The sequence below is a fragment of the Camellia sinensis genome, chromosome 7 (genome assembly GCF_055761805.1).
Source record: "Camellia sinensis isolate YWXY chromosome 7, ASM5576180v1, whole genome shotgun sequence".
Classification (NCBI taxonomy): Eukaryota; Viridiplantae; Streptophyta; class Magnoliopsida; order Ericales; family Theaceae; genus Camellia; species Camellia sinensis.
The window spans coordinates 134,686,249-134,758,337 of NC_138967.1; the positions used below are offsets into that span (position 1 = coordinate 134,686,249).

General features: G+C 36.7%; 2 protein-coding genes across 7 annotated transcripts; both read right to left on the reverse strand.

The window, feature by feature from the left end:
* Nucleotides 1-4,249: 4,249 nt before the first annotated feature.
* LOC114274218 (cellulose synthase-like protein H1) lies at nt 4,250-34,766 on the reverse strand. Of its 5 annotated transcripts, none has more exons than XM_082879418.1 (10): nt 34,453-34,738; nt 32,931-33,255; nt 26,370-27,648; nt 24,274-24,399; nt 23,213-23,329; nt 21,656-21,868; nt 20,340-20,451; nt 20,043-20,230; nt 5,804-6,154; nt 4,250-4,933 (listed from the first exon to the last, which is right to left on the reverse strand). In XM_082879418.1, exons 3-10 carry the CDS (start codon nt 27,300-27,302, stop codon nt 4,391-4,393), a joined length of 2,583 nt encoding a protein of 860 aa, XP_082735544.1. In that variant the 5' UTR covers nt 27,303-27,648; nt 32,931-33,255; nt 34,453-34,738; the 3' UTR covers nt 4,250-4,390. The 5 variants fall into 5 exon arrangements, with proteins under 5 accessions (XP_082735544.1, XP_082735546.1, XP_082735548.1 ...); XM_082879421.1 differs by having other exon boundaries at nt 4,671-4,953; XM_082879420.1 differs by lacking the exon at nt 26,370-27,648 and having other exon boundaries at nt 34,453-34,766.
* LOC145795326 (uncharacterized) lies at nt 6,870-9,754 on the reverse strand. Of its 2 annotated transcripts, XM_082879424.1 has the most exons (4): nt 8,759-9,754; nt 7,837-8,648; nt 7,621-7,739; nt 6,870-7,529 (listed from the first exon to the last, which is right to left on the reverse strand). In XM_082879424.1, the coding sequence occupies exons 2-4, from the start codon at nt 8,306-8,308 to the stop codon at nt 7,065-7,067; spliced, it is 1,056 nt and encodes a 351-aa protein (XP_082735550.1). In that variant the 5' UTR covers nt 8,309-8,648; nt 8,759-9,754; the 3' UTR covers nt 6,870-7,064. The 2 variants fall into 2 exon arrangements, with proteins under 2 accessions (XP_082735550.1, XP_082735549.1); XM_082879423.1 differs by having other exon boundaries at nt 7,837-9,754.
* Nucleotides 34,767-72,089: the final 37,323 nt, after the last annotated feature.

Genomic DNA, 72,089 nt, shown 5'->3' on the forward strand with positions numbered 1-72,089 from the left:
AGGATCTCGCGAAAAAGAATGTTGAGTGGGAGCCGGAGTCCGCACTCAGTAAAAGCTACAATGGGAAGAGGCATGGCGTTTTCTGTAGGCATGATGGAGTCATCATCCCCAACAAGTCTCAGGTGGACATCGGCAGGGATGGAGAACCCCTACCAAAAGTACTCAAGTTTGGTCGGGGTATCTACCCTGTGCCTCCACATACCCATAACGTCGGCCTAAAATTAGAGGGCTAGGTTTCAGAAAGAAGATGCTCTTAAGGGGTTATCGGGACCTCGGCGAAACCCTAGGTATATGCTGGTAAGGATTGTTTCAATTTTTTCCTAAGAATTGATAGGTTCTATAGAAAAATCCCAAACCTAAATCTATAAAGGCAAAGATTGAAAGCAAAAAATGAAGGCAAAGATCTAGAAAACAACACAGGAAACAAGAAACCAGAACGCAGTTTCAGAATGAAGAACAGAAGTGGGGTTCTCAAAAGCATAAAGAAAACAAGAACTACATGGCCAAGAACAGTGGCAAAAATGCAAGAAGGAGTGAACAATAAATATGATTCATGGAATTAATAGTTTAAACAAAATAGTAATGGCAGCAAGAAGATAGAAGAACATCAGTGAACTGAATACATAAAGAATAGTGGCTTACCAGAGAAATTGAAGCCGGAATAAAGTTTGCCGAAGACAGACGACGGTTACAGAAGTGACAGAGTAGCGAGAGCCTCACCAGAGAGATGAATGAAGTTGCAGAGCCTAGAGCTTGAAACAATGGCGGATTCAAGCGACAAAGCTTAGAGAGAGAAAAAGCAAGTGAATCAAAGCGCAAAGTAAAGAGACGAAGGCAAAGGTAGTGTTTTTGTTGAAAACGTGAAACGGCGGCAAAATAAGGCATTTACTGCGCCTGGAAAAACGCATGCGTCAGACGGCGCAGACAGATTAAGACGGCTTACAAGCGCGTCACAGGCACGAGCCAGTAAGAAAGAAACGCATGTCTAAAACGGTTGAATTGAAGTGCATGACAGCTCATGCGCGTAAAAAGTTCCTTAAAAATCTTTGATTTTTTAGGGAAAGCATGTCGGCCAGAAATGAATGATTTCGGCTGTTAAATCTTAAGTCGATTTACTGGAAGAAAATACAGATATAGGTTCCATCACCTCATAATGCCCAGGTAATAGAACCTAGGGGGCAGTTGTGGGGATGTATTTTCTAAATACCAACACGTGGCAAGGTGACGCCGATGTGTCAGCCGAAGTGCCACGTGTCCTGGTTGTAACGGCGAGGTTATCTCAACAGGGCCGAGGTTATCTCCGAAGATATCGGAATCCGAGATAAGCGGATAATGGATAAGGGGCAAGAGTCCTAGAGTAAAGAGAAGACTTTGCTAAGATAAGGATAAAGCTCTTAGGGAGTTTATATTTATCTCTTGAGAAATCCAAAGTGAGTACAGAATTGGAGTCCATAGAAGTCAGGCTTCTAGTGAGACTTGGATTGAGTAAACTATAAAAGAGAGGCACCCCCGTGGGTCTAAGGTACGCAGTTTTATGCTTTGAGTAGTGAGTTTAAGCACTTGATTATCTTTGAGAGATATACTGACTTGATCGTCGGAGTGCTCCCGGGTGGAAGAGCCACCGCCGGAGCCTTTTCTTTCTGTTACAGGTTTGCTGAAGCCATCTATTCTGCCGGTGCTCTCCAGCTGATTACTAGGCGGGCAGTGTGGTCAGAAAATCACTCACACAGCAAGTTAAACGAGTTTTTTTTTTTTTTGAACGTTGGGTCAATTTGTGTCGTGTCATGCATGTTTAATATGTGAATGAAGTAAATGTGTTTGTATATATGATACATTTATTAAATAGGTTGTGTTGGTATTTATGTCTTTGACCCGCAAACCCTATATGATGGTACACAACACGGTGCCCACCCTTAGTGTTCACATATCGGATTGATCCAGTTTAGAGTAAATTAAAAACCGAACCGGTACCTATGATTCTAGAAAAATTGTAACCATAATCAAACTGTTAAACCTATATAACTGGTATGTACCTAAAAAAAAAAAAAACTATATAACTGGACTAAAATTGAATCATAGAAACTAATTTAGTTCAGTTTGGTTCTACAATTCTAGAAATTTATGTAACAAGAAATCTAATATATATGAATATATATTGTAATAGTAAATAAATTAACATCAATTAGTTTAGTTAAGTTGGTTAAACCTTGTCAATTTCGTAATGAAAACTAGGATTTAAATCTTATTAGTAATTTCTATATTTTTATTTTTACATAAAAAATATTTAGAAGTAATAAACAAATATATCACAGTCCAATTCGGTTCAAAACTGAAAACCAGATCAATGTGAACGATTCTACTATTTTTCAAACCAAAACCAGAACTGGATGTGCATTCCTAATTTGATTTGATTTAGTATTTTATTTCTCAATTGGAATATAATTTGTGGAAAGGCATATGGACTTAAACTCTAATTTATTTTTGACTCACATAATGGTTTGGATTTTTGTTTTGAATTATCTTTAGAAACGATTTTTTGACTATAAATAGATGGAGACCCTTATGTTGTATTTGGTTGGGAGATTTGAGAAGAGATTTGGAAAGGGAAATGAAAAAGGTAGATGAAATGTAAATAAAATATACTTAAATTTCACCTAGTTTCATACACCTTTTTCTTTTCCCTTTCCAAAATTCCTCTCCAAATCTCGCAACTAAACATAGCATTAGAGTGTTGTCTTGCCTTTGAAGGACTTTAGTGCAATTATGGATAAATCTATGCATATTTTGCTACCCATCAAGGAGTCCATTATATTGTATAAAAAAAGGCATTCATGCCATAAGTCAATTTTTCAATTTTTTAAGTCATTTGATCCAAACTCTAATATATTTGGGCTAAAAAGACACAATTTGTCCAAAAGAACAATTATCTGTTAAATTCAACCTATTTATTTATATGTTGAAATTCACCAAACTAATTATCTATTAAAGTATGACACATGTCACTCATTCAACAACTTATCTATTGAATCACACATTTTTGTACCTTACCGCCACCACCATTTGCTGTCGCCAGCAACTTTCTTGATAACATTTCTGTGACCTTTTTCTGCGCCAGCGACTTTTTCCAATACTGAGGACTTTTTTAACGTGTCCTTATCACCGAACAAGATTTTACCTTTGATCTAATGATTTATACCCCTTTGAAATGGGCTTTTCACTAATTTTCTTTATATATGTAAATAAATAAATAAGAGCAATGAATCTAGTATTGTGCTCGTTTTCTAGGTCCATCTTTTGGTATTTTAAGTGATTTTTGAAAGTTTATTATGACTCCTCAAACTTGGGGGTATGTTTCATACCGCTAGACAGTCCATGGCTTATTATACATAATAAGGGATGCATGGTTAATCATTCTGATCACTTACGCCTTTAACATACCCCACTTTAGGGTTGTATTAGGTTGTCATTTGTAAGCATTTTTGCCTTGTAAATGCATATCAAATTGTAATGAAATGGCCTTGTTTTGATATTGTTTGTGTAATGTGATTTTTGCTTGTATAGTTTGTTTGCATTGTTTACGACTTATGGTGTCCTAGTTTGGTTTGGCCGACTAGTTGAAGTGTCAAGCCAGTGCTACACACATCAGTTGTTGTTTATACTCATCAGGCCTCGTTTGGCAAGGACCTATTTTAGTCAATTAACCAAAAAGTTACTAAATTAGCCAAAAAGTCAACAACCCATACCAAAAAGTCAAAGATTCTCTCTTCTCTCTACTTTTTACACATCTTTTAGTAATTAGCCAAAAAGTCATCCCAAACATACAAATTTTTTTTACCTACCTTTTTAACCAAATAGCCAAAAAGTTACTAAATTAACCTGTTCCCAAACGAGGCCTCAGACACGTGACACACATGGCCAAGCCCATGGAATATTGTATAACTTTTCCCTTAAAATAGCTTGATTTGGGTGATATACTTCAAATTCTCTCCTAGTGCTTAATGCAAAGAAATGGATCACACACTAGCCCAAAATTTTGTACAACTATGGTCATGAAATTTGACATCCACTAGCATGCCATAGCTCAGCAAAACATAGAACAAATCAAAATGCATATTTTGTACATGAAAATGGGACAAATGGTGCGCGTATTATTATAGAATTTCTTAATTTTCAATACCATTTTCATTGAGAAATCACACGACTTGAAAATTTTCATGCTTTTAGCATTTTCCTTTTTAGTAACCAAAAGTTGTACTTCAAAGGTTCACTTCTATTACTTCAAAATTTAAATTCATATTTCTCAAGTTTCAGGTCCTAAGTATCAAATTGAACCCATTTAGCTTTCATTGGAAAAAGCTAAATGCACAAAACAAAATATAAGGGTATGAACTTAGACCCATTCACACAATTGCACAAACAATAATGCCAAAGCCCCTGACTTGTATATGATGGATGAGGGAATGCCATACTTCCCTTTCCCAAATAGCCCTTTCAAAAATGCCCAAAAGCATAGCACCACCCACATACTACATATGAACTCCCCTATCCCGGACCCATTTCCATCGCCACCCAGCAATCGGAACCTTAACAATCCAATAGCCAACGCAGTCAAGTTCACCAGCAGAATGGTGGTACCGAGGACGAAACTTGGGGAGTCATCGAATGTGAACTTTCTGGCATTGGCATTGTTGTCATCGACATTAGTTGATTGATCTTTTTGTGTTACTTCAAACATGGCGTCTGATTGTCCTAAGAGTTTCAACAGAACACTTAAGACTCCAAATGACCATGCGATCATGGTGTTTAGCCTCCAAATTCTCTGGTTATTCCACCATGCGCGGGTTGAAAGGCCAATGCGAAGGTACTCAGAGAGAGTGTAGAGGTTGTATATGGCAAAAAGGGCAATGGGTATAAATATGACTGGTTCTCCAACCTACATGGACAAATATTAAGCTGTTACAATAACAACAAAAATAGTGTGCATCAATAGATGGATCTAAATCATCTGATCATCGACTAAATATATTCAAGTATATTCAAACATAATATCTAGGATTTGGAATCCAATGCGCATGAGGAACAATTGAAAAAAAAAATAGAATAAATTTGGTTGCAATAAAAATTAAGATTTTAGCAATACAAATTTAGGAACAAAATTACTTCTTAAAAACAAAATATTCTAGTTGTCAAGAAAGTGTCATTGTATTTTTAGCAACCAAATTGAACATCTAGTCATGAATTAGTATCCTTTTGGGACCAAAATGTTATCTTGCATTTATTATAGACATTTTTAACATTTTGCTGCTAAAAATCTTTTATTTGACTTTCTCAGAACGGCCTTTTGGCGACTTTGGCGACAACCTTTGCGATGATCAGAATTTATCTTACAATATTTATTGCAACTAAATAATCAAAATTTGTCTCACAATATTTATTGCAACTAAATTTTCACTTTTTCGAAGAAAAAAAATACTTGTTAAAACTCTTAAATAATGTAGCCACATTTCATTGACAGATACAATTCTTAATGTGAGTGATGAAAACAAAAGGGAAAAAGCTAACACATGCAAGGACCAATTAGGATTGCACACACGAATTTGATTGAGGTTAATCTGTGAACCAAACTAACCTAGTTGGATTGACCATTTCAGGACTTACAACCAAACAATACCTCTTCAAAAACTGAACTAACCAAACTCATAAAGATCGAGTTAATCCTATTTAAGGGTTTTTGGGTTCATTTACTCAATTATACATTTGAGTCCACATGAAAGTAAAACAGATGGTGGTGGTTTGTCCTCACCTTGGGCATGAAATGTGAGTCAGTGATGAGACAGTAGGCCGACAGAGCAGCGTAACATAGCTCAGGAATGGATCGGAGGCCCCATAGTATAATCCACGTGTAAGCCAAGCATTGGCGGAACTGGAGCTTCCCATTGAGGGTAAGAATAAAAGGGTTTTTTGGGGTGAACAAGACTTCAAGGAGCCCAGTAGCCCATCTCTTCTGTTGGATCATAGTTGCAGGTCCACCTGGGGGTGCACACCCAAGAAATGCAGGTGGGTTAGGTGAACAAAAGGTAGATTTCCAACCCCTCCCATGGATGGTAAGTCCAGTAAGGGCATCTTCTGCTGTAGATCCATACATCCAGCCAACCTGGACAATAGTAGCCATTATTATTAGTAACCAAAGCAAAAATGATTCTATTTGATAAATGTGTTGGGATTCAATTTCAAATTTGACCTTGAGAGAACACTCGTCGCAGGTCCTGTCTTGATGATCTAAACAGTTCATTTTGTAAAATCTTAAGTGTACATCATCTATAAAATAAATTAAGTTTAATTCGATAATTATAGTATTCTCATTTTATTGTGTTTGTCTCCCAAAAAAATGGAAGGTCTATTTAAAAATATATAAATGTCGTCTATCTTTGGGGTGACAAGGTTACGATTATCGAATCAATCTAAAATTTTTCATGAATAATATATACTGAGGGATCTACAAAATGAATGGTACGAATGTTCTTAACATAAGCCGTTGTGGGCCTCTTAGGCCCTTCAATTCAAGTTACGTAAAGTTCATATTTAAACTTAAGACAAGCCCTAGCTTCATGAATCTATATGTTTTAGGAGCATGGTATTTTTGTGTGAAAGTGATATAAGGCAGTGTTTTTAAAGGCTCAAGGCGCACTAAGGCGCCGAAGGTCTCTTGGAGCCTAGGCGCAAGGCGCAAGGCGAGGCGCGGGCTTTATTGAAGTAAGGCGCACAGTATTCGTAAAAAATAGAAAAATTAATATAGACTAATCATTCATAGTAGTAAGACAATTTTTTAAAAAATAAAAAGTAATCAAGATTCAAGACAAAATATAGAATAATTCTCAAAGCCATGAAAGTGCATATTACATAACATTCCAATTTTCAAAGATCAAATAATCCACATTCAATAAAATAAAAACATAAACACTAAACATCCAAAACATAAATATCCAACAAATATTAATATATGTCTTCACTTAACACTTAAAAACATCAATATCAAAAGAAAGGGTAGGTTAGGTCGGTGTCAGTCAATCATCATCCTCAACATCAATGGCAAGCAAACTATCATCTTCTTCTCCATCAGTTGATTTGTATCCCTCAACATCTTCCTCCTCTGTGTCATCTGAGCCCGCTTCCTCTTCATCTATTAATTGAAGTGGAGTCAATGTTGATGGTTTAGATATCCTCGGTTGTGCCTTTGAGCGTGAACTTGTTGCTCTACTTGCATGGCTACTTTCTTCTACTCCAGAAGCTCTAGCAACAGTAGCCCACGTCAAGCCATCATCATCATCAAACACAGGCTCATTATCTTCATCTGATTCTCCATCCATCCTCCCAAGCAACCACTCATTGCTTTCATCAATATTTTGCAAAGATATGGGATCAAGAGTGTTGCGCATGTCATACCTAAATCTCAATGTTCTATTGTATTTGACATACACTAAATCATTGAGACGTTGTTGTTCCAATCTATTTCTTTTCTTGCTATGAAGCTGCAAGTATTAAAAAGATATTAAATTCTATATAATGAGAAAAAAAAAATTTGAATTCAACAAAAAATTAGTTAGAATGTTAAATACTCACATGTTCGAATACACTCCAATTTCGTTCACAACCCGATGAACTACATGTTAGGCTAAGGACTTTTATAGCAAAAGTTTGCAAGTTTGGAGTATAAGAACCATATGATGCCCACCAATCAGCTGCGATAATCCACTAGTCAGAAATAATTGTTACCAAGTATTAAGTTTTACTAAAAGTATTACTCAAAATAAACTCTATGAGTCTATAATATATTACCTGGTGCTCTTGTATTTCTTTGCCTAATTGCAACAGCCTTGCCAAAAAGACTCTCAGCCTTCATATAAATACTCATCTCATTAGTGATCAAATCTTGAACAGTGACATCCGGGACCAACCTTTGCATGCATTCATAAAACCCATTCATCACTTCATGATCTCTTTGCACCTCTAACGCTTTTGGGTAAAAGAATTCTGGGTTAAGAAAATGCGCAGCTGCATGTAAAGGTCGATGCAATTGGACATCCCATCTTTTGTCAATGATTTCGAAGATTTCATTATACTTCTCTTCTTTATGATCAAATGAACTTGCAATGCATTCTTTTGCCCTATCCATTGCCTCATAAATGTATCCCATGGGAGGTTTCTTCTCAGTATCAACCAATCTAAGCACTTTGACAAGAGGACCCGAGACCTTAAGGGCAAACACAACAGTATTCCAAAATGAAGGCATCAACAAAGTTTGTGCCATTCTTTTACCTTGTGGCTCCTTTGCCCATTTGCTTGGGTCCCGTCTTCGGAGGTGACCATCTTTCTCAAATTGTTTTTTTGTTGATGCATCCTAGACAAAGTCAAAAAAGCGGTTGCAAATCTAGTTTTTGCAGGCTTGATCAAATTCTTCAAATTTGTATAGCGCCTCATCATGTTTAGTAACGTAGGCCGATTGTAAATGTAGCCATGTACTGCAATACCCCTTTCAAATGTCTTTTTCAGTCTAGGTATCTTGAAAATGTCTTCCAACATCAAGTCCAAACAATGAGCAGCACATGGTGTCCAATACAACTGTTCATACTTAGCTTCCAAAAACCTCCCTATAATGTAACAATAATGAAGAATTATTATTTTCAAGTTTTTAAATTTTAAATACAAAACAAATTATGAGTAAACAATTTTGATGTAAGGAATGAGGAAATATTCTTACCCGCCAACACATTAGCTGCAGCGCTATCAGTGATAACTTGCACGACATTCTCTTTTCCAACTTTCTCCACAAACTTGTCTAGTAATTCAAATAACTTTTGCCCATCCTTGGAATAGCTAGAAGCATCAACCGACTCAACAAACATAGTTCCTCTTGGACAATTAACTAAAAAATTAATCAATGTCCTTCCTCTCTTATCAGTCCAACCATCAGCCATTATGGAACACCCGTATTTTGCACAATCCTCTTTATGATACTTCATCAAATCTTCAGTATGTTTCACTTCTTTTTTGAGTTGGGTAACCCGCACTTCATGGTAAGTCGGTGGCTTCATACCAGGACCATATTGGCCAATGGCTTCAATCATTGGTCCAAAACTCTCATAATTTACTGCATTGAAAGGGATACCAGCATCATACATCCACCTTGCAAATCTTTGCAGTGCCCGAGCTCTCATTTCTTTTTTGTAAGGGTCATTTGCATCAATTTTTGTTTGTTTCCCTTTTGCTTGGTCTCTTCGATTTTTCACCACTGATTCAGGATTGGGTGTGAAGTAAACATCCATAGGCCCTTTTCTCTTTGGCATTTTTTATTTGGATTTGGATTTGGATTTGGATGAACCTTGGCTACTACTTGTCAACTTGCGATGTTGATTGACATTGATCTCAACAACATCATCATCATCATCTTCATCTTCCATGTCCATGTCATCAAAATCAGGCAACATGTTCATTTCTTCTTTTTGTGTCTTTTTTTTGGACATGAACTCTCTAATCTCTTCTCTTACATGAGAAGGACACTTCGGGCAAACAGTAACATTCCTATAACCTCCCGCAAGGTGTTGTTTCACCCGATAAACACCTCCATTTGATACTTTACCACAAAAATTACACTCAAACTTGTTTAAATTATTCTCCTCCACCAAATGGGCATATTGCCACGCCGGATCTTTTCTATTACTTTCCGATGTCATTTTCTACTTAGTAATAGTACTCACTACACAACACAAAAAATAAATAACAGAAAAACAATTTCAGTATAATGAATGTAATGTATGTTATGTGATGAATTTATTAATGTATGTAATGTATGAATCAATTTTCTATTTTTTTAATTAATGATGAATTAATTAATTAATGTACATTACATTCCATTACATTCATTCCTATGTTACATTATTTTTTCAAGAAAAACTTTGATTTGACCAATTTATTAATTCATCACATTAATAAATTGATTAACTTATGAATCAATTTATCAATTAATTAATCAACCAATTTTCTATTTTTTTAATCACAACACATTAATCACAATAAATTGATTAATTGATAAATTGATTAATCTTTATTAATTAATTAAATTCTTATTAAATTCTTATTAATCACATTAATCACAACACATACAACACATTAAATTCTTATTAATCACAACACATTAATCTTTTCTAATTAATTAATCAATTTTCTATTTTTTTAATTAACTTATGAATCAATTTATAAATTAATTAATGTTATGATTCAATGTATGTACTGTAATGAATGTATGAATTAATTAACTCATGAATCAATTTTCTATTTTTTTAATTAATGATCAATTAATTAATTAATGAACATTACATTCCATTACATTAATTCCTATGTTACATTATTTTTTCAAGAAAAACTTTGACCAATTTATTAATTCATCACATTAATAAATTGATTAACTTATGAATCAATTTATCAATTAATTAATCAACCAATTTTCTATTTTTTTAATCACAACACATTAATCACAACACAATAAATTGATTAATTGATAAATTGATTAATCTTTATTAATCAATTAAATTCTTATTAATCACATTAATCACAACACATACAACACATTAAATTCTTATTAATCACAACACATTAATCTTTTCTAATTAATTAATCAATTTTTTATTTTTTTAATTAACTTATGAATCAATTTATGAATTAATTAATGTTATGATTCAATGTATGTACTGTAATGAATGTATGAATTAATTAACTCATGAATCAATTTTCTTTCTTTTTTTAATTAATGATCAATTAATTAATTTCAGTATAATGATGAATCAATTTTAATATAATCATAATGAATGTAATGTAATGTATCTATTTTTTTATTTATGTATGTATGAATTAATTTATTTATTTATGTAATAATCATAATGGGTTGAACCAGTGTTGAAAAAATATAAACTCAAATAATTGAAAAAAAAAGAAAAGGAAAAAAAAAAAGAAAAAGAAGAGAGGACTGAACCTGCGAAGCCGAAGGAGAAAGAAGAAAAGGAAAAAAAAAATATGAATGTCGAAGTCGAAGACGACCTGTCGAAGACGAAGAAGAAGGAGAAGGGGATCAGTGTCGAAGACGAAGAAGAAGGAGTCGAACCTGCTCAGCCGAAGTCGATCAGTGTCGCAGTCGAAGTCCAGCTCGTGTCGCAGCTCGTGTCGCAGTCGTAGCTCCAGCAGCTCGAAAGAGGGAGAGAGACGACTTCGATTAGGGTTAATCTGAGTCGTATTCAGGTGATATGGTACATGAGTTATGATCCTCTGTGATTTTATGCCATTCGAAAGCTTCATCTGAGTCGAATCTGAGTCGTTCGATCTGATCTACAGATTAAACGCTCAGTCGCGCCTAGGCGAGGGCCTTGCGCCTCTCTCGCCTGGCTCAAGGCGCGGCTAAGGCGCTCGCCTGGCTCAAGCCGCCTCGCCTGGTACCTGTACAGGCGCAGATGGTGCGCCTCGACTCGCCTTGCGCCTAGGCGTGCGCCTAGGCGCGACTTTGACAACACTGATATAAGGGATGGAAATTCTCTTAAGTTTAAAATATGAACTTGACCATTATATTAAGGGCTGTGAGACCCATTATAGGTTTTGTTTTGATAATCTAAACTGTTTATTTTGTAAACTCTTCTTTGTATATCAATTCTTAAAAATAAAAAAATTAAAAAAAAATAGATCTATGCGATAATCATAACATTTTAATTTTATTGCATTTATCTATAAAAAAAATAGATGATATATTTTCAAAAATATATTTGTCATTTGTTTTTTGGTGACAAATGTAATAAAATAAAAAAAATTACAATTATCAGATAAAATCTAATTTTTTTTATAAATAATATATATAAAAAATTCTACAACATAAATAATTCAAATTATTAAAATACTCATAAGCAGCTTCGCGTACTCTTACCTGATAATTAAGTTCAAATTTTGACTTTGAGAGAATCTCAATCCCATATAAAATGTGTGGAGAGTTGGGCTGCCCAAAATCGTATTTGCCTTGTATAGGCCCAAACTCAGCGTGAAGAATATTATATGTGCATTGAGGGAGAGGAATACATTTATTTTCAAGACCATGTTGAGTTGTATTTTCGTTTCCCTTGTTTTTATTTTTTATGTTTCAAAAAAAAAAAACAAGCAATAAAAATTTGAAAATACACATTATTTTTATATTGTTTTCATTTTTGTTTGAAAACAATTTTTAAAAATTCAAAAATAACATTCTTGGAAAATGGGTTGTTTTCAAAAAAATAAAATAAAATAATATTTCTAAATAAAAATTTTGGAAACAAAATTTCAAATTATTTAATTATTTTATTGTTTTTTCAAAAAACAATGACCAAAAAAATAAATAAATACACTACCAACAAACCATTATATTTAACATGGGCTAAGTGTTGTGGATCAGGGGCACACTAGGAAACACACACAAGCAATAACACAAGAGATTTAATGTGGTTCGGCAAGTCGCCTACGTCTACGGGCAACGAATTCACTATATTGAGAAATGGAATTACACACTCTGTATTCTCTCTCTGTAAACTCTCTCTCTGTAAACTCTCTTAAGCTCACCACACACTGTAATCTCTTTGCTCTTTCTACCTCTATTTATACACATAAAGGGAGGGAGCTGGCTGGCCTTGCACATGGCTAGCTGTTGTTCAACGATGGTGGATCAACAACTTCGGCGGCTTGTCGGTTGGCAGCTGCAATGAAGGACAAAGAAAAGCTAACTAATTTGTGTGTTCCCACAGGAAGGAAATCACCCCCTTCACATGGGGTGATATCAACAAATCATCCCCTCAACCCATGTGAGGTGATCTATTGCACACACTGCTGCTAATCTTGTTATGCCCAAATTCAACGTAGTCTGCATCTCTTCACTAAGACACTGCATCCCCTGAAGCCAGAGATAATATACCAAAGATACAAGAGGAGGAGGAAATCCTACATCCTCAACTCAACTCATACCACTTTCTGATTTGGAGAGAGCCTCTACTCCTATCTCCCACAGATCTCTTTAACGCTTCCTGTCTCGGATGTCTTCATCTGCTATGGTTGAACTTGTGCGACCAAGATATCCGACACCTCCTGATTGGATGTCCTGCACCCCCTGCTGAGATGCCCTTGACTGTCATGCCTTTGCCCTCTGTCCATAGTGATCGATCAACACTGCCTTGCACCCAAAGGTGCTTAGTTCCGAGAGATGTTGACCAAGTCCAAACAATTTTGGAACTTGATCCCAGAAACCACTTTTGTGAGCATATCGGCCGGATTATCTACAGTACTAATCTTTTTAAGCAAAATATCCCCTTCATTCACAATTTCTCGGATGAAATGAAAACGGACATCAATGTGCTTGGTGCGGGAATGATGAACCTGGTTCTTTGCCAAACAAATGGCACTCTGACTGTCACAGAACACCTCAACGTGCTTCTGAACAATACCCAAGTCCTCAATTAACCCGTGTAGCCAAATAGCTTCCTTAAAGGCTTCCGTCACTACCATGTACTCTGCCTCTGTAGTAGACAAAGCCACCGTTGACTGAAGCGTTGACCTCCAACTCACCGCGACCCTTTAGCAAACGTAAATACATACCCTGTTGTTGATCGGCGTTTGTCCAAGTCACCAGCATAATCTGAGTCCACATATCCAACCAGATTCTGTCCGAGTCGGTTATCTCTTTCGAACTTCAATCCTAGATTGACCGTGCCATGTATGTACCGTAGGATCCATTTCACTGCCTGCGAGTGATGTTTTCTTGGATCATGCATATACCTGCTTACCATACTCACAGCATGCGAGATGTCAGGCCTTGTACAAACCATAGCATACATTAATGCACCAACTGCATTTGCATATGGAACTTGTGCCATATGCTTCCGTTCTTCTTCTGTGCGCGGAGACATCGAAGCACTGAGCTTGAAATGAGGGGCCAATGGTGTACTCACAGCTTTGGTTTTCCCATTTATGCCAAATCTGTCTAACACCTTTTTTAGATACTGGGTTTGTGTCAGACAAACCGTGCCCTTCTTCCTGTCTCTCTTGATCTCCATGCCAAAAATTTTCTTTGCTTCTCCCAAATCCTTCATTTCAAACTCTCTTGCCAACTGTGCTTTGAGTTTGTCAATCTCCACCTTGCTCTTAGATGCAATCAGCATATCATCTACATATAAGAGCAAATAGATGAAGGAACCGTCGAGAAGCTTACGGAAATATACACAATGATCAAATTGACTTCTTGTGTATTCTTTTTCTATCATGAACCGATCAAATCTTTTGTACCACTATCTCGGGGATTGCTTCAACCCGTACAATGATTTGTTCAGCTTACAGGCCCAATTCTCTTTTCCAGCAACTTTGAAACCATCTGGCTGGGACATGTATATCTCCTCTTCAAGATCTCCATGTAAAAAGGCAGTTTTGACATCGAGTTGGGCGAGCTCGAGATCAAACTGTGCAACCAAAGCTAACAAGATACGAATAGACGTGTGCTTCACAACAGGTGAGAATAGCCTTTAGCTACCAATCTAGCTTTGAATCTGATGTTGTCTCTGCCTAAGATGCCTTCTTTCTTGGTGTAAACCCACTTACACCCAATTGCTTTCTTGCCTTTTGGAAGTTGCACCAACTCCTAAGTCTGGTTCTTGTGAAGTGACCCGATCTCTTCATCCATAGCCTCCTTCCAATTAACACTTTCTGCATGATGCACGGCTTCTTTGAAAGTGCAAGGAACATTGTCTTCAATGATTGGAAGTGCATAGGCTACCATATCGGTCATCCAACTAGGTCGCTTAGTAACCCTTTTGCCTTTTCTGATTGCAATGGGTTCTGACTGTTGTAGGGCCTTTGGATCTTCATTTTCATCTAAACTCTCTTCAGAGTCTTCTTCAGAGTTGTCAACTGAAACTTCTTCAGGATGGTTGATTGGCTAACTAGTCTTTGCCGGAGTGTCAAACTCCACCTGCACTGACTTCTTCAATGCTTCATTCTGTTGAGGATTTAGCTGCGTCAGCATTATAGACTCATCAAAGGTAACGTCTCTTCTGGTGACAACTTTCTTTGATTCAGGGCACCAGAGTCTGTATCCCTTGACACCGTCACTAAAGCCCAAGAAGATGGCTTTCTTGGCTCTTGGATCCAACTTAGATTCTGTAACATGAAAATAAGCTGGACATCCGAAGATACGTAACTGATTATAATCAGTAGCTGGCACTCCTAACCATACCTCCATGGGAGTCTTGCCATCTAGTGCTGCAGTAAATAGTCTGTTGACAAGATGACGAGCATAGTTCAATGTCTCGCCCCAAAATGCCTTGCTCAATCTAGAATGTGACAGCATACACCGGACTTTCTCCACCAAAGTGCGGTTCATGCGTCTGCAACTCCATTTTGCTGCGGTGTTCCAGAAACTGTGAAATGTCTCACTATCCCTGCATTCTGGCAAACCTCAAAGAAGGAATCTGATGTGTATTTCCCACCATTGTCAGATCTGAGCTTCTTGATCTTTTTGCCTGTCTAGGTCTCAATCATCTTCTTCCACATAAGAAAGATGTCTAAGACTTCATCTTTGTGCTTCATTGTGTAAATCCAAACTCTTCTTGAGAAATCATCAATGAACGACACAAAGTAGTGTTTACCTCCCAACGAAGCACTCTTGGAAGGGCCCTATACGTTGGTGTGAACGTAGTCTAGAATCCCTTTGGTACGATGAATAGCAGTACCAAACTTAATTCTTGTTTGCTTTCCCAGTACACAATGCTCGCAGAACTCAAGCTTCCCTGTTTTGGCGCCTTTCAACAGGCCTTGCTTTACCAACCCTTGTAAAGCCTTCTCTCCGACATGCCCTAGGCGCATGTGCCAAAGTCTAGAAGTGTCTGATGCATCATCTTCTGAGCTGGTGGAGACAGCACTCTCCCTGTGACTGTAGAGCCGTCTAGGAAATATAAATTTCCCTATCGAGTACCTTTCATTGCAACAAATGCTCCTCGAACAACTTTGAGGACTCTACCTTCCATGGTTACTCTGTAGCCTTTGGAGTCTAAAACTCCTACTGAGATGAGATTCTTTGTCAGATCCGGTACATACCGAACATCTTCAAGAATTCTGATCGTTCCATCATGTATCTTCAGTCGAATTGTTCCAATCCCCTTTGTCTGGCAAGCTTGGTCGCTGCCCATCAGCACAACTCCTCCTTCGAACTCTCGTAAGCTCGAGAACCACTGCTTGTTCGGACACATGTGGTAGGAACATCCGGAATCTATAATCCATTCATCAGACTGGCCGTATGATGAAACTGTGAAGGCTGCTCCTTCACCATTATCTCCATCTCGTGCAACATTCACCTTTTTTCTTTCTTGTCTTTATTGGGACAATCTTTTGCCCAATGCCCCTTCTGGTGACAGACAGCACACTCGTCTTTTGCAAGACGTCTTCTGTCTGATGATTTCCCTCCGGATTTTGAGCGAGACTTTCCTCACCCTGCATATCTCCTGTTATTTGTTCTGCCTTTGACTGTCAATGCCTCGGATGCTGAGTCCCTATTTGCAGCCTTATCTTTCCTTCTGAACTCATTGTTTACTAAGGCGTTTGCAACATCAACATATTTGATCTTCTCTTTACCGTACAGTAAAGTGGTAGTGAGATGATCATATGAGTCAGGCAAGGAATTCAACAATAACAGTGCTTTGTCTTCATCACCAATGTGATCATCCAAAATTTTCAAATCGGCAAGAATTTTGTTGTAAGTTATTTAGGTGTTCGTTCATCGAAATACCTTTCTTGTAGTCAAAACGAAACAACCTCTTCTTCAAGTAGAGCCGGTTCTCAATGCTCTTTGTCATGAATTTATCTTCCAACGCCTTCCAAAGGTCCTTCGCAATATCATATTCTGTGAAGGCGTACTTCTCCTCTTTTGCAAGGCAAAGTCGGATGGAACTGCAGGCCAGGAGATTCACCTTCTCCCAATCTATCCCGTCCAGGTCATCTGGTTTGTCTCCCAGAGTGAAGTGCAGGTTCATCTGGACAAGCATATCTTTAACTTCGCATCTCCACATGCCAAAGTTGCTGCTTCCATCAAACTTCTCTACCTCGAACTTAGCATGGGACACCGGGGTCCAATGCCTAGAGTTGCTTGTACTCGCTAGCTTACTCACGGACTCGGTTGATCTGGTCTCTGTAGATTCTGCCATTAAACTGTTTTTTTTTTTTAGAAACTCCAACTCAAAAATCTGACCGTACGGATGTGTCCGGAATACTCCAAATAGTTGGAAAACACTATTGGATCGTCAAAAACGAACTTCGAATGACTTAGAATTGGTCAAAATGTTTTCAATGGTTCAGATCTGCCGAATCTGGTGCGTCTGAGATGCACCGGATAATTACCCAATCAATAGCTAGTCAACGACTGGTCAACGGCTTGGTCAACAGCGCGGTCAACGGCGCAGGCAGCGTGGTCAACGGCGGGAAAGCTCGGTCAACGGCTCTACGATGACGTAGCAGGACACGTGGGCTGACGCGTCGATGACGTGGTGTCTGCGTGGCACTGACTTGGCGTCTGCGCAGCGGCTGACGTGGCTGGCGCGTGGATTACACGCGCGTTACTCAGTCGCCTTCTTTCTTGCGCCGCGCGTAAGGGCGCGTGACTGCGAGTGTGATGACGCGCCGGTGGCTATACGGCGCGTGGCAGCGCGTGTGGAGAGTGGGCTTCACTCTCCTTCTTCAGACGGCGCGTGAGAGCAGGTGGAGCCTCTTCTGGGCTTGGTTTTTGCTGTTCTGGACTCCTCTCCTGGAGTTCTTGCTCCTGGTGTGCTCAAAAGTTGATTTCGAGCATTTCGAAATCTGGGCACTTTCGGAAAAAATTCGATTTTTCACAACCCAAGCTCTGATACCAATTGTTGTCTTCTAAACTGTGTCGTGCGATTGATGGATACATATGGGTAAACCACCGAGCTCCGAACAAAAGGAGGAAAAGATGGAAGATCAACGAATTCGACGAAGTGATGATTAATGCGCTCTCTCAGCTTGGGTTCCTCAGGTTCTGGCCAACCTCCCCAGCCAGAAGTCTTAGAAAAAGAAGAAGAAGCTACAGCCTCATCCCACGCAGAAGGTTTTTGGTTAGAAGAAGAGCTTACAATATCCATGTTTGCGAAGTTTTGAGCTAGAGAATTATGAACAATAAGTTCGTAATCCAAAGGTCGATAGTTTGCAAACGCCTCCATGATTTGCATATAGGGAGATGGATAGGAGTGACTAATAAATGCATAGAAATTCTTTCGACGGCAAACATTATTATCTCACAACTCCTCGTATGCTCGATCTATGTCAAAGAAAGTTTGTTTGGCCATGCGAGCTGTATCAGTCCTTTCGAATGCTCAGATAATGGGAAATGTTCAAGGTGTAGAAAACAATTTAATGCAGCCAGTTGCAGTTCTAAGAAGATGTGAAACCCATGCACGTTCTAGGACGTGGATGAAGTGTTTTGATCCACTAATATCACCAAGTATTGGGTATATTAGTGCGGGAGGTAATGTTGGCTGTATAAATTGTATAAGCCAATCACGATTCAACACGTGGAATGAGAAGGGCAATTTGGGAAGGTAATATAAATCGCCAACCATAGTCAGACACGTGTCAACCCATACTAGTAATAATGGGTCTGCATAGCACTGGAATGACCGAGGGATATAAGGTGATGTGACCTAACGGTTACTCACAGGGTTCAAATTCAAAATTAGGAGGGAAGTCTAACTGCAGACATGGTGTAATGGAGCTAACTGTGAGAGAGCATGATCAGCGATCATGGAGGGATGTTTCGACGGTTAGAAGTTCATTTCGATGGTTATCATTAAGTATAAATAGCAGAGAAGGCCCTAGAAAGAGGGCTGCAGACTCAAATCCAAAAATAAATTTTTATCTACTTTATTTTCCTTCTGGTTTTTACATTTCTGCACTTTAAATTCTTGTATTGCACTTTATTCGTAGGAGTAGTTTCGAATATCTTGTTGCTGTAAACCTCTACGAGGCTGGATCAGATTATTGTAAGTTTTTCATTTTTATTTAATGAAATGCTGCAATTGTTCTTCATTTAATTGTTATTTACTAAATTCTCTTAAACAAGCTACCAGTAAAAGTCCTCTTCATTGAGGCTAAAAGAACTGAAACACAATCGTCTGATAATTGATTGGCAATTAATCTTCTGTAAGGATTGATTGATCCTTACTGACATGCTTAAAATTACAATATTAACCTTCGAAAGCCAAAAAAGTCAACAGATATGCAAAATCATATGCTAACTCAAGCCAAAAAATTGGTGAGAAACTAACTACAAAAAAAAAAAAAAAAAAAAAAAAAAAAAAAAAAAAAAAAACCAGACAGAGGAGTAACAAACAATCAAATTAACCCCCACCTGAGATATTATCCCTCATAGTTAATGATTACAAAATAAAAATAAAAAGTTATCATTATTTTAAATTTAAAAAAAAAAAGTCATTATAATTATTAAAGTGATTTTGCATAACCACTAGATGATATAATAGAGAACATAACAATCCATCTTATCTACCTTTTATATGTGACTCAAATTACGCCTAAGAAATATATGTTTAACTTGTACATGTTTCTATTTAGGCAAACTTAATGATATATGTAAACTTATAACCTTGCCACTTTTTTATTTTGATTACCGTTTCTCTCCACGCCACTAATTGAACAATCTGGCTCAATCAGTGAGATTCTTCACATGCCCCACATCAATGATGTATTTTGTTTATTTTTTAGATTTTAGTGTGTAGTTTATTTATAAAAATAAAAAACTAAATATATTTTGTTTTAAATAAATATGATATAATTATATAACTGAGATTACCAAATCAATATGATTTTTTAACGATTGATTTGCACACTAAAATCTACGAGCTGGATTGAAAGGTCCAGTCTATAATTTCTTGTACTTCGTGTTTATGGAAAAAAGATGAAATGATAGTACTAACCTCTCTGCCCCAGCTGCTACCATACTCGTAGTCACAACCAGCAACTTGGTGGGCTGTCTCTATGCAACTTGAAATATTGTTAGGACTAATACTACTTGTCTTAAGGCCTGACAATATGTTAGCAGCTGATTTGGTGAATTCCATTGATCTTCCAAAAGTCTCGAGCAAAGCCTCCTTGCTTAATTTTCCTAATAATAAGAAATCAAATTTATTTGCTAAGTATAGGCACATAAAAAGAAGAAAAATACTAGAATGTATTGTAATTTATTATAAATAACAAAAAGTTGGGGGACTCACTCGTAATGTCATTGTCATCAGGAGATAAACAATAGATTACTTTACGCCTATGAAAACATCCAGTTCCTCCATAGAAGGGTCCTTGAATCCCTACTATTCCATGTCCCATATACTGTTTTTAAACAAAATGTGAATTGTTAATAGCCATTCGGGACAAGTTCTAGCTATTATTGTTAATTAGGGCCTATTTGGTATATCTTCATTTTTTGCTTTATTTTTTACTTTTTTAAAAATACATAAAAAACTTGTTTGATAAACTATTTTTGAATTATTAATTTTTTTTTTAAAAAATTCAACCGATCTTTAAGAAAACAACAAAAAAATTATTTTTGAAAATAACTTTTACACAAAATATATATAAAAAAACACTTGTTTTCAAGATTGCGAGCACCTTGCCTCTAGTCTTTAATTGGACTGGATGGTGCTGTTCGGCCTATGGGGGCCCATCACGGGTCTTGTTTTGATAATTCAAACAATTCAATATGTAAAACTCATCAAATACTATATGCTTGTAAAAATCACGTTGATCGGATATCGATAGATATCTCATCTTATCAATTTTTTGTCAACCGTTAATTTGTTCACCGTTTATTTTTTTTTTATACAAAACTGATTTGATCACATAAGTATCGATATCCGATCAACGTGATTTTTTATAAATATATAATACTCGACGAATTCTATATATTAACAGTTCGAATTATTAAAATAGAACCCATGATGGACCCCACAAACCAAACAATACCGTCCAATTGACTAGAAAAATTTCACCAAACAAATTTAACCAATTGCAACCAGCTGAATTGACCAGAAAAATATACCTCACTAGAAGATCAAAACTTCAATTTTTTCTAACAGGATAGTCTCTGTTACAAGAAGTAACAGTTTTAGGAATTAATTTTTTTTTATATTATTCTTATAAGTAAAAGTTTTGTTACAAAAAATATTTGAGAAACAATTATTATTGTCGTGATAATAGTCATTAAAAAGGCATTCCGAAAAAGTTATTAAAAAAAAAAGGCTTAGTAACAAAATTTTGAAAATGTCGCTAATAAAAATACTTTTAGGGACAAAATAATTTGGTCCAAAAAAGAATATTTTTTGAGACAAAAAATTTAGTTTCAAAAGAATAGTAATTTCATCACTAAATATCTATATTCATTGCTAAAAATACAATAATAACACTTTTGACAATAAAAACATTTTGCCTCTATGTAACATACTAAAAAAAGGGGAAAAAAAACAATAAATTATGCATGTATAAGGTTAAAAATTGTATTCACCCAAAAAAAAAAAGGGTTAAAAAATTAACTTACATGGAACAAAACCACCATTTGATTGCCAAAAGGGTCGTCCTTTAATCCATCATAGAAGATTTGAGGAGATTGAACAAATGCACAGTCCCTTTCATCGGTGACTCCCAACAGTAAACACATTGCATGAACCACTATTTGAGGATTATTAACGTACATATCACAGTCTAAGTTCAGCATGAATGGTGCATTTGTTATCACTCCTGATACTCTTGTCTGTTCATATCATTGTACAATTATTTGCATAAATAACAATATATATATATATGGGGAGAGGGATATGTTTAAGAAGAAATTATATAGATTAACCAATTTGATAAAAATAATTGCAAATAGATTGAGGGCAACTCTTTTTGTATGCAAAAGTTGCACCCCACAATGATCCTCACATTTGGTAAATATTTGCCCTATGCTTAAAGAATGAAGAGGAAACTCCGTACGGCTTATTTGACTGAAAATATTTACAAAAACATGGGATGCAACTTTTTCTTGTATAAAAAAATACAGTAAAAATTGGAAGAATTTTAAATCAGGGTAAATTTTGAAAAATAATTACAAATCAGTAGTAAACTTTATCAATATTAATAATTAAAATTATAAAATTTTTCATATATTTGTAATAAAATTTTCAAATTACCATTGAGGGGTAATTTCCCAGTAAAAATTGTACTCTAAAAGGATTCTCACCTTTTGGTTAACATTTTACTAATCTCATACGGATTGGCAGTTTTGCCCAGAATGAAAGATGCTTTGGTTCATGGGCAAATTATTAGGAGTCTCTGTATAAATTATTGATTATAAAAATTAGGAAAGCTTACGTGTTAGTCTTAATAGGTGAACTTATTATCTAATAAATCTTATGATAATTAATGGTATTTTTTATCAAATACTATTAAAAAACGTCACTAATTATTAATTTTCAGTGCAGTTTGAAAATTGTTACAAAAAATGTCACTAATTATAAGTTTTAACAACAATTTAAAAAAATCATCATAAAAAAATGTCACTAATTTGTAACTTTCAACGATAGTTTGAGAAATTCGTCAAAGAAAAACGTTACTAATTGTAAGTTTTAGTGACGTATATAAAACTCGTAACAAAAAAAGTCACTAATTGTTAATTTTCAACAACATATACAAAAAATCATTACAAAAAAATATTTTTACCACCAATTTTATTCGGACTTATTTTCAATAGGACCTGATGAGAATTAAATTTAATTATTACGACTTATTGATAGTTTACCCTATAAATTATAATTTAATCATATTTGTGTTTAAGAAAAATAGTAATGTTACATCCATATAATTCTTTCATTCCAAACTTTTTCAAATGATGTGGTAAGAGAGGATGTAAGTTTACACAGTTATTATATGTTAAAGTATGAGCCAAAATTTAAAATTTTACTTGTCATATCATTCAAGGGATTTGGGGATGAAATTGTGTGAATAAATTATTTTTATATATTAAAAAAAAAAAAAGATGGATGGATCATTAAAGTGCGTAGGTATGGAAGTTCCCATAATGTAAAACTTTGTTGTCGTGAGAAACTTCTCATACCAGAATATTCATAGCGCCAGCCTTGAAATGATGTAGATGCTTTGGACGCTTCTCTCTGGATACGTAGATAACATGTGGCACTCCATTGGATACTCCTTCCTTGTTCTCCCATATAACCTTCAAATTAACATTTAATACTATACATTTAGAATTTTTATTTAAAATTTTACATCAAAATATTAAAGGAAAATTATATCGGTTATTCTTATATTTTGTTTCTTGTATCATTTTGATTTCTACACTTTTAATTGGTTTAATTTTAACCTTTAATTTTAAATTTTTTGTTAATTTGTTCCAATTAATAATATCGTTAGTGTTTTCAACAGAAAATGATTAAATTGGTTGAGGTCAACTAACTAAATTGAGTAAATTATAATTTTAGTCTTAAAAATATAACACATGTCATTTATGTGTATATTTTCCATATAAAAATATTAAGAGTTGTAATTACTTGAACCAAATTGAAATAAAAGCCTAAATTCAAGATCAAAATCAAGTCAATTGTAATTATAGAAATCAAAGTACAAGGACTACCGTCGTAATTTGCCCAAATATCATGTGTAATTCAAATTTATTTTAGGATAAATCATATATCATTTGTCCCTCTAGTTTGAATGACATTTTACTTTGACCCTCGTAATTTCATTTTGAATAATTTAGTCCTTGCACTTTCAATTTTATTGCAATATAATTCCTCTATCATACGTTGTTAACATCTTGAAAAAAAACAAAAATCACATGCAAAACTAAACGAACCAAAATTGAATTTAAAACAAAGTGTAGGAATCACCAATGTAATGAATATATTTTACTAGTGACCTTGTAGTTTAGTTTGAATTTCATTTTGATTTCTCTAATTTTACACATGGACTTTTTCCATTTTAGATTCTGACGGTAAGTGACAAAAAGATCACATTGCGACAAAATTTAAAATATATAGGAATCAAATTACTGAAATTAAAGCAATAAAAACTAAAATGATATTTTAGTTAAACGATAGGACTAATTATATGTAATTTACCTTTCATTTATAATGTAGTAATATTGGAGTGATGAAATACCTTAATTATAGTGGGGTGGTTTTTGCGTTGTATATTTGTGAAATCAGCAAAGTCGCCCGTAAGTTCACAAGGTTGGGACCTTTTGGAAGCATCTTCAATTTTTTGGCTAAGCTTTTCATACTCATCCTGCAAACATATATATGAAGACAAACATTGTTTTGTACATTTTTGTCAGTCATGAATCATCTGCAACAACTTTTATCTCTATCTCTAAACAAATTTGATTCACAAAAAAAGTAAGGAATGTAAAATATGATGAGAGTGTGATATTGAAAGAGTGAATAAGCTTTGTTGTTCAATATATATTGAAAATGTAAGAAGAGGCTCCATATATAGGAGCTGCTATACAACATCATTATGAGAGAAAACATATAAAAGAGAAAACAGCCAAAAGCAGCCGAAAGAAGAATAAGAATCCTATGCTCTGTCCTATAGCTAGCAGTATTAATATATTATACATTAATATAATATATACATTATATATGAACAGCCCCCCTCAAGCTCAAAGAGAACAAACATCAACTAACTGGAGTTTGGAAACAAGGTCAACGAAGCAGCCAGGAGAATGAGCTTTGCTGAAGATATCAGCAGGTTGATCAACAGAAGAGATCGGATGGAGATGGGCAGTACCACGAGTGACGTGTTGACGAATAAAATGGCAGTCAATCTCAATGTGCTTGGTGCGATCATGAAAAACATCATTGTGAGCAATTTGAAGAGCACTGTGATTGTCACAAAAGAGATCAGTAGCACCAGAGGGGGTAACACCCATGTCATCAAGAAGCCAACGAAGCCAGAGAAGCTCCTGAGTAGTATCAGCAAGAGCACGGTATTCAGCCTCAGTACTGGAACGAGCAGTAAGAGATTGTTTCTTGCTGTGCCAAGAAATAAGAGAATCACCCAGAAAAAAGCAGAATCGAGTAGTAGAGCGACGGTCAGTAGGATCTCCAGCCCAATCAACATCGGAGAAAGCACGAAGCTGGAGAGATGAGCAGACGGAATAATGAAGACCATGAAACAGGGTGCCTTTGAGATACCGAAGGATACGAACTAAGGCAACATAATGAGGGGTACGAGGAGCCGACATAAACTGGCTGACAATATGAACGGCATAGGCAATATCAGGACGAGTAACAGTGAGATAGACAACGCTGCCAACCAGCTGACGATATAGGGTAGCATCAGAGAGAAGAGTGTCATCAAGAGGTGTAAGACGACTCTGAGACTCCAGAGAAGTGGAGGCAGTCTTGCAATCCGTAAGACCAGCACGTGTAAGAAGATCAGAGGTATACTTAGCCTGAGAGAGAAAAGAACCCGTAGAATCATGAAAGATTTCAAGACCCAAGAAATAGCTGAGAGAACCAAGGTCTTTCATCTCGAAATGATGGCTAAGAAACTGTTTAAGGCGAAGAATACCATCGAAATCATCACCGGTGATAATCATATCATCCACATAAAGCAAAAGCAGGGTGGTCCCTTGAGCTGTTTTCCGAATAAAAAGAGCAGTATCATAAGAGCTGGAGGTGAAACCACATTCATGAATAGTAGAGCTGAACTTGGCAAACCAAGCGCGGGGGAGCTTGTTTTAGACCATATAAAGCACGCTGAAGTTTACAGACTTTATGAGGTGGATAAGTTGACCTAGGGGGAGGTTGCATGTAGACCTCCTCGAGAAGAACACCATTAAGGAAAGCATTTTTCACGTCCAGTTCAAAAAGATCCCATTGTAGGGTGGTAGCAACAACAATCAAGCTACGAACAGAGGTGAGACGAGCAACAGGAGCAAAGGTCTCCTCATAGCCAATACCATAATCTTGGTTGAAGCCTTTGGCAACAAGACGGGCTTTGTAGCGCTCAATAGATCCATCAGAACAAGTCTTGTTTTTGTATACCCATTTGCAGCCAATGATAGTCTTGCCAGGAGGAAGATCAACAATGTCCCAAGTATGAGTTTTGTCTAAAGCCTGCAATTCATCAGTCATAGCATGCTGCCAAAGAGGATTAGAGCGAGCCTCACGATAGGAGGTCGGTTCATAAGTAGAAAAAGCAGTAGAACTAACAATAAAGTCACGAAGACAAGTAGAAGGTTGGGTTACCCGGTGTGGTCGAGCAGAGGGAGGAGGAGCCAGAGGAAGAGACACAACAGGAGGACAGGATCCCGAGAGAGCAAGAGCAGGACCATCAGAGCGAGCAGGTGCATGGGACAGACCAGTAGGCAAGGCTATCTCGAGAGAGGCTGGCAGGGGCGGTAGAGTAAGTGTATCAGAAAACTCGAGAGAGTCTGGCAGGGGCGGTGAAGTAAGCTCATCAGAAAATAGATCTGTGGAAAGGTCAGTAAAAAACAGAGAGGGTGAGGGAACGGACAAACGGAAGAGAGAGAGAGAAGAAAATATTTTGTGTTCCCAAAAGACCACATGACGAGAGATACGAAGTCGTTGGGAGAAAAGATCCCAACAACGATACCCCTTATGTTCAATACCATACCCCAAGAAGCAACAAAGGTGGGAACGAGATTCAAGTTTGGTACGTTCATGAGGTTGGAGAAGAACAAAACAGGCAGAGCCAAAGACCCTAAGGTTAGTGTAAGGGGGACAGGTGCCATGCAGACGCTCATAAGGAGTGTGATTATGAATGACAGGTGTAAGGATACAATTGATAGTGTAAGCAGCAGTGAGAGCTGCCTCGCCCCAAAAATGTTCCGAACAAGAGGAAGACAGAAGGAGAGCGCGAGTAGTGTCGAGAATATGCAGATGTTTCCGTTCAGCACGTCCATTTTGTTGAGACGTACCGGGACAGGAACGATGAGGTTGAGTACCATGACTCTGAAGGAATGAAAGAAAGTCAAAATCTTTATATTCCATGGCATTGTCGGAGCGAAAAAGCTTAATAGTTTTAGAAAATTGTGTTTTAACCATTGCAGCAAAATTGTAATAAAGTTGTTTGAGCTCAGAGCGATTTTTCATAAGAAACAACCATGTAAAACGGGAAAAATCATCTATAAAAACAACAAAATAGCGGGCGCCGCCCATAGTGGGAGTAGGAGAGGGTCCCTAAATATCAGAATGGATAAGATCAAATGGTGCAAGAGAAACAGAGTCACTTTTATTAAACGAAAAAGCAAGTTGTTTGGCACGTTGACAGGACACAATCTAAAGCATTAGAACTTACAGGACCTAAATGACCACTAGAAATTAAAGATTTTAAACGACCAACAGAAAGATGGCCTAAACGACAGTGCCAAAGCTGAAAAGGAGATAAAGGAGAAGCAGTGGTAGGAGCGGTGATCTGAGAGGAATCTGGAACATGAAGATGGATGAGTTCGTAGAGACGTCCATGTTTACGGCCTATCCCAAGAGTTTGCCCGGTCCGAGGGTCCTGCACCAAACAACCAGTATGGAAAAAAGTAACAGTTAGACCATGCTCACATAATTGACTAATAAAGATAAGATTTAAAGTAAGAGCAGGCATAAGATATACATGAAATAAAGATAAGTGAGGGATGGAAACAGAACCAACATGACTTACAGACAGAAGAGACCCATCAGCAGTATAGATAAAAGGAACATGAGGAATAGAAGAGAGAGGAGTAAAAATAGTAGGGTCAAAGGTCATGTGATTACAACAAGCAAAGTCAAAATACCAAGAAGTGTTACCTGCGGTGACCAAGGTTCTGAAAAGCGGTTGCGGTCGCCGTAACGGTGGCGGTGACGCGGTTGCGGTTGCGGGGTGTAAAGGCCGTAGTGTAACGGTTGCGGTAACCGGAACCGTGAATTTTTTTATTTTTCGCACAATTTGAAAAAAACTTACCGATACGCATATTTTTTTTCCATGATCATATTTATTGGGTTAAAAATAAATATTGATCAATTTTTGTAAATTTTTAAGTATGATGCAATATATTTCATATTTTTAAATCACTATAAACTGAGTTTTTTACATTTTATTTTAATAATTAATGACTTTATATTATACAAAAAATCAATCACTAACTATTATACATAAAATAAACAATGACAAAAGTAAGAGAATAAATAAGAGCCTAAATATATATATATATACATATTTTAACCAAGCCAAATAGATAATGACAATAGATAATGACCACACTTATTATTATTATTATTATTATTATTATTATTATTATTATTATTATTATTATTTTCAAACAATATATAGATAGACACACACAAACAAAATGGTTTAGTGATAGCAGCTGAATAGAATAGCATAGGTCTTACAGTTTCAACAAATTAATAACATGTTCTTCATCTTTCCTCTTCTCTCTCTCTATCTCTTGCTCCTCCATTTTCTTTCTTTATCTTCTCTCTTCTCTCTATCCCTCTTCCCTCATTTTTAGCTTTTTTTTTTGTGTGTTTTTTCGGAAGAAACAGTTTGGAACCGTTACGTAACGGTGCTGTAACAGCCGTAACGGCCTGTTACGACTGCTACGGCAGCCGCTGCGGCCGACACACCTGTGAATCTCAATCACACTGCAAAAGCGGCCGTAACGGGTGGCGGTAACCGCCAAAACCGTTACGTAACGGCGTTACGTAACGGTTGCGGCCGCTTTTTAAAACCTTGGCGGTGACAGACGAAGCAGTAGATGGAGGAGTACCAGAATTCTACCAAAAATGTTAAAACATGGCTTCGACATCTGTGTGAGAGAAGACTAGAGTAGAAGGATCTATAGGGACAGAGGAAGGTAAATCCTCGGAGGCAGCAGTAGCAGTGCGTTGAGCAGGCATTGGTTTAAACGGAGTCCTAGAACGGTAAGAGTTGCTACGGGAAAAATTCCCGGTGGAAGGACCATTGCGAGAGGCACGGGCAGGATTGCGGAAGCAATCTTGCTGGAGATGACCAGGACCAATCTTATTGCAAAACCGACAAAGACGAACTAGACAATTAACTAGAAGATGAGTCGACGGAAGACTGCGATTTTGACAGTAGTTGCAGATAGTTGACCTCTGTAGTGAAGGTGGTGAAGGAGAACTCCGAAGCTAGGGAATAGTAAGAAGAGAGTCCACAGGGTGCGGATGGAGAGTACCAAACCTGGTTTCCTCTGACAGTAGTTCAGAAATTGCTTGCTCAAGAGTGGGTAAAGGAGTGCGATGAAGGAGAGATGCACGTACTGGCTCAAAACGGGGAGTGAGAGCCATGAGAAACTAAACCAAGTGCTGCTGGTCATGGTAAGTAGTAAACAAGGTACCATCCCCAGTACAATGCCATGAAGGTTCAGAAAGAGCGAGTTGATCCCAAACATAATACATTTGGGAGAGGAAATCATTAATGGCTGAGTTATATCTTGGCACATACGGTGAAGATGACTCAGAAGCTGATATTGGTGAGCAAGGCCAGTAGTCTAATAGCATTCTTGTAAAAAATCCCAGATGGCCTTGGCTGGAGAGGAAGCAGAGTCAAGTTGGAACCGACCAAACTGAAGGCTGATAGATGTAACAGAAGTATTGCGAAGCCAAGTGATGATCTGATAGTTTTTACTATCCCAATCCTTTAGACGGTCAACATATTTGGCAGCGGATTCCGTGGTGGCAGCAGATTCCGTAGTTGCTTGGATGGGTTTGCACACATCCCCAGTGATGATGCGCCAAAGTTTCTTGCCTTTGAGGAATCCAGACATAGCTTGTGCCCATAAGACATAGTTAGTCCCGTCAAGAACAACGGAAATAGGGTGGTTAAAGGAGTCCAGGCGATCCATGAGAGAAAAGCAGTACTATCGAGGGAGAATCTAAAAAATCCGAGGACACCAGTGAATGCAGAAGGTCCAAATTAGTGAGAAACCGGGCTGAACCGGCCAGAAAAGTCCAAAAATATGGGTGAACCGGCCTGGGAAAGGTGCTGAGCCGGTTTGAGCTGGACCGGCTGGAGCTGAGGACAAAAGGCGTGTGCAGGTGGCGTAAGCCGAAGACGAAAGCGGCGTGAGACGTGTGCGGCGCGAGAGACGCGTGCGCAAGGTTCTGAAAAGCGGTTGCGGTCGCCGTAACGGTGGCGGTGACGCGGTTGCGGTTGCGGGGTGTAAAGGCCGTAGTGTAACGGTTGCGGTAACCGGAACCGTGAATTTTTTTATTTTTCGCACAATTTGAAAAAAACTTACCGATACGCATATTTTTTTTCCATGATCATATTTATTGGGTTAAAAATAAATATTGATCAATTTTTGTAAATTTTTAAGTATGATGCAATATATTTCATATTTTTAAATCACTATAAACTGAGTTTTTTACATTTTATTTTAATAATTAATGACTTTATATTATACAAAAAATCAATCACTAACTATTATACATAAAATAAACAATGACAAAAGTAAGAGAATAAATAAGAGCCTAAATATATATATATATATATACATATTTTAACCAAGCCAAATAGATAATGACAATAGATAATGACCACACTTATTATTATTATTATTATTATTATTATTATTATTATTATTATTATTATTTTCAAACAATATATAGATAGACACACACAAACAAAATGATTTAGTGATAGCAGCTGAATAGAATAGCATAGGTCTTACAGTTTCAACAAATTAATAACATGTTCTTCATCTTTCCTCTTCTCTCTCTCTATCTCTTGCTCCTCCATTTTCTTTCTTTATCTTCTCTCTTCTCTCTATCCCTCTTCCCTCATTTTTAGCTTTTTTTTTTTGTGTGTTTTTTCGGAAGAAACAGTTTGGAACCGTTACGTAACGGTGCTGTAACAGCCGTAACGGCCTGTTACGACTGCTACGGCAGCCGCTGCGGCCGACACACCTGTGAATCTCAATCACACTGCAAAAGCGGCCGTAACGGGTGGCGGTAACCGCCAAAACCGTTACGTAACGGCGTTACGTAACGGTTGCGGCCGCTTTTTAAAACCTTGCGCGTGCGGGAGAGACGGCTCACGCGGATGGCTTGAGCAGCTTGTAGACGCGTGTAGCTCGTGAGACGCGGAGAGAGGTGGCTCAAGCGACTGGTGGACGCGTGGAGCGCATGGGATGTTTAAGGCGAAAGCAGGTGACGCGCCGACGACAAATATGGCACGTAAGGGCGCGCGAGTTGTCGGATGATGATGAATCTGGTGGCTGTGGATTTGTAGTGAAGAGACGAAGGCTTCTGTGTTGTCCAATCTGTAATTTAGATAAGGACAAGATGGGCAACAATTTGCCAAACAGAAAATGTGATGCAGACAAGATACACAACAATCTGCCAAGCAAAAAAAAAAAATGTGATACAGTGGAAGAAGAGGCTAGGAAAAACACCTGTGCTCTGATACCATGTAAAATATGTTGAGAGAATGATATTGAAAGAGTGAATAAGCTCTGTTGTTCAATATATATCGAAACTGTAAGAAGAGGCTCCATATATAGGAGCTGCTATACAACATCATTATGAGAGAAAACATATAAAAGAGAAAGCAACCGAAAGCAGCCGAAAGAAGAATAAGAATCCCATGCTCTGTCCTATAGCTAGCTGTATTGATATATTATACATTAATATAATATATACATTATACATTAACAAGGAAAATAAATCAACCATGGGTGTTTTATTTATTTATTTATTTATTTCGAGAGATCATATTGAATGATTCCAAAAAATTATCTAAAATTTATTTGTACTTAAGAAGTTACCAACCTATGAGATTAGGAATACATTCAGACTTAGGCCTTGACCACTAAAGTGAACCCCCTAGTATGAAAAATATGTACAACTTTTTATTTGTATATTATTACTCAATAAGATTGTCACATTATTACACAAAATCTACCATAAATTGCAATAAATACCTCTAATCCAAAATTATATAATGTAGTTCATTTTAAGGGTGCAACTCGGACGAGTTTGGACGGGTTGAGAGGTTGTTCAAGCCCAACCTAAGTTGTGCTGAGACCTACCCAGGCCCGTCCAGACCCGAATTGTAACCCGAGACTGCTTGTCCAAGCCCAACCCGAATTGTCTAAGTTGCACGAATTGTAAATAAATTTCAGGTTTTTTTTTTTTGTAGTAACATTATTAAATTATTAAGATTTGACTCTAATTACATTTTTTTTATTATAGAAAATCATTAATACCATCAAAACAAATAATTTATATAATGTAAAAGAGATACTACTCTAGTAGTCCTTACAATTTATGAATGAAAATAAAAAATAAAATAAAAAGATTTTAAGTTATTTGTATATATGATAATATATATTCAATATGATTTAATAATCTAAATTACTTTAATATCATGTAATGACTAATAATTTATATGTATATTTAATATTTTTATATATCTATATATGTATAATTCGCACTTCAGGTTGCTTAACGTCTTTGCCTAAGTCCACTCAAATTTAATTTGTACTTTTGAATTTTTGTCCAAATCCATACCAAATTTGAAAATATCTTGCTCAAGCCATAAAAAAATTCAAACTGGATTTGGGTTGCTCGGGTTGAACCTGTCCAAGTTACACCCCTAGTTGAGTTAGAATGAGCACCAAAGTTGCACAAAAATTACTATTTGAATGTTACAATTGCACAATTATTCAACAAAAATATATAGTTTGAAGAACTTTTATTTATCTTGTAAGGGTAAAATAATAAATTTCACCATTCAAAATCATCAATTTATGTAAATGTTGCAATTAAAAGAAACAATTGAATTACCTTCATCTTTTTCCATTCTTGTTGGAACTCTAGTGAAACATCTTGAGGTGATGTAGATTCAACAGAGAAGAATCGAAAGGGAGCTCTGATTTGAACGTTGTACTTCTTACAAAATGGAACCCAAATCTTTGCAAATTTGGAAGCTTCAACAAGAGAGTAGAAGGTGAGAGGTGAAGCCCCATCATCAGATACATAGCAAGCCAACTTATCAGCTGGATAATCAACAGCTAACAGAGATAGTACAGTGTTCACTGTGAGGATAGGGGGTTCTAGGGCAGGATCTGCTGTTGTAACAAACATGTCCACAGGGGGGAGCTCAAGCTTCCTATTAACCAAAAAGGAATTTGAAAAATATCACTTTTTTTTCTTTGTTCTTTTTTTAAAAAGAAGTGCATAAATTTGAACATATATAATGTAGATTTAAACTTCTTGTAGTATAGAACACACTTGAGAATGAATTTGATCAACACGTTTTCCGTTTTGCAAAATTTTTTTTGAGAAGAACCTTCTTTCCAGTTGTCTAGGAGAAATGTTTATTCAATTCAGGCGGCCCACTAATAATCATATCAACAATGATTCATCTCACTAAAAACATCACCACTAATAACATTAATGCATTAAAAAAATTAAAAAAAAAAAATACAACTCTAAGACCAGAACATCACATCATTAATGACGGGACCACTGCTACCTAATGAGTGGGAACACTAATTAATGGTCCCAAGCATTTTTCTAATCATATTTCCATGACTCCAGTCATTAATTTTTTTAGGAATTTCTTCTTGTTTTGTGTGTGAATTTCTTCTTGTTTTTTGTGCGTGTGTGTGAGAGAGAGAAATAGAAGTTGTTTAGGATGATCTAAATAAGTGTATTTTTTTTATCTTTTTATCAAAAGATGTGCAGAAAAATAAAGAAATGATGTGATGAAAAAAGGATGAAAAGATAAAAAAATGGATTATTTTAAGTACGCCAAACTTAGCCATAGTATAGATTATATATGAAAAATATAAATTAATCTTGCGATAAACAAATATTTCATCATATTTATAATTAAAAAAATATAATTTTAAAAATAAATTATTAATTTTTTTAAAAATAAAAAAAAATTAAATTACGTCATTACAATTATGATCTTTCTAAGAATGACTTACAAAAAAATACATCAAAGTACCAGTCAGACCCAGGAAAGTGGATAGAAACTTATTTTCATTTTATTTTTTTGATGATTTTTATTTTTTATTTTTTATTTTTTAAAATATATATATATGTTTATGTACTGAAAAATGAGATATAATCATACAAGTTTATGTTTTTGACCAATTTTATAAATCTATTAATGTATAAATGAAAAAATTAATTGATATTTAAAAAAGATATAAAGAGAATAGACCATAATATTATTGAATTTAAAAAATGAGTTTAATTTTTTGGCATAACTACCATCATGAGTATAGAGATGGTGAAGAACTAGAAATAACAGTGAACGGCATAAGAGAAAGATATTGGTATGATATATATATACCGTTGCAAGAGACGTTTTGTGTAAGTCAAGTAGTCAACTTGGTTCCATTTGGTGCTAATAACGAGAACCCAGGTGAAAGTAAACCATGACTCGCACAATAGAGCCAAAACCCAAGTGAACCCATGATCTTTGAGGGAGAGAAGACGATAGAGTAGGAGAGAGAAGAGAAGGAAGAGGATGATGAGTTCAATAGCTCTGGATATGTTGTTTCTACGACTGATTCGATCATAGAGAGGTGCAGAAAGGGGAGGGTTGGCCATTGCGAGGAATAAGTGGATACGTGTTCGAGCTTCGAGTTGTTGTTCAAGGCTATTTATATACGGGGAGATTGTTTGAGATTTTTAAAAAAGTGCTTATAATTTTACAGTATGGCGCTGTTTGGTAACGGTGAGTTAAGGCTATTAAAGTCTAAAATACAAAATAAGTTTAAAAGTGAATATTGTTTACAGTTTTTTTAAAAAAATAAAATAAAATAAATAAATAAAATAGGTTGCAGCCCTGTGCCTACATTGTCACAGCCGGGAATTGTTACATCAATGGCTAAATTACTATTTTGCTCCTTTACATCGATTTAAAAAATTATAATTTAAGGATAAATTTGTCATTTTAAATTCAAACATCATTTCAACACACTTTTCAATACAACAACTTAACTAAAAATTCATCTCATCTTCTCAAACACAAAAACTAAAATAGCCTACTAAAATAATCAAAAAGTCTCTAAAATAGTCACTTCCCAAACGAGGCCTATATGTTAATTTTTAGGGTAAATTACATTGACACCCCTTAAGATTTGGTCCAATTATTACTCACTCCTTGAAGTTTTGAAAATTACATTTTTACCCTTATGGTTAATAGTCTCATTTCACAAATCCCCCCTTCCGATTTATATAAAAAGTAACAACTTCTAGTAGAAAAACAAAGAAAATTACATTAAAAAAAAATTAAATGAAAGGAAAAAAAAAAAAAAGAGAAAGTAAAGCAAAGAAGAAAAAAAGAGAGTGTATGAGTTCAATATCTTCATTCCGTCTAAACAATTACAATGACAAGAGGGTTAGTGTAATTTCCCAATCGTTAGAGGTGATATGTATTAAACCCAAACCTCAGGAGTGTAAGTGTAATTTACCCTAATTTTTAATTTATCACACACTTAATAATGGAAAGTCCAACTTCTATACTTGAATTTGTGGATATGAGATCTCGTTTAGGAATTAATTATTTTAATTTTATAAAAAAAATTTTTTTTTAAAATAATGTGATAATTTATAATAATTTTTTTAATTAAAATCTTAAATTTCTAATGAGACCTAAATATAGCATTTCTCTTATAGTGTGCTTGATTCAAGGGATCAGGGGGACTAAACACTATTTGGATTATAATTTATTAGAAATCTTTTATCCGGCATTTGCTCTTTTTTAGTCCACCCGATATGAAGTTCGACCGGACTTCTTATCCCCATATGTGGGGTTACACTCTCCGGAGGGGAATATGGGACAATTTTTCATGGGATAACAATTCCATGTGATTAAGTGGTGAAATGATCATTTTGACCCTCTACTATTTAATTATATATTATATTTAGAAAAATTCAATAAAATTTAAATGTCTCAATTTAAAAGTAAAATAATTTTATTTAACTTTTTATGATGCTTTATTTATTTAATTTTTTAAAATAATTTTTTATAGATATATATTGATGTTTTATTTTAAAATTTTATTTAATTTCATTATTTAAATTTTAATAGATGTTTTATTTAATTTCATTATTTAATTATTATTATTTTTTAAAGTAAATTTAATTAATTGTGTAAAAAATAAAATAAAATAAATTTTATTTAATCTAACTAAAAATAATTAAAATATTAAAGATATGTTTAATATTGCTATTACTTAGTAAACAATTAAAAAATGATAAATAGTCTTTTACTCATTTATCCTTATCCAGTTCGTCTAACCAAATATTAGATTCATTAAAAAAAAAGTTATTTCCAGACATCTAATTCTATGATAAAACAAACACGAAACACACATTCAATCCAACCAAATAGTCCAGAAATTTACAATCCTAGGATTCAAATTTGATAGATTTTAATTCTACCTTATCTAGTCTGTCTAATCATACACACACTTACAGATACATAGACAATGAGAGTGCAATGTGTGTGGGATTTATGTGGTGTTTTGAGAAGTTGGTAAAAATTGATTTTTTAGCATTTTTAAATTTTTGGTATTTTTTTGTATAAAAAAATTGACTTTATTATGATTTTTCTATGTAAAAAAGTTAAAAAGTAAAAAAAAAACTTAGATTGCATTTGGTAGAATTTTGTAAGAGCATCTCCAACGGTTGAACAATTTTTTTACCCAATTTGAGTAAAAAAAAGACGTTTGGCTCAATCTGATATCAATCACTCCAACGGTGTACTGTAGCTTTCATCAAAACGCACTGGACGTCCGAAGGGACGACCGATCAGTCGACCGAAAAGAGCAAAATCTGTACAATTTTGTAGTTGAATTTTCAAACTTGAGGGTCATCCGTGGGGTCGACATCCCAGTGTAAAATCTGTACAAATTTTTGCCAAAATTGATCATCTGGTAGTAAAAATACAACGATAATGAATAGTGTTTTGGTGAAAGACCCAGCGCATTCTCAGTTTGGTAAAAAAGTTGGTGAATTCTCAATTTGATATCGTTTTGAATAAACTGTTGGAGACAAAACAAGCTGTCATTTTTCACCAAATTCAATTTTTTTTTTTTTTATCAACAAAATAAAGCTTTATTGATGAAAAAAGTACAATACGTGCAAAAATACATCAACAAAGAAGATAAGTGCACTAAGGAGTTGTTTGGGATGACCTAAATAAGTGCACTTTTTGTCTTTTTACGAAAAAATGTGCAGAAAAGTAGAGAGGTGATGTGATGAAAAAAAGATAAAAAGATGGATTATTTTCAACTTCCCAAACTTGGCCTAAGTATCAAAGGTAACCTCAACAATCGCAACTAGGTTGGCATTGCAAAGGAAGCAAAATCATTTGTTAGCACTTGACCCAAGATTGATGAGAAACCAATCAAAAGCAACCAACAAAAGAAAGAACAAAAAACAGAAAAAAACACCTAAGGCGAAGAAATAACTCTGGGCCAAGAAAAAACAACAATCAGCATATCAGCAGCTCATATCAGCAGCACACATCAGGAGAACAGCCTCATAACAACACCACCAAGAGCAGCTTTATAACAGCAACTCAAATCAGCATCACACACCAGCAACCAGCACCAGCATATTTAGCAGATTCAAATTTGGTAATGAATTTGGTCAACCATTGGAGATGGTCAAAATATGATTTGAGAATAAATTGTATTTTGAGTTTGTGAGTTTTGGAACTATGATTTGAGTGTGAAAAATTTGTTTGGTGAATGAGTTTTGAAAAGAGTTTTGAATTGAGTGGAAAATTTTTGATGTGACATATGATATTTAATACAAAAACTTGCAACTCATAACTGAATACACAACTCAAAATTCTATTAAAGTTCATAAATTTTTTAAAAAATTTCTGAAAATATTTTTTATTGAATATATAAAAATTAACATGTGTCAATTGCCAAAAAAATAAATAAATAAAAAAATTTACACCGTTCTGATCAACCGATGGGACGAGTGGTTAGCCTAAATTTTCACGCCTTTGACCGCGTTTTCAAAAGTGAGTGTGAAATTAAATTTTTAAAAATCATAAACAAACATTATGTTCAAATCAAATTCTGAAACTAACATTTCAGAGTTTCGCCAAACAGAACCTTACATATCCATGCGCGGTTGTGAGGCAGCGTCGCCACGCAATTCACTATTAATTGAATAAAAATTCAATGTAATGATAATATTAAAGTGATATATAAAAATTATTTAAATTAGCAATATATTATATAAATTAGTAGTTAACCCGTATAATATATGTGTTATTCTTTTTAAAAAATATTTAATGGTATAATATGTGTTATGAAAGATTAATTTTAATTTTAATTTAAAATGAAAATTAAAATTAAAGTATAACTTTAATTATTTATTTTGATAATTTTGGCGCTATCATTCTATAAAATTTTTATTTGAATACTTATATATAATATTAATTTTAGTTAAATTATTTATATATTTTGGTAATTTTAGTTATATCGTATTGTAAAAGTGTGATTATCATATAATAATTTTGTATGATATATAAGAAGAATTAGTAACATAAAATTAAAAGTAATTCTAACTATTTAATTTTCTTTTATATTCATTTGAAAAATAAAAATATGTAAAAATAGAAATTATATATCATTTATTAAACAATTAAATACAAAAATGTTGTAGTTGGATTATCATATAATAATTTTATTTGATATATATATATTAAATTAAAAGATTTTGAATAAAAATTCTTAATTGAATTAAAATATCAACTATATAAAATAAATTCAACACGACTAACCAAAAAAGAATCACATAATAATATCTAAATTCAAAAAGGAAAAATAATGAAAACATCCAAACAATAAATACATCTCAGTGTGTGAAGTAATTAATTATTTGTAATATGATGTTAAAATAGAAAAAAACTTACTGATCAATAATTGAAAAAGTAACTCAAGTAGTAAATCTAAACTTAGAGGTTCTTCGAGAGTATCACTGTTATGCAGGTTTTTCCTCCTGTAAGTTGTGATTATATAAAATAATATAAAAAATGAAATATAATTTCAAATATGGAATTACTATAAAATTTAAATAACAAATTCATAATATAGAATAATATAGAATTGATATTGGGTATAGAATAATATACGGGAAAAGCAAAAAAAAAAAGGGGGACAATTTAACATTAAACAAAAATCCTAATACCCTTGAAAGAATTAAGAAGGAAAAAACGTAAAATGAAAAATTGATATTAGGTTTGTGGATTATCTCAATTTATCATGAAAAATATATATTTATTAAATAGAGTCCATATAAAGTAGGTACAGTTAATATAATTTAAATTAAATTTGAATTTGTGTAAAATTCTATATATAATTAAGAAAATATATGCTGATGTGGTTTTTTTTTTTTTTTTTAAAAAAAAGCCTTATAATGTGTCACCTAAGTATGAGAAAAATATTATTTTTAATATAATCTATATATATGATATTAATAGTTAAAATTATAATTTTTTTCATCAATATATAACTTTTTAAAATGAATTGAATTATAATTTCTCTTATTTTTTAAAAATTTAACACAAAAGTAATGGGATACCGTACAATATTTGCACACGGTTAAGCTTTTCTCTTTTTTTTATTTTTTATTTTTTTTTTTAATGATTACATATCTAAAAGTTTTAGGTACATAAATTTTAAAATTTGATTAGTTGTTAAAAATTACATTGAAAACGAGAATTGAGAAATTTGAGGGAGAAGTATTTAAAACTCTAAAAACAAAGGAAATTCAAATGATATTGTAGAATATACTTGTTGGTCTAAAAGGTTATTTGGGATGACCTAAATAAATATATTTTTTATTTTTTTATGAAAAGATGTGCAGAAAAAATAGAGAGGTGATGTGATAAAAAAAAATAAAAAGATAAAAAGATGGATTATTTTCAACTTCCCAAACTTGACCTAAATCATAACACCGGCTAATTTTGTATTAATTTAAAAAAAAATAAAATATGTGAGATATCTATTTGTATATAAAATGAAACGTGTAAATAAATGTACTTTTTAATTTTTTTATAAAATATAGATTAGATATGTATTGAATTTGAAGTGATGTAATAAAGAGATAATATGACATAAATAAGATTATATGATTTAAATAAAATAATAATTTTTTAATTTTTTAAATTATCACAAATAAGATCAAAATGTTAGCTACAGCGCCACCTGTACAGTTGATTATAATTACGTTGCGGTCACTAATCAATCACCAAGCCTATATATTATGTAGGCCCAGTACTGGAGTAGTTGATTGATAACTACGCTGGAGTCAAAAATCAATCACCAAGCCTCTATTTATTTATTTTTTTTTTCTTAACTAAAGCCTATTTATTATATAGGCCCATAGTGGCCTACTGAGTGGTTGATTATAATTATGTTGCGGTCAGTGATCAATCACCAAGCCTGTTTATTATATAGGCCCATTATGGGCCTACGGATCCTCTAATCTCTGTAAAAAGAAATGAAACAACAATGATTTATGCTATTAAAAAAAAAATTATTAATAGCATTAATATATTAAAAATATCAAAAAAAAAAAACAAAACAAGGCATAAGTAATGGGCGGGCTCCACTATCACATTATTCGTAGTGTTATTAGAGTACTATTTTTAGTACTCTTAATCATTTTTGAAAATGAAATTAGATGCGTAATGAAATTAGAAGTCAATATCAATAGTGTTTAGTTTTAATTTTCTGAATTCAGTTTTTTAAAAAATGAATTTTTTATTTTTCGTGTTTTTTTTAATGAATATATTTTAAATTTTAAATATTTTTTAAATTTTTTTAGATGTACTTTACTTAGATGTATCTAAAACGGAACATATTTGTGAAAAAATATTTTAAAAAATTAATAAATATACAAAAATATGAAAAAATATATTCATTTTTCCTATTTTTTGGTATTTAGTGAATTTTTAAAAAAAATTGTTCACGAAAATCATGTTTTTTTAAATGTATTTATATTATGTGTGTCTAAAAGTTACAACAATTACTTAAAATATAAAAAAAAAAATCAGTAAAAAAGAAATACAAAAAAAAAGAAAAGAATTTTATGAAAAGTGTTTTTAAAAACTTGAAAACAAACATGGTGATATATTTGTAAGAACATAAAAAATGAAACCTGGTACATAATATTTTTTTTCCCCCAACAAATTTCTAAATAATTTTTTAACGTCAATATAATTTGGTGATGAAAGCATATTGATAAAATATAGGTTATTGTGACGAAATTTGATAATAAAATTTATTTTTGTCCCAAAAATGTAACCCAATGATGATAAAATATTAATTTTTTTTTTATTTTTTTGAAAATTATAGGAGACGCAAAAAAAAATTTTGAGTGAAAAATTGAGGCACCAATTTTTTTTTTTTTTTTTGGTTCAAATTATTTTAGCTTACTGGAAACGAACATTTTTGTCACAAAATATAAATTTTTTTTTGACAAACGGAATTCGTCATTAATAAATTCCCCAGCTATTAAAAGATGTCGTTGCATATTTCTATTTATTAGATTACAAATATATTTTTGTCTGAGAATGATAAATTATAGAAAACCAAAATATTTTGTCACCAATAAACATTCCATAAGGTTCACAATGTTGTTTCATCTTTCTGTTAATTAGGCGACAAATGTATTTTTGCCTCAAAAAAATAAGTTGTGGGAGACAAAAACGTTTCGTCACTAATAAATTCATCCTTTGTAACACAATATTTTTGTTAATTAGGTGACAAATATATTTTTGTCTTGAAGGAGTAAATTGCGAGAGACAAAAAATTTTGTCACTAAAGTTGTAGAGGACAAAAATATTTCGTCATCAATAATAAATTATCTGTAAACAACGTTGTTCTCGTATTTCAATTGATTAGGCAATGAACATATAAGTTTAAGGAGATGAAAATATTTTATCAATAATTATTTTTCTTTATTAAATTGCTATCGTTTTGTGTTTCGGAGCACTGAAACTGTGACTCCAAAAGACATACTCTCACCCTTATCATTCACTTTCACGTACACGGACACTGAAGTAATGACCCAAGAAGACACTATCTACAAACTCTCATTTCTCTCTCGCACTTAAGCCTTTTGTCTCACAAGCATTGAAGCCGTGACTCAAGAGGACATTCTATAAACCCTCTCTTCTATTTCACACTAAAGCCCCTCTCTTCTATCTCACACGTAAGCTCTTCGTGCATGCAAGCATTGAACATATTATCTAAGAAGATACCCTATACAAACCCACTATTTTTTCTTACAAGTAAAGCCCCTTATTTGTCATAACTCAAAAAAGTCAAAAAGTCATTATCCTATTAAACTCGCATCATCTTATTTAAGTAGTATCATCTCTCTACCCTATCACTTCAAACCAACCCATACCCAACTCATATTTCATAAAAAGTCAAAAAAAACACTTATTTAGATCATTCCAAACTACAAATTAAAATATTTACCAATTTTTATTATTTATTTATATTAATACTAATATCTTGTGTCAAGATTTCAAAAAGTCAATGACTCATGCAACAACCTCTAACCCACCTCCCAATACGATGACTCTCATTTTGAGATCTATACTACAAATATATGAGACTCCAAATCAAGATCTTAGATTTGAGATTTGATAAATAAGATTGTTACTATTTGAGTATACACATAATATTTATGCCTTTCTTTTAGTTATTTTTATGTGGACTTTGATTAAGGAAAAAAAAAAAAAAACCTAATGAAATAATTGTGGAAAAGGAATAGCATACAACGAGCAATATAGCATATGATTTCAACTTTTGTTTTTATGATTTGATGGAGAATTCAAATAAATAAAATATGTGATATAAATTAGAAGAAAAAGAGTACCGAAAGATATAAATGAAAAGAAGCAGCGAGTTCTCCAACATGAAGCCTTGGGCAAAAGCCTATTATCAATAGCATAAAAATAAGATTTATGCTAAAATAATAGTATACTCAACAAAAACAAAGTCTTTTAAAAAATTTCATGATTATGTATTGCATTTGTTTTGTTTAGTATAATTTTTATTTATTATATAAATTTGACTTCAATTAATAATTAGGTGCTATTTGGTAATACTTACGTTTTCAGTTTTCTATTTATATTTATAAAAATTTAAAAAATTCAAATAAAAACTTGTTTTGTAAAATTTTTGATTTATAAATTAGTGGTCTCAGTTTATAAATTTAGTCAAAAAATGATAACACAAAAAATGTATTTCTATTTTGAGTTTTCAATTTTTTTTTTTTTTTTTACCACCCAACATAGCCACCACCCGCCACCATTTTCTACCACCGTCTTCCACCACCACCACCCGCCACCATTTTCCACCACCTCCCACCCCCCATCACCACCTCCCACCACCGCTCACCACCCACCTGCCACCACCACCTGCCACTACCATCCACCGCCCGTCGCCACCACCCGGCACCTACTTGCCATCACCACCCACCACCCACCTGCTACCACCATCCACCGCCTACCACCACCAGCCACTCACCACCACCAGCTACCTGTCACCCACTCACCTGCCACCACCACCACCCGCCATCCACCACCACCACTGCCACCACCCACCACCACCACCTACCTACCACCACTACTCACTACCACCCACTCGCTACCACCTACCACCCGCCACCGTCACCCACCTACCCACCCACCACCACCACCACCCGCCATCCGCCACCCACTTGCCGCCACCACCCACCACCTGCCGCCACCACCACCACCACTACCCACTCGCTACCACCCACCACCCGCCACCGTCACCCACCCAACCACCATCACCACCCACCACTCACTCGCCACCACCCACCACCACCTGTCATCCGCCACCCACCTGCCACCACCACCCACCACCTGTCACCACCACCACCACCATCCACCACCAGCCACCTACTTGCCATCACCACCCACCAGCCACCTACCACCACCAGCCACCCACCACCACCAGTTACCTGTCACCCACTCACCCGCCACCACCACCACCCGCCACCTACCTACCACCACTACTCACCACCACCCACTCGCTACCACCTACCACCCGCCACCGTCACCCACCCACCACCTGCTGCCGCTACCACCACCACTACCCACTCGCTACCACCCACCACCCGCCACCGTCACCCACCCAACCACCATCACCATCCACCACCCACTCGCCACCACCCACCACCACCTGTCATCCGCCACCCACTTGCCACCACCACCCACCACCTGTCGCCACCACCACCACCACCACCACCCACTCGCCACCACCCACCACCCCCCACCGTCACCCACTACCACCACCTGCCACCTACCAACCACCACCACCTACTAGCCACCACCCACCACCACTCGCCACCCGCCACCCACCTGCCACCACCACCCGCCACCGCCACCACCCACTCGCTACCACCCACCACCCGCCACCGTCACCCACCCACCTGCCACCGTCACCCACCACCAGCTACCCACCACCCGTCGTCACCACTTTCCACCACCGTCTTTCGCCGCCACTTGCCACCACTTGTCATTTTTCACTCTTTTTTATATTTTTAAAATTTTTTAAATATTTTGTCAATTACCGAATGCGTTTATGGTTTATGTTTTTCTAAAAATAAATAAAAAATAAACAAAAATCAGTTTATAAAATTTTTGTAAATATAAATTGAAAACGTAAATGTTACCAAACACACTCTTAGTGAATGATGGATGACGGAAAAAAAAATAAATAAATAAATTAGCACAAAAATATTATATTTCATACTATTGCACCTAGTCTATTTTTGCTTAGTAAATTGGGTGCCCAGGCCATAAATTCAATTTCCAAACTTTTAAGGGAACCACTCCGGATGCTAAACTTTTAAGGTCTCAAGGACACATGGTTTTTGTTGGACAGATGTGGCATTGTATTTAAAACTTTGTAATCATTTGACTTGAGTTTTACAAATTCGTTAATTACAACCCAAAAAAAAACAAAAAACCACCAAGTTTTCATGTATTTTTTACTTTAAATCTTAATGTTTCAATTTTCAATAATGTTAGAGGGTCACAATTTTTGTGGCCACAATGGCTCAAAACTGCCAAAAACCTGTCGTTTTGTCATGTTTTGCACCCAAAACGACGTCGTTTTGACAGTTTTGAGCCATCGTGGCCACAAAAATTGTGGCCCTCAAACATTTTCCTTCAATTTCATATCACACTCATGTTGGGCCTCAACAAAATGAAAAACCCTCTGTAATGCTCACTCAAAATTAATGTATTAAAATTATTTTCTTGTACAAATTATTAATATTTTCTAAAATAAAATACATCCACATCCACTTCCATACACATCCACATTCATATTCACAAAATCATATATACGAATAATATATATGTCCTGTAACAATATAGTGTTAACCAAACATTCATTACAGAAATATATAAAACAACCACGAACAATACTAATAATTTTTGATAATTCAAGAATTCAAATTTGAATCTAAAAGAAAACAAAAGTAAACGACAGTACAAATAAAAAAAAACACATCCATTATAGCTTGTTTTAGTATCAATAATAAGCTTCAATATCGATATGTGAAGATATCATCACGTACTCAAAAGGGTAGCATCTGCAAAAAGAACAAAAAAATAATTATTATTTACAATATAATTAATTTCAAGCTTACAAAAAATATAAAACATTTGATATTTATTTTAATAAATAAATAAATAAGATTATAACATATCCACGAATTGAGCACCACACAATGTATCTTCCAACAGCTTCTCTAACTGTTCTTAGACCTCGGGATGGTGTTTCCAAATGAGCATTCGGCTTTTTCGCTTTTAAGACAAAGACATTGCAATATTCGGGTCCAATTGGAACTCCATCAATTTCACACAATGTCACTAATAAGAAGTCCCTCCACTAATTGGACTATTGGTATATATGAACTATCCAAAGAAACTTCAGTTATATTCTACAATGATGATAATACAATTAAAATCAGATATTGATTGAACACATTCCCCTACTGTAGACACCTCATTTTTGACGGCCTTTACGACTTAGACACCATTGCATGCACACCTGATGATGAGTTTATATGTTTGCCAAGTGCTCAAAGTCCTCAACGGAATGCCACAACTTTGAGCCTTTCAAACCTTGTACCATTGTTGTCCCAATTTTGGACCAAGCCTAGCTTTTCCAGCCTTCAGCCTCTAGTGGCCTGCCGACCACCCCTTTTGGGCTGCCGGCCACCAGTATATTTTGCAGATATTTTTATGCCGATTGTGCCAGCTGTTTGCACAAATGCATACATCTATCTCCACGTGTAGGACTGGATCTCCTTGAGGGAATTTCATGTTTTCTATATATAGGAACCCCATTTCTTATGTTTTAAGGTTAGAAAATTTTGAGATAATTTTTTTCTCTCTCTCTATACCAAATCTCTGCACTTTTGCCTACAATTTCTCAACCTTTGCCTATACACCCTTAACCAAATCTTATCATCTTTGAGTTGAGATGCTCTTGAGCTTGGTTTGAGCTCTTGAGGGTGTTATTTGTTTGGTTTTGTTGCTTGAATTGCTTCTTCTCTTCAAGAGGTATAAGGCTTTGGCTCTTTGCTTGATTTCTCTACTATTTTTCCTATTATTTTTTCCATTGTTTTGGGCTATCAAAACTCTATTTTTTTTGAGCTGAAGCTTGGGTTTAAGGCCATTAAAGGCAGGGTGCAACTTGGGCAGGCTCAACCCGAGTAACTCGAAATTAACCCGAATTTTTTTAGGGTTTGGACAAGATAATTTCAAATTCAATATGGGCTTGGGCAAAAATTCAGAAGCTCGAATTAAATTTGGGCAGGCTTAGGCAAATACGTCAAACAACCCGAACAATCCGAAGCCCGAATTATACATATATAAAAATATTAAATATACATACAAATTATTAGCCATTACACGACATTAAAGTAATTTAAATATTAGATCATATTGAATATATATTTTATATACAAATAACATAAAATTTTACTTTTTTCATTTGTACTCATAAATTGTAAGTACTACTATAGCGGCATCTCTCTTATATTATATAAATTATTTGTTTCAGTGGTATTAATGGTTTTCTATAAATAAATAAAAAATGTAAATAGAGTCAAATTTTAATAATTTAATAATGTAGTAACAAAACAAAGATCAAAATTCATTTACAATTTGGGCAACTCGGGCAATTCGGGTTTAACTCGGGCCGGGCTTGGGCAGTCAACCTCGGGTTACAATTCGAGCCTAGGCGGGCCTAGGCAGGTCTCAGCATAACTTGGGCTAGGCTTGGACAACCTCCCAACCCGACCGAATCCGCCCGAGTTGCATCTCTAATTAAAGGTTATAGGGTGACTCACCCTTTTTTATACTTTGTTTTGGAAGCCTTTGCCCTTGTGTTTCCCACCATTTTACTATCTTTTTTCAAGCTTTTAAACACTGATTTTCAGATCTTTTTCAGTGGCCAAAATCATGTTTTGAAGTTCAAATTTGGAGGGGTTGGCTTTCCCTCATTGTGTCTTGCTTACTAGCCTAGCTTGTGCCATGTTTTAGAATGTTAATTTAGCTATTTTTAGCTCAATTCCAGTGTATTTTAGGACTTATTTTAGACTATTTTAGTACTGTTTTGGGCTATCAGTTGCACTTGAGCTTTATTTTGCATGCTTGTAGTATAATTGTCCTCATGTGTTTGGTGTTCTAGGCCTTAGATACCTTCTTCTTTGAGTTGATAGCATTTATTTATGCTTTTCTCACTTATTTTCAGCACTAGTAATCTCTGCAACCTCCCTCATTTCTTGACTTTTTGTTTTACTTTGAAAGTGGTTCAAACTACTTGTTTGTTAAAAGCATGAAATTGAGGTGTCATGCTTAATGGTTTAATCCCTTAGGGGGTTCATTACCAACGGTATGATGTCTCTTTCATGCATAAAACAACTTTTGGTTTGAGTCTTCTTTCCATTAGAGGACTTAATCTCACCCTTTGGACTTAATTGATTAAAGGATGGATGGTAATGTTAAAATGGAGTAACTAAAACTTGGAACTAAAATGGTGAAAGATAATAATTTGGTTGTGTTCAATCGGACATTAATTGAATACATGGAAACTTGAACCATTTCATACTTGCTAGTGATAACATGATTCAAGTTTCCAAGGTCACCACTTCCCTTGATCATTCATGAAAGGGAGGAGGTTTGTGTCTTGTTTTGCATTTATTGAACTTGAACACTTGGTTTCATAAGCCATCATGCAATGAAATTGCATCCATTGATGGTTTGTTAACCAAACTAGTTACTCCTTAGATTTGTTCAATGAAAAGGAGGGGTAAGTGGTCCAAACAAACCCTTAAAATACCTTGTATATGCTTTGTTTATCCTCTGTTGTAGCAAGATGAACCTGTGCATTAGGTGGTCGGCAGATAGCCGACCGGCCATCCATCACTGATGGCCGGCAACCTTCATCACTGGTCAGTCAGCTACTGATGAAAAATTGAGCAGTGTGTTTTTGAGGTAGAGCAGAGTTATTCTAGAAATGGGCAGCAGTGTTGGTGTTCAACTATGCAAACAGAGGCATTCAAAAACAAAACAGTGACTTTTCGGATGGAAACTGAGCTTACGCATGAACATCCCTCATTTTTCGAGACGTAGTAGTTAGTTGTTTAGTTTAATTACTTATTTTAATTGCACTTGTGTTGTAATTATTTAATTAATTAGTTAACTAGAATAATTAATTAATTCAAGTGTTGTAATAATTAATTAAGTAGTTTAGCTAGTTTCATTTGTTTTGTAATAATTAGCTTAATTAGATTAGCTCTAATTAGTTAGTTAATTAGCTTAGTTTATTCATTTGGACTCTCCTTCGTAAGAGCGCAATGTAATAATGTGTATATCTTTCAACCCCTCTCTTTTATTTACTAGCTTGCGATGGTTAGTTTAGAGACATTAAGTTTTGTTTAGCATTCTCCATGTTTGCATCCATTTGTATTGTATGCACCGAGGCTCGGTTCATCATTTTACTTGCATTGTTAGTTCAATACTTCTTTGAATACGTGCTTAGACCGCATGTTATTAAATTGTTCCATATGCCATGTTTAGTAACCGAGCCTGTTAATTACATTCTTTGTATGTGTTGCATTAGTCATATTACATAGTTAGGAATCATGCATTTTTTTTTAACTTATTTCTCTTTTGGCTTGGAGTACTAGGTGAGCCTTTACTCGCTTTAGCATAATTGCATGAGTATTGATGTTGCCATGTTTAGCATGCTTGCTATGAGGCTAATTGCTTAAATGTTATAACTGCTTGAATGTCTGTGGATGAAGGCTTATTGCTTGAATTGGAATAATTTGAGTGAATGTTCATATGCGATTACTTTTTCAAGTGGTACATATTTCAAAATAATTTTCAAAACAAACATGTAGACACCCCATTTTTGACCGTCCTCAAGACTTGGACGTCATCGTTTGAACACTCGATGATCATCCATGTTCATGTTCGTTTTGAGTTCTCGGAGGTCTCGGCTGCGCGCCTTGCCTCAAGATCTCTCAACTTGTCTTTTTGGTGCTTGGTTATGGACCAAACACTTGTGTTTTTGCTTCTGAGGGAAGAGGGTGGCTTATTGGCCATTTTCTCAACCCATCGGCCCCTTTCTCTTGCCATCGGCCAAGAGTGTTGGCCGATCAGCACTATGTTTGGTCGACCGGCCTTTGTTTTGGTCGATCGGCCACATTTTCTGGCCGAGGCCTTTTCTTTGCCTTTTTCAAGCATTGTGCATGCCAGCTGTACCAGCTGGTGAGCACAGACTCTGCCCTCTATGCACGTGTATGGAGGAATTTGAGCCTTGTTTAGCTTCTCTTGGAAGCTTTGCAAAGTTGGATTTCTATAAAAGGAGAGCCTCCTCTCCCTTTCTAGAGGTTCAGCCAACTGATATAGAAGTTAGATATACCTCTCTCTCTATATCTCCCTCTCTCTAGATTTGTAGGTGTGTTTGAGCTCAAAAGTGTGTTTTGTTCTTACTATTGCACACAAACACCTAGCATTACACTATCCTTGGTTGCTGAGGCACTAGAGGGTTGATTTCAGAGTTTTTGAGTTGGTTTTGATCAGAAGGAAGTGCTGGAGTTGGTGTTCTTGAAGTGTTTTTCAAGGGTGAGTCAACTTGCTTTTGATACCCCAGTTTGGCTTAAGCTTTTTCACATACTTCTATATTGTTTTAAGCTTGACTCTAAACTACAAAAAGTTTTGATTTTGTATGCTTGTTATGGTTTCTTAAGGTCACTTTTGGGTTGGGGGTTGTCTACTCCCTCTTAGGCCTTGTTTAGCCTTGTTTTGTGCCTTTACTTTTGAGCTTTGGGATCATCTTATTTTAACCTTCTCAGTGGTGGAGAAGTGGTTTTGAGGTCTTGAATAGGGGAGGGACACCCCCCTCCCTTTGTGTCTCATTTGCTAGCATAAATGGCTCATAACATTAGCATGTTTGCTTAGCATGTCTTGGTTCTATTTCAGCACTTTTTAGTGGCTTTTAGGACCTGTCTTAACTCTATTCCATGTTGATTTGATGGCATCTTACATGCTTCACATACTTGTAGAGTAATCTCGGACGTTTGCATAATATGCATCTTGTGTTTGGACCACTATTCTTGCATGTTTTGGCTCGACTCCAAGGAGCTTTCCTTCATGTTTTACCATGTTTAAGCTCAGTTTGGTGTTGATTTGACCATATATGCATTGCTTTGTATAGCCTTAGTTCATCCTAGCTTGTTAAGCTTTGTGCACCAAGTTGCTAGCATGCATTATTTTGACTATTCTCATGATTTGGCATCATTTGAAATCATATTTTAGTCCATGTTCCATGCTTGTATGCTTGCATTTGCCATCCTTTCAATGCTTTGAAGAGGTGTTGTTTTGTGCTCCATATTTGGACCATTGTGTATGTCTCCATGATTAGGTCTTTGGGATGCCATCTCTTTGGGTTTTGGGGCTTATTTTGACATATTATAACTCTGATTTTATTGGCCTAAGTCATGCCATGTTTGGTTGTAATAGGTGTAGTGCATTTGCCCTTTTGGGCCTTGTATGCGTCTTTGTTTTGTGCTCGCCTTTCTAGCATATTTTGGCCTCATCCCATGCATGTTCTTGCCTTGTTTTGGTATGTCTTGGGACTATTTTGGGTCATCTTGGTCCTTTGGGGCTTGGTTGATATGTCCATGGTTCAAGTACCTCAGCTAGTTTTGAACTTGAAGTCCATTAGCATGCCTTGCTTGTGTTATGTGTTTAATTTGGCATTACTATTAACATATTTTCAGAGCTTATGGTGTCACCATATTGCCATGATTGTCACCCTTCGCTTATATTTGGGTATTGTGACCTTATGCCTTAACTATTGGACCATTGCATATGCATGCTCATTGTGCATTTCATTTTATCCCTTCATCACTTTGACTACTGTTTTAGGTGCGGCTGAGGTCTATCCATCTTTAGTGTAAGTCCATGGATCATGCATTTGTGTATTATTGTATGCTTATCTCATTGTATGTTGTTGCATCCTTGTTTTGGCATTTGTTGTCGCATGCCTATTACCTTGCATGTTTGTACGTTTAGGTTGCATTTTTGCATGCTTGATAGTTTGCATTTTGTCACATGTTCGATTAGGTTGAATTAAATTTGGCATGCTTGTTACCTTAGCATTTTGGCATGCTTATGTTGCATTGCATTACATTTCCATATTGCATTGTATTTGGCATACATGCATTGCATTGTGTTTGGTTTGGGGTGTCAAACCAAACACGAGGACCGAGGGACGTTTCGTACTAGAAGTGATGAAATGTGCCTCCATCCTCGGTCGCCGACACTCTTTATTCAACATGATAGAGTGTGTAGCATTCATTTGTTTTGTTGCATTCATTCCACATTGATTCGCATACTTGGCATCTTTGGCCATCACGCATTGAAATGCGCGATTGGTGGCCCGGGGGTCAAGAGCCATACTCCCTTGAGTTCGTAGCATGATAGGGAGAGTGGCTGTGCACACATTGTCTTGGTAATGCCTTGCCATGCACTGTCTGTCCTTTGCTGCAGCAAAAACAGAATTCTACAGGAAGATATGGCCGGTCGGCCATCTTCAGTGCCGGTTGACCACAAATTTATGGCCGAGAGCCCCATGATTGGTCGATGACCAATTCCACATGGCCGGTGTTCCCCTACCTTGGCTGGTGACATCCCACAGTGTTCAGGGAGTGGTTCAGAAGCATCCTTGGGACTTGTACAGTTTTTCAGAGGAGCAAAACAGTGCAAACAGAGGCAACATGTGGCATGGTAACGGGTTTCCGAGCGAGGCAATCGAGCATGCATCATTCAATCATTTCGAGGTGGAGCTGCGGCAGCCTCTTTTTGTGATTAATCTGTTAATTAATTAAGGGTTTGTAATACGTAATTAGTTAGGGTAGTTGATTAATTTATTCGGTTTGTATTATTTATTCGGACCCTCCGCCGAGAGGGCCAATTTTGTAATAAGTGTGCGTGCGTGTGTGCATGTCTTCCAATCTCCATTTCTTTCTCTCTTTTACTTACCTGCTTTTGTTGGTTAGTTTTAGTCCATGTTTCAATTAGCATACTGATGATAGCATGTTTGCATACATTCATTCGTATTGCACGCACCAGGTTCGGCGCATCATACTAATTGCATAGTATTTCAATTCCAACTTGAATACGTATATCGAGTTGTTGCATTTCATATGCCATTCTTAGATTAGCCGAGCCTATTCTAGTTACATTTTGTATGCGTTGCATTAGCTATCTTAACATGAGCTAGGATTATGCATTTGATTACTAACTAGCTGTTGTTTTGGCTCAGAGTACTAGGTAAGCGTTTATACTTTAGCATACTGCATGCGTGTAAGTGATAGCATGCTTGCCATGAGGCTATTTGCTTACGTGATATAACTACCTGAATGCCTGTGGGTAAAGGTTGGATTGCTTGAATTGAAACAATTCATTAAAATTCATATTTTAGCCTACTTGCGAGTAGCAAACTTCAAACCATTTCCAAACAAGCGGATATGCAATGCTTTGTTCCAAATTAGGCGATCTAGTCTATACTTGTGTATTGTGCGCATCACGTAGTAAAGATTAGCTAATTAATCAGAATAACAACGCATGTGTTTTCAAAAACAAGATATCATGCTTAGTACATGCCAGTCTTCAGATCAAGCGAGTAGGGGTGCTCATAGATGACCTTCCCCAATCGTATCCATGTTCCCGAGCCAAGGCAACTTTGGTGATGACAGACACGTGGCCTTAGGCACGAGTTAGGGTTTCCTAAATTCTCCCAAAATAAATATTTAGGTGGCGACTCTGTATCTGGCAAAGCAGTCCATGTTTGGCACTTCTTTCTTAAAAATCTATTTTTCAAAATGATTTGCCGGATTTGGACTCTTTGGTGATTTATCAGTCTTGCATTGCACTTTGCAAGATCAGATTAAGAACTGTGGCACAAACGAGTCCGAACTGTGGAAGCATAAGCCCGCGAGGCGCGTCCACAAAACATGATTTAGGTGTTTAAATTCTTGCAAGTTAGTCTCTACTTGTGTGTGTGTGCATCACATAGCAATGCTAGCCCAATAAATCGGAACAAGAGCATATATTATTGATAACAATCATATCATGATTAGTAGAGGACAATCTTTGATCGGACAAGCTGGGATGCTCAAATGCATTCACGACCTTCCCTTCTCGTACCTAAGTTCCCGAGCCAAGACAATCTTGGCAATGACGAACACGTGGCCTTTGGCACGAGTCATGGGTTTTCTAAATTTCTCAAAATAAAATATTTAGGTGGCGACCCTATATCTGGCAAAGCAGTCCATTTTTGCAATTTGATTCAAAATCGATTTTCCAAAAGATTTGTCAGATTTGAACTCCTTGGTGTTTATTAATTTCACATTGCACTTGTGAGATTAGATTCAAAACTGCAGGAGTCCAAACTGTAGGGCTTATTTCAAATTCCGAAAGGGGGTGCGAAAAAGTCAAGCTACAGTTTCTGGCGACTTTACTGGAGAATTTAGAGAACTTGACTCAAATTCATGATATGAAATTTTATCTACACTTGTATGTTCTTTGCATTTGCATTTGCATTTGCATTGGTACGCTTAAGTCACTGTGTTTGCCATTTGTTATTCCTGGACAGTTTGCCGGAGGCTTGCCTGAAAAGCTTGCCAAAAGGCTGACTGGTCACGAGCTCTGCCATGATGGGAACACAACCCTTGGATATGGACTACCGTTGTACCGCTTGATCCTCCTTTTACTTCTCGGTGTTAGGTGTGAGGGGTATATTAGGTAGTCTTGCCGAGGTACCCTTTTGACCATTTGGCCGAGTTGTATAACGAAACCCATAGAGACTGATCCAAACTAGGACATGATACTTACCCGAATGCAGGATTCCATGAAACCGCTTTGTTTGAATAGTGAACCCTAGCTTCTGACGAAACTAGGATAGGATAACCCTACCCCTTTATAGGGATGTTTTGGATCTCACTTAAATAGTATGTGCTTTATAGTGAAATTGTACAGGAATGTGCATATCAGTTGCAAGTTAGGTATCGGTTTTGGGGGGCAGAATTCAGTTTTGAGTGCGGTCCCACAGTTTTGATTACATCTGTGTGTTGTTAACGTCTGAGTTGAGGTGCTGTGCGGTTTTTGATTACTATTTTCTTTTTGATTTATTTCTTTTTGCTAGGTAGTATAAAATCATAGCTTCGAATAGTTCAGATATCCCCCAAGCGCTCTGGACTTGTGTCAGGAGGCTTTACAGATCTGGAGATCTTGTTAGGGAACATTGTGTTTACTTTGCTCCCACCAGTTACTAGATGGAGAAGAGTTAGGCACAATTCACTAGTCCAGCAATCACCTGCATCTAGTTAGGCTCAGTCTTCTACATCTAGTCCAGTACAAGATCATTCTCCCATCCGATGGCACAATATCCCCCAGTCAGCATGGAGGACCTGACCCACCACCTTCAGCAAACAGTTGAAACCATGCAGCAACACGCTGTTCATCAAGCCGAGGTCACAGCACGCCAAGCTGAGGTCATAAATAGGTTGCAACAACAACAACCACAACCGGCAGCGACTTTTGCATTTCATGCACCTCCTACGGGTATCCCAGCACTCAGAGCCACAGTCCATGCTACTAATGCCCAAGCTGAGAATTAGGGCAACCCGGTAGAGCTGATCCTACCACAAGGCACCAAAGTGCCTGTATTTTAAACCAAAGCTCCATTTGAGTTTGAGGTTGACCTGGTTGTGCTTAAAGTCAACAAACTAGAGAAGCTCTTCAAGAGAGCACAGGGTGTAAATTCTATCCACGACATAGAAGATGGGTATACCGACTCTGCAGTGACATTGCCAGACCAGTTCAAAATGCCGCATATCGATAGATTTGATGGTTCTGGGGACCCTATGGTTCATCTTTGGTTGTTTTCAGACATCCCATGGCCGATGGGCTTGACAAGATTGCAGAAGCTCTCTCTCTCTTTGGCCGGACCCTATTAGGAATAGCAGATATCTGGTATGCGGAGTTGGAAGATTCTGTGAAGTAGAGTTGGGAGGAAATGGCTGAGGCCTTTATTGCACAGTATTCTTACAACGCCCAAATCGAAGTCACAACCCGTGATCTCGAAGCAACGCGTTAGGAGCCAAAAGAGGGCTTTTCAGAATTCGTGACGAGGTGGAGGGCCAAAGCTTCAATGATGACTACACGACTTCTAGAGAAAGATCATATAAAAGTGGTAGTCCGCAATCTGCATGGGAAGCTGTTACAGAAAATGATCGTCCTACCCCTATTCATGTTCACCGAGCTCAATGAGATGGGAGTTCAGATTGAAAACGCTATGAAACAGGGCTTGATTATTGATGAAAAAGAGTAGGCCAAAAGGTCTTTTGTGTGTAGTTCCAATGTAACCACCAGTGGTAGCACAGCTGCACGGCCGTCGGATATGAGTGTTGTCACCACCACAACCAAGACCACCAATCTCTTTGCCAGCACAACCCCACAAACTTCAAATAACCTGGCCCGATCCCAAAGGACCTTTACCCCACTCTACATGCCTTTATCCCAAGCCATAAGGGTGTTAATCAAAAAGGGGTACCTCAAGTCGTTAGAGCCTCACCCACTACCTAATCCTCTTCCGCCAAAACACAACCCAGCCAAGTACTGTGCGTTTCACCAGCAGTACGGTCATGACACCGATCAATGCTTCAGGCTGCATCATGAGATTCAAGACCTCATCGATTGCACCATTCTAAAAGCCAAATGTAACTACCAATCCTCTCTCGGCCCACAATCAAGTTCCCTCACCTTACAATCTAAACTTAATCTATACATTGGCCCTCTGCTACGACCCCAGCGTATATATTACCCCTTCATACCTACCCAGATCGATGTTGTTCCTTCTTGAAAGCACATATTTGTGCATGATGGACACGTCCACACTTCAACCTGAACCTGTGGTGGTGACAGTTTCTGTAGAAGGGAGGCTGACCTTAAAGGAGAGTACGAGCTTGTTACCTGAGTGCTCTATGGACTTGTCTGAGGGGGATTATGATCCAAGCTGCTACACTATGCCGAACGATCAAGTCAAGCCAGAAGTAGCACTACCAACTGTAGCGAAGGTCAATGTGGTTAGAGAGGATGGCCTGAGTCAAGGTTTGGATGATCTGGCGGAGCTTGAGGAGGACTTAGACAACCTGCAGTTCTTTGACAAACAAGATTAAGGGAATGTGCAGATTGACTGGTTTGATTTGAATGGATCAGCTTTCAACTCTGGGTGGTTGAGTGATGAACCTGACAGGGAGGAAGGAACTGAAACAAAATCGAAGAAAAAATGAAGCAAGAATTGCTGCAGTGGCTGGAATGGCTGATGAAAAAGGAAAACTATCAGAGAATACTGGCGTAGAAAGTTCAGCTCAAGAATTGGGCACTGTGAGTACTGCGGATACAAAACAGGAAGCTACATTGAAGCAGTTTGAACAAAAGAGGATTGAAGACAACTAGAAAGATAGAATGGCCCAACACCCTGCGGGGGAAACTTATGAGGTGAAAGTGATACAAACGGAGCCGGACAACTGTTTGTCGACTGCTGGAGGGGTATAGTGGGAGGATGATGATCTACTTCTTGATCACACCGACGATAATTGGGGTGGGTGTTTGCCAAACAATACCTGGTATGCAGAAGAGATAGACCACATGAAAAGAAGTGGGCAGTATTTCAAGCCACCGCACTTAGACCAAGTTGAGGCCTCTGGGAAAGATAGAGAGATTGAAAAACAAAAAGAGAAGCAGATGGAAGAAGAAGCAGTGTTGAAGCAACTAAAGAAAATCCAAGTCGACATCTTAATATGGGGTCTCATTATGACCTCCCGAGCGCATCGACATGTTGTATTATTAACAATGGACAAAGCTAAGCTATCCATTGACACTATCCCTGAACAGCTTATGGGATTGGTCTTCCCAGATGGCACCGGGCCAACTCTAACCTTTTCTGATAAAGAACTGCCGCTAGAAGGCTCAACTCACAACAAACCCCTATACATATTAGTTGAATGTAGAGAAAAATAGGTGCCAGTGGTGTTGGTTGACACCGGGTCAGCTATCAATATCTGTCCTTCTCACATAGCTTATGCCATCGGCCTAAAACCAACAGACTTTGTGCCCACAACCCAAGTGATCAGGGCATATGATAATACTAGCAGGGAGGTTATGGGCACGGTACAAATCCAAGTTCAGGTGGGCCCAGCATAGCAGGATGTCGAATTCCATGTGTTGGATGTCCCAGCCACCTTCAAGTTACTACTAAAGAGACCCTGGCTGCATCTGGTGAAAGCAGTCTCCTCTACCCTCCACCAGATGTTAAAGTACCCTCACGAGAAGGGAGTGGCGATTGTGTTCGAGAATTCATCCATCCATCCTTCGCCAGAGGTAACTACACCAGTGCTGGAGATTGTTCATGGTGAAGAGGATGTATTCCTTTCAGGGTGTACTCTAGCTGAGGCCTAGGTAGTGCAGAACATCTTGGCAACTGATGAGGGCATGTGTGTCAGCACCCAATCAATCTATTTCATGAATAAGCTACAGTATGTGCCAAGAATGGGGTTGGGACGAAGTGGCCAAAAAGGTGTCACGGCATTGGCCGATATGCCGTATAATCCACATGTCTTTGGTCTAGGATATGTACCCACCAAAGAGGATTGGGTTAGGAAAAGGGAAGAGATGTAGGCAGAGCTAGAGCCAAGAAGTCGAGAAACACTACGAGCTCATTCACAAGCAGATCCAGGGAACGCTGAATGGCCACTTTGTTCGGAGAGGGTGAAGACTTCCTATTTTGCAACTTTCGCTAGCCCTGGATGAATTGTACAAAACAGCGTGTCCTCAGCTTCGAAATCTTCTTCAACCTGTAGTTGCAAGATAATGATGCCAAGGAAAAGGCTAAGCCAACTGCTAAAGCTGAAAAGATCATAGAAAGTGACTCGAACAATAGCGAGCTTGGAGTAGGGGCAGCACTAGCGTGTCTCTTTTTAGATCCTCCGACCGACTCAGAGAGCTTGGGAGATAACCTTACCATCTCCATGATCGGAGACCAACTAGGTGTGAACCCATCCAGCAGCATTTTGGATGCATTTGAAGCACCATCTCTTGTCTGGCAACTGGATGAGGGCTACCTGTCTAGTTCTGAATCGAGTGATGAACTAGAATCTGATTCCACAGAGTCAGTGGAGTCTGAATCAGATTCTGGTTATTCTGAGTCTGGTATTCTTGGGGGTGATAACCTAGATGCCAAGGTCTTGTCCAGGTCCTCTTTTTCTTTTGCTTTTGAGTCGGTTGTAACCAAAGAGCTGGACCTTATGAATAACAACGTTGCTGATTCTGAGTATTTCTCTGTGCTGCTTGTTTATTGCATTGATCAAGATTTTCAAAATTTTAATGAAAACAATGAGGAAAGAATTCCTCTGGTTTTGAAAAACATGATTAATCGAGAGGATGAGAGGTTTGCAAAACCCCTTGCTGATAAAATCATTGCTATTAATGTGGGTACTGAGAATGATCCGCGTCTGGTCCAAATCGGGTCCACGTTGTCTTCAGAGGAGCGCGAGTGCTTAGTCACTTTACTAAAAGATTTCAAAGATGTTTTCACGTGGTCCTACGAAGACATGCCTAGAATCGATCCTGAGATTGTACAGCATCGAATCCCTCTTGACCCCGAGGCTCGACCTATCAGGCAAAAGTTGCGGAGAATACGTCTGGATTGGGCTTTGAAGATTAAGGAAGAGATCCCCAAGCAGATCGAAGCATGTTTTTTGTTAGTATCTGAATATCCGACTTGGTTGGCCAACATTGTCCCAATGCTAAAAAATGATGGCAGAATCCAGGTGTGTGGACTTCAGGGATTTGAATAGAGCCAGTCCAAAGGACAACTTTCCCTTACCGCACATTGATGAGTTAGTGGACTTCACCGTGGACCATGCATTGCTCTCCTTCATTGATGGATTTTCTGGGTATAACCAGATTCTGATGGCACTCGAGGACAGAGAGAAAACTGCATTTACTACGTCGTAGGGTACCTACTGCTATCGAGTTATGTTGTTTGGGCTAAAGAATGCTGGGGCTACCTATCAATGGGCTGCAACCACTATTCTGCATGATATGGTCCATAAAGAGGTCGAGGTGTATGTGGACGACATCATTATTAAGTCTAAAAAAAGAGAGGGCCACTACACCGCCTTAAAGAAATTCTTTCAACGGATCAGAGAATACAGACTGAGGTTGAATCCGTAAAAGTGTACTTTCGGTGTAACAGCAAGGAAAATGATGGGTTTTTCTATTACACAGAGGGGCATCGAGGTAGATCCTTCCAAAATTAAGGACATCTTGGAAATGCCACCACCAATGACTGAAAAAGAGATGCAAGGCTTTTTGGATAAAATGCAATTCATAAGACGGTTTTTTTTCAAGTTAACCTTGACTTGTGAACCACTCTTTGGTCTCCTAAAGAAGGGAAAGAAATTCCAATGGGATGACCGATGTCAATTCGCTTTTGAGCAGATTAAGCAGTACTTTTAGAATCCGCCGGTGTTGTCGCTGCCAGAGCCGGGGAAGTATTTGATTCTGTATCTGTCAGTCATAAACAACACAATAGAATGCATGCTTGCTCAGGAATCTGAGGATAGGATGGAGAAAGCCATCTATTACTTGAGCAAGAAAATGCTAGATTATGAGACCCACTACACTCCATTAGAGAAAACTTGCCTAGCCTTAGTATGGGCTATTAGGAAGTTGAGGCACTACTTGTTAGCTCACTCCGTAATTCTGGTTTCGAGATTAGATCCTATCAAATATCTCTTTAAGGAATCAGCGCTTACAGGTAGGCTAGCCTGTTGGTTGCTTCTTTTCTTCGAATTTGATCTTAAGTATGTCACTTGCAAGTCTGTCAAGGGGAGAGCTGCAGCGGAGTTTTTGGTAGATCACCCAGTAAAAGGGGATGAAGCAATGGAATACCTGTTCCAAGATGAAGCCATTCTGCAACTCGAGGAGGAGACTTGGACAATGTACTTTGACGAAGCCTCCAATCAGTACAATTATGGGATAGGTGTGTTGCTGATAGCACCAGACGACTTGCATATACCTAGAGCCTTCAAAATCCAATTCAAGGTCTCCAATAATGGAGCAGAATATGAGGCGTGTATTGTTGGTTTGGAAGCCGCCCTGGAACTAGGGGATAAAAGGTTGAACGTTATCGGGGACTCGAACCTAGTTGTATCTCAAGCAAATGGAGACTAGAAGGTCAAAGAAGAAAAGATGAAGGTTTATCACCAAACCCTGAACGTTCTGATTCCTAGGTTTAAATTCATGATAAGATTTTTTTAAAGATTTTTACTTTGTTTAAACTGTTCGGGCAATTTATAACTTGTTTTGTCTTCGTAATCTGTTCTGTTATTCTGTAACTCAACTATATTGTATGTACAGTTCATTCAGTGGAGTTCCAGATAAAATCATTCGTGCCACATTGGGATCACATCCATTTTACAACCGGATTGAAACGCGGTGCGTTGAGCCCATTGTTCTAACACATTGGCATTGTTTTGATTTAGCGAGTCTTTGAGTAGAATCCTTGTTTTGACTCCTACTTATGTGATTTGTTTGTTCTTAGTCAATCGCCAACCCCTTCCTCCTCTCACGTATGACGCGTTAGGATTGCAAATCGGTTAAAAATATTTGGGTGTGCCCGGTGTTCACACCACCCTTCTTCCTCACGCGTGTGACGCGTTAAGATTGTAAATCGGTTAAAAACATTCTGGTGCACCTGGTGTTCACACCACCCTTTATCCTCTTGCATGTGAGGCGTTAGGATTGCAAATTGGTTAAAAACATTCGGGTGCACCTAGTGTTCACATCGCCCTTCCTCCTCTCGCGTGTGACGCGTTAGGATTGTAAATCGGTTAAAAACATTCGGGTGCGCTCGGTATTCACACCACCCTTCCTCCTCTCGCGTGTGACACATTAGGATTGAAAATCGGTTAAAAACATTCAGGTGCTCCCAGTGTTCACACCACTTTTTCTCTTCTCGCGTGCAACGCGCTAGGATCACGATTGAGACCTCGGGTGCGCCCGACGGTTACGTCGCCTTTCGCCTTTCCTGTGCGACGCGTAGTTAGGCTTGCATAATTTTCTTACATCCTTTCTGCATGAAATATGGTTTGGCTCGTGTTTTCCACGCGAGGCATGTTTATTTACTTACTTCTTTTCATGATTGGAATTGCTATACCTTGTTTCAGTTTGTTAAAATGTGACATTTTCTTTACATTGCATTTGCATTCAAATGTTTCATTGCACAACCTCATTGTATGATCATAAGTTATGTTCTTGCATCATATGCTTGCATTTTGCCCCTGAACTACGCTAGTTTGATTCCTTGCAAAGGGATACGTAGGCAGCTTGTGAACGCAACCAATTTAATTTATGTCTTGCTTTCTTGCCCAAGTCTTGCAGCCTCGACAAATTGGGTCATCTCTGGGTTTTGACATTCACTTACGTAATTTCATGACTGCTCGAGCTCTGTCAAAGAGGGGCAACTGTAGACACCCCATTTTGACCTCCCACAAGACTTAGGCACTTGGTTTGATACACTCGATTATGAAAGTTGAATTATGTGCTTTGAATTCGCAGCGATTCGAATTCAGCCAGGCTCTCGAAATAACCTCAAATCTTTAACATTTGCCTTGTTTGAACCTCTGAGTCCCATTTTTGGACCTTTTTTCACCCTAAGCTGAGTTTGAACCAAAAAAATAGCGGACGGCATCAAAGCTCAGCCGTGCATTACTGATGGCCAACCGTGGCTATGAATGGCCGGCCAGTCCTTGGTGGCGAAAAATACTATTTTGGGCAGGAGGCTGCCAGCTGTCCACTTTTGATGATATTTATCACATTTTGAGCTCAAATTCTATAAAAACAAAGCTGTGTTATTGTTTTGAGGGTTAAACAAAATTTAGAAAGCCTATATACACCTTGAGAGCTCCTTCCTCCTTCTTTTTCCATAGCAAGCAACCTTTGAGCTAACCTAGCTCCCTTTTGTCATCTCTATGCCCCATACACAACCTTGTCTCACCATCTTAGAGCCTTGGCTGATCATTGAAAAGCATAATTCAAGCTTGAGAGTGGGTTGAGACTAAGTTTGGATCACAAACAAAAAGCATACCCCTTGAGAGGTACAAGCTTGTTTTCTTCTCTCTTGCTCTCATTTCTTTCATTTACTACATAATTCTTACTGTTTTTGTTTTGAATCTATTTTAAGTGTTCAAGATTAAGTTTGAATAGCTATCAAAAGAGTAGAGAGAGTTTACACTTGTTTTATATCTTTACCTATAGCTCAAACCTTTCTTTTACACTCTTTTTCTTTGATATCTACACTGATTTTCAGAGTTTTAAAAGGGCTAAAAATCATGTTTTGAGGTTTCAAAAGTAGAGGGGTTAGCCCACCCCTCCTTGTTCTTGCTTACTAGTCTTGATTATTCTCTTTGTTGTTTAGCTTTTTTAGGCTTCTTTGCTTTATATCTCATTAGGCATATTTGAGGGCTGTCCTAGGTTGTTTAATTGATTCAAGCTTTGGTTAATTTATTTGTTGTCTCATAAGTATGCATACACAACTTGTTGCATGTTATTCCAAGCCTTTCTTTACTCCTTTCCATGTCTAAAAGTCTAATTTTAACAATCAATCCACCATCCATCTCTTTTATTCTTGAGCATGATTTCAACCGATTGAGGTTGCTCAAAACATGTAAGAAAGACTCATACTTAATGGCTTAATCTTTTTAGAGATTCATTGCCAACGGTATAGTCTTTCTCTCATGCTTTAGAAGAACCTCTCGTTTGACATTACTTCTTGTTTAGATGACTTTAACATTATCATGGACAAATGGACTAAAGAATGGCAAGGCTTCATAAAATTGGCTTAAAACTTGGATCAACACATATGAAGGAAATGGTTGGAATTGCTTGAACTTGGCCGGACGTTATGCCAAGTTCCATGTGTCAAGAATTGTCACATGCTAATTCATGGCATTTTGATGATTGTTGAAGTGATGCAACCTCCTTCTTTGAGCTCATTCCATGACAAGAGGGAGGGGTGGTCATATTCTTTGCATTTCATTGATTTTTGTCCAAAATTGTATCCAAGACCATCAAGCAATTAATTTGCTCATTGATGGCTTTGGAATCAATTTCAACCTTCTCTCGAGACTTTCCCATGACAGAGGAGGAAGAAAGGGATAAACAGAGCTCAATGACACTTTGTCTACACTAGTTCACCTCAAAATGCAAACAGAGTTTTGCATCAAATTGATGCACGGCCAGCCATCAGTGATGCACGATCGGTCCTTAGTGTGTGGCCAGTAGTGCAGTTTTGTAGGAAACAGAGGCAATGGCTAAAGATGAAACAGAGTTGGCTTAGGCAGATACAGTAGCTCTCAAGCGGTGTGCATGCAACCTTCATCCATCTTCACTTACGCATTTTGTCGAATGTAATTAATTGTTTCATTAGTGTTATAATTATCATAGTTGTAAGTTAATCTTGTTATAATTAATTAGTTATATTTAGCTAATTTTGTAAAGTGTTGTACTTAATTAGATAGTTCAACTAGTTATTCAATTTCATTTTTTGGTTAGGTAGTTAACTAGACTAGTTAATTAAATCATTTGTTGTAAGAATTAGTTAAGTAGTTTAGCTATTTAGTTCATTTGTTTTGTAATAATTAGCTTAGCTTTAATTAGTTAGTTAGTTAGCTAGTTTATTATTCAGACTCTCCCTTGTGAGAGCACAATGTAATAATGTGTAGGTTTTCCAACCCCACGTCTTTCTCCCTTTTATTTAACTGCTTACTATAGTTAGTTTAGAACATCACGTTTCATTAACATTTTCCATGTTTGCATCCATTTGTATTGCATGCACTGAGGCTTGGTGCATCATTCTAATTGCATTGTTAGTTCAATAATTCTTTGAATATGTTCTTAGATTGCATGCTAGTTAATTGATTCATATACCGTGTTAAGTAGCCGAGCCTATTTAGAATGCATATCGCTTGTGTTGCATTAGTCATAATTACATAGTTAGGATCACGTATTTTTCTAACTCATTTTTATTTTGGCTTGGAGTACTAGGTGAGTCTTTTACTTGCTTTAGCATCTTGCATGAGTGTTGATGTTGCCATGTCTAGCATGCTTGCCATGAGGCTAAATACTTAGCTGCTATAACTGCTTGAATGCCTGTGGATGAAAGCGAATTGCTTAAATTGGAAAAATTTGAGTAATGTTTATATGCGATCACTTTTTCAAGTGGTACACATGTCGAAACAATTTTTCAAAACAAATATGAATCAAGTGTTCTAATTCTTGCGATTTAGTCTATACTTGTTTGTGCGCATCACATAGTAATATAGCTAATAAATCAGAACAAGAGCATATAATGTAAATAAGAAACACATCATGATTAGTAGAGGTCGATTTTTGATCAGGCGAGTAGGGTGCTCAACTCATGACCATATTCTCTCGTACCTAAGTTCCCGAGCCGAAACAACTTTGGTGATGATGGATAAGTGTCCTTTGGCACGAGTCTCGGGTTTCCTAAATTTTTCAAAAATATTTAGGTGGCAACTTTGAAATTTGGTAAAGCAGTCCATTTTTGGCATTTGATTAAAATATCGATTTTCCAAAAAGAATTATCGAATTTGGACTCTTTTTGTGTTTTCACTATTTCACATTACACTTGTGAAATCAGATTCAGAACCACAAATGGAGTCTGAATTGTAGGGCTATTTACCTTCCGAAAGGAGCGCGAAAAGTCGGGCTACAGTTTTCGGCAACTCTATTGGGAAAAGTGTTGGCGACTTATTGATGAGTTCCACTACGGGAGCTGAGACCACCAACTTGGGGGATGGTTTTACGGTTTTACTATCTCAATGATGGGGGATACCCCAGCAACGGATTTCTCCAATTTAGTCATGGATGCATTTGAGGCTCTACACCTGGTTTGGAAGTTCGAGCAAGGCATCATCAACAGTTTTGAATCGGATAATGAGTCCAGATCTGATTTTACCGAGTCTGTGGAGTTGGAGTTAGATTCAAGCTCCTCTGAGTCTAGTACTTCTAAGAGTGGTAACCCGAATGCCAAAGTCCTGTCCAGGTTGTCTTTTAGTTTTTCCTTTGAGCACACTGTAACCAAAGATCCAGACTTTTTGAATGGAAATGCTATGAATGTTGCCTACTTCTCTGTGCCTTTGGTTTGTTATACTGATCTTAATTTTCAATTTTTTGACATAAACGAAGAGGAAGAAATTCTTCGAGTTTTGAAAATTTTGGTTGATCATGAGGAGGATAGGCGTGTTAAGCCCTGTACAGTGAAATCGTATCAATTAACATGGGTACTGAGGAAGATCCTCGCCTGGTCCAGGTTAGGTCCACGCTGTCTTCGGAGGAACGCGAGCGTTTAATCATTTTATTAAAAAATTTCAAAGATGTTTTCATGTGGTCCTACGAAGGCATGCCTGGAATCGATCCTGAGCTTGTACAACAGTAAATCCCTCTAGACCCTGAGCCTCGACCGGTTAAGCAAAAGCTGTGCAGAGTTCAGCTAGATTGAGCTTTGAAGATTAAGGAAGAAGTTACCAAACAGATTGAGGCAGGGTTCTTGCTTGTATTTAAGTGTCCAACATGGTTGGACAATATTGGTCTAGTTCCAAAGAAGGATGGCAGAATTAGAGTCTGTGTCATCTTTAGGGATCTGAATAAAGCTAGTCTGAAGGATGATTTTCCATTGCCGCATATTGATGAGTTGGTAGACTTTACCGTAGGCCATGCATTGCTTTCATTCATAGACGGATTTTTCGGGTATAACTAGATCTTGATGGCACCCGAGGATAGGGAGAAGACCACTTTCAACACTCCATGGGGCACCTATTGTTATCGAGTCATGCTGTTTGGGTTGAAGAATGCTGGGGCCACTTATCAGAGAGCTGCAACTACCATTCTGCACGACATGATCCATAAGGAGGTTAAGGTGTATGTAGACAATATGATTGTCAAGTCCAAAGATCGAGAGCGCCACTACACCACGTTGGAAAAATGCTTTCAGTGGATTAGAGAGTATAGATTGAGGTTGAACCCGCAAAAATGCACTTTCGGTGTAACAACAGGAAAAATACTAGGATTCTTAATCACAGAGAGAGGAACTAAGGTAGATCTTTCCAAAATCAAGGCCATCTTAGAAATGCCACCACTAAGGACTGAAAAAGAGGTGCGCGGCTTTCTGGGTAAAGTGCAATTCATAAGGTGGTTTATTTCAAAACTAACATTGACTTGTGAACCACTATTTAGTCTCTTAAAGAAAGGAAAGAAGTTCCAATGGGACAATCGCTGTCAGTTCACTTTTGAACAGGTCAAGTAGTACCTGCAGAATCCACCCGTGTTATCACCGCCAAAACCGGGAAAACCACTGATCTTGTACCTATCAGTGACAAACTCAACCATGGGGTGTATGTTAGCTCAAGAGTCGGAGGCCAAAGTGAGAAATCCATTTACTACTTGAGCAAAAAAATGCTAGACTACAAGACCCATTACGCTTCCCTTGAGAAATCTTGCAACCTTGGTATGGGCCACCTGGAAGTTGAGGCACTACCTGTTAGCTCACTCTGTAATCCTAGTTTCGAGATTAGATCCCATCAAATATCACTTTGAGAAACTAGCACTTACGGGTAGGCTAGCCCGTTGGTTACTTCTTCTCTCCGAATTTGATCTTACATATATTACACGCAAGTTTGTTAAAGGAGAAATTGTAGCCCAAGTTTTTGCGCTCCTTTCGGAAGGCAAACAACCCTACAGTTCGGACTCCACTTATGGTTCTGAATCTGATTTCACAAGTGCAATGTGAAACAGTGAAAATACAAAAAGAGTCCAAATCCGGCAATTCTTTTTAGAAAATCAATTTTTTAATCAAATGCCAAAAATGGACTGCTTAGCCAGATTTCAGAGTCGCCACGTAAATATTCTTGAAAAATTTAGGAAACCTGAGACTCGTGCGAAAGGCCACTTATCCGTCATCACCAAAGTTGTTTCGGCTCGAGAACTTAGGTACGAGAGGGGAAGGTCATGAGTTGAGCACCCCAGTCGCCCGATCAAAGATAGGCCTCTACTAATCATGATGTGTTTCTTATTTACATTATATGCTTTTCTTCCGATTTATTAGCTATATTACTATGTGATGCCCACAAACAAGTATAGACTAAATCACAAGAATTGGAACACTTGATTCATATTTGTTTTAAAAAATTGTTTCGACATATGTACCACTTGAAAAAGTGATCGCATATAAACATTACTCAAAATTTTCCAATTCAAGCAATTAGCCTTCAACCATAGGCATTCAAGCAGTTATAGCAATTAAGCATTTAGCCTCATGGCAAGCATGCTAGACTTGGCAACATCAACACTGATGTAAGATGCTAAAGCAAGTAAAAGGCTCACTTAGTACTCCAAGCCAAAATAAAAATGAGTTAGAAAAATGCGTGATCCTAACTATGCAATTATGACTAATATAACACATGTGATATGCAATCTAAATAGGCTTGGCTACTTAACATGGTATATCAATTAAATAGTATGCTGTCTAAGCACGTATTCAAAGAATTATTGAACTAACAATGCAGTTAGAATGATGCACCAAGCCTCGATGCATGCAATACAAATGGATGCAAACATGGAAAATGCTAATAAAACGTGATGTTCTAAACTAACTATAGTAAGCAATTAAATAAAAAGGAGAAAGACGTGGGGTTGGAAAACATAGACATTATTACATTGCGCTCTCACGAAGGAGAGTCTGAATAATAAACTAGCTAACTAACTAACTAATTAAAGCTAAGTTAATTATTACAAAACAACTGAACTAAATAGCTAAACTACTTAACTAATTATTACAACAAATGAATTAATTAACTAGTCTAGTTAACTACCTAACCACAAAATGAAATTGAATAACTAGTTGAACTAACTAATTAAGTACAACACTTTACAAAATTAGCTAAAGACAACTAATTAATTACAACAAGATTAACTTATAACTATGATAGTTATAACACTAATGAAACAATTAATTACATTTGACAAAATGGGTAAGTGAAAATGGATGAAGGTTACATGCATAGCGCCTGAGAGCTACTCTATTTACCTGAGCCAACTCTATTTCACCTTCAACCACTACTTCTGTTTCCTGCAAAATTGCACTGCTGGCCACACACAAAGGACTGGTCGTGCATCACTGATGGCCGGCCAGGCCTACAGATGGCCGGCCGTGCATCAATTTGGTGCAAAACTCTGTTTTTGTGTTCTGAGCTGAACTAGTGCAAACCGAGTGTCCTCAAGCTCTGTTTGTCCCTTTCTTCCTCCTCTATCATGGGAAAGCCTTGAGAGAAAGTTGAAATTGATTTCAAAGCCATCAATGAGAAAATTAATTGCTTGATGGTCTTGGATACAATTTTGACAAAAATCAATGAAATACAAAAAATAAGACCACCCTTCCCTCTTGTGATGGAATGAGCTCAAAGAGGGAGGTTGCAATGCTTCAAGAATCATCAAAATGCCATGAATTAGCATGTGACAATTCTTGACACATGGAACTTGGCATAACGTCCGGCCAAGTTCAAGCAATTCCAACCATTTCCTTCATATGTGTTGATCCAAGTTTTAAGCCAATTTTATGAAGCCTTGCCATTCTTTAGTCCATTTGTCCATGATAATGTTAAAGTCATCTAAACAAGAAGTAATGTCAAACGAGAGATTCTTCTAAAGCATGAGAGAAAGACTATATCGTTGGCAATGAATCTCTAAAGAGATTAAGCCATTAAGTAGGAGTCTTTCTTATATGTTTTGAGCAACCTCAATTGGTTGAAATCATTCCCAAGAATGAAAGAGATGGATGGCGGACTGATTGTTAAAATTAGACTTTTAGACATGAAAAGGTGTGAAGAAACGCTTGGAATAACATACAACAAGTTATGTATGCAAACTTATGAGACAACAAATAAATTAACCAAAGTTTGAACCAATTAAACAACTTAGGACAGCCATCAAACAACCCTAAATGGATGAAAAATATAGGCTAAAATGCATGAAAAGAAGCCTAAAAAAGCTAAACAACAAAGAGAATAATCAAGACTAGTAAGCAAGAACAAGGAGGGGTGGCTAACCCCTCCACTTTGAAAACCTCAAAACATGATTTTTAGCCTATTTAAAACTTTGAAAATCAATGTAGATATCAAAGAAAAAGAGTGTAAAAGAAAGGTTTGAGCTATAGGTAAAGATATAAAAAGAGTGTAAACTCTCTCTACTCTTTTGGTGGCTATTCAAACTCAATCTTGAACACTTAAAATAGATTCAAAGTAACACAAAACAATATGAATTATGTAGTAAATGAAAGAAATGAGAGCAAGAGAGAAGAAAACAAGCTTATACCTTTCAAGGGGTAAGCTTTTTGTTTGTGATCCAAACTTAGTCTTAACCCACTCTCAAGCTTGAATTATGCTTCTCAAAGATCAACCAACGCTCTAAGATGGTGAGACAAGGTTGTGTATGGTGTATAAAGATGACACAAGGGAGCTAGGTTAGCTCAAAGGTTGTTTGCTATGGAAGAAGGAGGATGGAGGAGCTCTCAAGGTGTATATAGGCTTTCTAAATTTTGTTCAACCCTTAAAACAATAACACAGCTTCATTTTTATAGAATTTGAGCTCAAAAAGTGATAAATATCTTAAAAAACGGATAGCTGGCGGCCTCCTGCCAAAATAGTGTTTTTCGCCACCAAGGACCAACCGGCCATTCATAGCCACGGCCAGCCATTAATGATGCATGGCCGAGCTTTGATACCCTCCCCTATTTTTTTGGTTCAAACTTAGCTCAAGGTGAAAAAAGGTCCAAAAATAGGACTTAGAGGTTCAAACAAGGCAAATGTTGAAGATTTGAGGTTATTCCGAGAGCCAGACTGAATTCGAATCGCTGCGTATTCAAAGCATGCAATTCAACTTTCATCATTGAGTGTATCGAGCCAAGCACCTAAGTCTTGTGGGAGGTCAAAATGGGGTGTCTATAGCACTGTTTTCACTTCAGAGCACAAAACAGAATTGGTCATGAAATTGAGGCACGGCCGGCCTTCTTTAGGCCTGGCCGGGCTTCATTGAGGGTCGGCCGGTCATCAATGTTTGGTCAGTAATGTATTTTGCAGAAAACAGAGGGAAGTGGCTGAAGGTAAAACAAAGCAAGCCTGGGGCAGACAGAGTTGTTCTTGGACATTGAGCATGTAACCCTTGCACATCTTTACTTACATCTTGATCATTGTTGTAATTTATTTATTTATTTATTATTGTGGTTATAATTAGTCTTGTTAATTATTAGTGTTAACTAATTTATTATTATTGTGTATTTGGAATTGTTATAGCTAATTAGCTTAAATAGTTAGTTTACTTATCATCATTATCCTTGTTGTAATAGAGTAGTTAACTAGTTATTCTCTGTTTGTTTATTCATTTGGTTTTGTAATAATTAATTTAGACTTTCAGACTTTGATTCGTACCCTCTTGCACGAGGGCAACTATGTAATAAGTTGTATGTCTTCCAACTCCACTTCTTTTTTCCTTTTACTTACTTGCTTATGATGGTTAGTATAGAAACATCATTTTTCAAATTAGCATTCTTATGCTTTGCATACATTGTCTTGCATGCATCTAAGGCTCGGCTCATCATATTGACCCAATATCAATGTTCAAATTCATTACTTGAATACGTGCTTTATCGCATGTCTTGGATGAAATCATATGCCATTCTCATAGCCGAGCCTTTAAAAATACATAATGTGTGCGTTGCATTAGTCATGTTGCATTTAATTAGGAACATGCATGTTTTTCTAATAATTTTTCTCTGTTTTGGCTTGGAGTACTAGATGAGTAATTTTATGTTTTAGCATCTTGCATCGAATATTAGTGTTACATGTCAAAGCATGTTCATCATGAGGCTAATTGCTAAAATGATATAACTGTTTGAATGTCTTTGATTAATGTCCATTTTAAGCCCACTTTTGCAAATGGCAAATTCATAAAACAATTTCAAACAAAACATGAAATCAAATGTTCCAATTTTTGCAAATTGGTCTTTAGTTGCGTGTATCACCTAGTAAAGTTAATTTAATAATCGGAACAAGAGCATATAATGTAGATAAAAATCACATCATGATTAGTAGAGGCCGATCTTTGATCGGACGAGTAGGGTGCTCAATTCATGACCTTCCCCTCTCGTACCTAAGTTCCCGAGCCGAAACACTTTG

What these genes read in the sequence shown, in the direction of transcription:
- LOC145795326 (XM_082879424.1), bottom strand. Translation starts at nt 8,308, where the DNA reads ATGGCACAAACTTTGTTGATGCCTTCATTTTGGAATACTGTTGTGTTT. An exon ending in AAGAAATACAAGAGCACCAG is followed by an intron (nt 7,740 to 7,836) that starts GTAATATATTAT and finishes GGATTATCGCAG; the next exon opens with CTGATTGGTGGGCATCATAT. An exon ending in ATTGGAGTGTATTCGAACAT is followed by an intron (nt 7,530 to 7,620) that starts GTGAGTATTTAA and finishes TAATACTTGCAG; the next exon opens with CTTCATAGCAAGAAAAGAAA.
- LOC114274218 (XM_082879418.1), bottom strand. Translation starts at nt 27,302, where the DNA reads ATGGGCGGCGCCCGCTATTTTGTTGTTTTTATAGATGATTTTTCCCGT. An exon ending in CCTCTGCTCGACCACACCGG is followed by an intron (nt 24,400 to 26,369) that starts GTAACCCAACCT and finishes ATATGTTTGCAG; the next exon opens with GATGAGTATGAAAAGCTTAG. An exon ending in ACTCACATTTCATGCCCAAG is followed by an intron (nt 4,934 to 5,803) that starts GTGAGGACAAAC and finishes TTGTCCATGTAG; the next exon opens with GTTGGAGAACCAGTCATATT.